Below are 72,089 nucleotides of genomic sequence, written 5' to 3'. Positions count from 1 at the left end.
TTCCATCATTCCACAGATATGAAAAAATACATAATGTAAACATATAAAAATTCACACCGGAAATCAAATCAAAATCATGTATTTATCAATTCATAACACAAGAACAGATATGAACCAATTTCATAAAACCTATGTTCTAATCTAATTAAACATGCATAATTATTTAATTTTATGTGTTTAATAAATCCTGGAATTTCTTAGGCATGCATAGAAACACGAATCAAAGGGAAAGAGATAGAAAAAGAACTTGCCTTAAACTTTCGGATCGAAAGTTAAACTTCTTCTTCCTTAATTTTCTCTCTACAGGGTTTTTTTCCTCCTTCCTTCATTTTCCTCCTTCCCTCTTTAACTCTCTCTCTAGAATATATCATGTGAATATTTCTAACCCCCTTTTACAACCTATAGTTATATATTTATAGGTTAAATAAAATAACCCTAACCCTTTTCCCAATCCAAGTCAATTTTAAAAAAATAAATATTAAAATATTAAAAAGGTAAGTAAAATATGTTACGTATATAATTTATGTATATTTTTATTAAATAAATAAATTATACACATCCCATTATTTATTAATCGATTATCCAATAATACTTAAGTTACCATAATATTATAAAATAACTTAAAACATAACACGTATCAAATCTATGCATATTTTTATTATTTAAATATAAAACATATACATAAGATTAAATATTACTACTCAAGTTACCATAAAAGTAATTAATAAATTACTTTCCCTTTTATATATATTAAAAAAGTAAGTAAAATATGTTACGTATATAATTTATGTATATGTTTATTAAATAAATAAATTATACACATTCCATTATTTATTAATGGATTATCTGATAAGTGCTTAAATGTTGCACATTTTAGCACCTAAGTTAAGGTATTTCAGTCGTTGTAGCTATCTTAATTTCATGTTTTAGTCCTAATTTATGTTTATGTGTATTTCAGGGCAATAAAGTTAAACTGAGCTAAGAACGGTCCATTAAAGCCTTTTTAGAGTCAAGCAAAGATATTCAGAAAAAGCTCAGAAAATGGCAAAAAGGAGGTCGCAGCCCATTGCTCGTATAGTGTGTTTATTCTTTAAAAACAGTCAATCTCAGGCTTTTGATGATGTTCCCAAAGATGAAGAAGCAAACTAATGAGTTCGGGGCTAAAATTGAGCTAAATAGGGCTTAAAGGAAATTTTCAACTCTGGGGGGATCGATCCCCAGGGTGGGGGATCGATCCCCCAGGACTTAGCAACATTACAGTTTTTATTTAATTTTTGGGCTCATTTTGGGAACTGTTGGGCTTTAATGAGATTGTTACTTAAGGCCCAGTGAGCCATTAGATTAGGGTTAGTTTTAGTTTTTATTTAGGTAAAGATTGTTAGAGAAAAAAAAAAAAAAGAAGTTTGAATTTATTATTATTTTTCTGTATTGTAGTATCGTATTTTCTCTCTGGAAAAACACGCGAAGAAAGGGAAAAAGCAAAAACAGACTAGGGTTTGGAAGAAAAGTTCAGAGAAGATGAAGCAGATGATGGGGATTGTCCTGTCTTCGACTCCATCAACCATGAGTGGCTGATTCTTCTACTTAGGGTTGGATAAACCCTAAGCATGTAACCTATTCTCTCTCTCTTTTCATACTTTTTGGGGATTAATTTATGTAATTAGTGTATAGTCTTGAATATTATAAATTAAATTCTTCCAATTGATTATCTGTATTAATCTCGTATTGTCTTATGTGTGGTTGATTGATAAACAAATTTTACACATGAATTCTTTGTTAATTGATTCTTGTGATGGCTATGCATGGTATTGCTTAGTTGTAATTGTGTTTCAAATTGATAAAAAATGCTTCCATTTGATGGATGGTACTACATGTTTAGGTTAATTTGTTGTCTAATTAGTTTTAAATTCATGTTTAATTAGTTTAATTTAAGTTTAATTAATTTAATTGCAATTCAATTATTAGGTAAGTAGACCATCCATACTTATGTTTGAATTCCATACTTTTTGTCACAATTGCATTATCTTCTAGATTAATGTGTGTTAAATTTGTAACTTGGATTGATAAATCATGCTTTGAATGGGTGAATTGCACTACACTTAGTTTAATTGTCATTAGGTAGTTGATTCATGCTTGAAATTGATGGTTTACACTTTTCATTGCACTTGTTAGCCACATATAGATTACATAATATTATTTCCCCAATTAGTTGAAAGTGAGTAAGTTAGGGAATGTGCTTAGTGGTGAATCCTACACCCTAAGTCTCTTTCCAATCTCTTAAACTTTATTTCTTTATTGCAATCATTTAGTTTAAAATTAGTTTTAACCACAAACAAAACCCTTTTGGCAATCACATAAGCATTAAAGTAGAATTCAATTCTGGAAAACCTATAATTGTTTAGATCTCTTGGGACGATCCCTGCTCACTTCATACTCCATAGTATAAGTGTTTAGTGGTTTTATAAATTTTAAAATATGGTGCCCACTTGACATTATTCCTAAACCTAAAGTGTTGTGCATTATTTTATGCACACGCTCGGTCGCACCATTATCCAATAATACTTAAGTTACCATAATATTATAAAGTAACTTAAAACATAACATATATAAAATCTATGTATATTTTTATTATTTAAATATAAAACATATACATCAGATTAAATATTACTACCCAAGTTACCATAAAAGTAATTAATAAATTACTTTCCTTTTTATATATGTATATAATATATATCTATATATATACATACACAACTATCCAATGGTAATAATCCACACACATCCAACCTCCTATCCAAGTAGTCCATGGGACCTAATTGGTTGACCCATTACTACTAACCATAACCATAAAAGAAAAATAAAATAAAATAATAAAAGAAAAGAAAACATTTAATTTACAATTAATCAAAACACCATTTAAGCACATAATCTAATTAAACAATTAACACATAGACAAATACAAATAATACATAGACACATAATTAAATAATCAAGAAATACCTAATTCAATTAAACACATAAGTAATTAGTCAAATAATAAATTAAATAATTAACAATACAATTAAAACAAATAAATAAATACCGAGACTATCCTTTTAAAATTAGGGGTATTACACTCCAGGCACTACGACTATTGCTAGGGCACCATACATGATGGCACCAGTGGAAGATGAATGAACTGAGGGATCAGATTCAGTAATTACTCAGTTAGGGTTTTATTCGTAGGAGTACTTCACCTTGGGGAGCACCAGTTTTGTTTGTGAAGAAGAATGATGGATCACTTCGCATGTGTATAGATTACAGGGAGTTGAAGAAGGTTACTATTCGTTATAAGTATCATTTACCGAGAATTAATGATCTTTTTGATCAGTTAAAAGGAACTACTTACTTCTCTAAGATTGATTTACGTTCTAGATATCATAAACTTCAGTTATGGAGCATGATTTTCTTAGGACAGCGTTTCTCACTAGATATGGTTCTTATAAGTTTCGTGTCATGCCTTTCGAATTAACTAACGCACCAGCAGTTTTCATGGATTTAATGAACAAAGTCTTCAGGGCTTATTTAGATCAGTTTGTCATCGTATTTATTGATGATATTTTGATTTATTCTAAGTCAGAGGACGATCATGTTAGACATCTTCGCATAGTGTTGCAAATGCTTCATGAATATCAGTTATATGCCAAGTTCGATAAATGCAAATTTTGACAGTGAGAAATGAAGTTTCTGGGTCACGTAGTGTCAGAAAAGGGAATAGCGATGGAGCCAGCCAAAGTCTTAACGATGGTAGGGTGTGGACAACCTACTACACCTTCGAAGATTCAAAGTTTTCTGGGATTGACAAGATACTAACGTAAATTCATTTAGGGGTTCTCGAAGATAACATGACTACTCGCTCATCTGACTGAGAAAGGTGTACGGTTCGTATGGGATAAACACTGTCAGAAAACTTTTGATGAGTTGAAGAACAAGTTGACTTCTGTGCCTGTTCTGTCTATTTCACAGAGCGGGATAGAGTATCTTGTCTACACAGATGCTTCTTTGCAAGGTCTTGGGTATGTTTTGATGTAGGAGGAGCGACCAATTTCGTATGAATCTCGTAAGCTTAAGACTCATGAGCTTAATTATCCGACACACGATTTGGAGTTGGCAGCTGTATTCTTTGCCTTACGTATTTAGAGGCATTATCTGTTGGGAGAGTCTTTCAGATTATTCAGTAATCACAAGAGTTTATAATATTTGTTCACTCAGAAAGAGCTGAATATAAGACGGCGCAGATGGTTAGAATTTGTAAAGGACTATCATTTCTCTATACAGTACCTTCCAGGAAAAGCGAATGTGGTGGCAGATGCACTAAGTCGCCGACCTTATACGAGTCTTTCTACATTATTCGCCACTGAATGGAATGCTTTAAAGACAGTTGATGAGTTGTCTGATGCTTTTATGGTATGTGTGGTAGTGACTGTAATACTCCTAAATTTTTTAAGGTTTTATTTATGTATTTATTTTTCATTTTAAGTATCTACGTGGCTATGTGAGCTATTATTATTTTTATTTATTTATTTATTTTAGATTATCTACGTGGTTATATGAATTATTTGTTCTTTAAATGTTATTTATGTAATGTGTAATTAATTGTCATTGGGTTGTAGTTATTTAGTTATTTGTTTATTTAGGGCTTTAAATTAATTACTTTATTTTAGTTTTAAATTTTTTTTTTTAAAAGGTTTTGGGCTTGTAGTATGGGCCAACTAAATAGTGTTTGGTCATAGGGAAGGAGCTTGGATGGGCTGACGTTTTAGCCCATAGTGGTAGTCGTTATTTTAGCCCATAATGGTATGGTTGGCCAAATATATATATGTGTGTGTGTGTGTGTGTGTGTGTGTGTACGACTATATATTGATATATGTATGGTAATACGATTTATATATATGTAAATATAATACAAATATATATATATATATATATATATATATGTGTGTGTGTGTGTGTGTGTATTTACTAACCTGATAGTTAGTATTAGTAGTATTTAATTTTTATTTGTAATTTAATGTTAGGTTTCATTTTGTGGCTTTTCAAAGCCAAACCTGGCAGTTACATTAGTATTAATAGAATGTTACGATGTTTTCTTTTTATGATCGTGGGGTAGAGGGTTTCAAGTCATTAATTTGATAGGTGGGTGTTATGATAGAATTAAGTTTCGTATTCATATGAGTTAAGTTGTGAGGTTGTTTCTGTAAGTAATGAAACAGTGAAGAAAAGAATACAGAGAGGGCGACGAGAAAGAGAGGAGAAAAGAGTTTCGAACAGAAATTCTCAATAAGGCAAGTCCTTGTTCTATTCGTTTTCTTTGACTCTGTGTTCGATTCATCTCTAGAAGGATTTTAGGGTATAAATTACAAAGAAAGAAATTAGTTTGATTGTATGAATTAATCGGTTCATTATGACATATTTTTCTTTTATTTTATTCCATGAATTTAGTTGTTGTTCTTGCATATTTTAAAAAAAAAAAAAAAAAAAAAAAAAAAAAAAAAAAAAAAAAGTTATGGGCCATATAGCATAGTCTTCGCTTGATTTTTGGAGTCAATTAAATGTTGACTATTATAGTGCTTACTTGTATGGTAACTACTCTAATGACATTAAAGAAATGTAATGAAATTTTTAATTGCAGGTTAGTAATTAATTATCTATTAAAAAGTTTACCTTGTCTTGAAAGAAAATTTATTGTAGAGGTTAATGCCATGTTAATTATGTAGGAAATAATAAATGACTTTATTCGCATGTTAAGTTATTAGTATAAGACTTTTAATAGCTTGTAGTGTATTTAATTTTTTTTTTTTTTTATATTAATGGTAATATGATAATTGATGATGCATGTGATAATGTAAATAGCTTTACTTGCATTATATTAATTGCATGATATGTATAGAAGTTGTTACCGCCATATTAAATATTTAGATAAATATTATTATTAATCATGCATACGACGGTAGCTGAGACTTCACTTGTGTTACAAGTCACTCCTATGATACCTATGCTGACTTTGATTGTATATCAATTGTTATAGTCTATAAAGTGATTATAGTCATGCATGTGACTGTATGTGTATATAAACTTATACAAACTTGATTATGAGTGTATAATGGAGGACCATTGTCAGGATATGGTCTTAACAGCACCATTGTTAGGATATGGCTTGCTAATAAATATATGGGTTAACTAATACGTCTAGACTCATACGTTTTGTCATACTATTTTCAGGATATAATTATGACCTTAAATTGTGCCATTGTCAGGATATGGCTATAGTGACTTATATACGTCTATTTTAATTGGGTACCATGATACAAGCTGAGATCTCGGGATTGATGGTTAGGGTTGGCGTATATTGCCAGGTAAGATGAGTAGCTGGATCTAGGGATGTGTGTGCCCTAGTAAAAGCGGTACTCATGACCACTTTGGGTGCGCTTGCATGAGACCTACTATCTGGTTGGGGCTGTCTTATGATCCAGTAAGAGTCCATAGTGTGTATACTTATATATATTGACCAACATAGCTATTGCATGAGTCGGACTAGGATGGATCGTTTATCGGATCTCTATTTAGGATGTAGTCAAAAGGGCTTGTTCATGGGTTTTGACCCACCTTTGTTGTTATCTTTTCAAGTCCTCATCAGTTCCAGACGTAGAGTCAGTTCATGCAGAGCAGAGGCCAGACTTTATCACTCTTTCGGTGACATAAACGTAGGACCTCCACTATGTTTTCGTTATTATTTATTATTTTTGAGTTAGACATTTATATATTCCGTCTTTAGGTTGGGATTTTTATTAGGGGTCTACACAGTATAGATTCCCAAGTTATACTCCAAAGATTTATTATTTTTATGGAATTTTATTGGAGATTATGTTATCAGAGGTTTTGTTATTTAATTATTAATTAGGTTTCCCTTTTAGCGTTATTTATTTATTTTATTATTTTTCCTCTTGTATTCTGTGCTTGCTTATTTTTGATTAGCTGATATCCCCTGACTTTGGGCGCGGACCTGATCAACTCATGTTTCGAAATTAGGGGGTATCACAGTGACACCTTCTATTATTCACAAGGCACTGAAAGCGTAACTCACAGATCAGCAGTGCATTGACAAAATTACAGAGATAACTTCTGGAAAGGTTCCATACTATCTTGTTGGGACTGATGGAGGGTTGAGGTACAAAAGGCATTTAGTAGTACCTTCTGCGGATGAGATAAGGAATGATGTGATGACTGAGACTCATTGTTCCGAGTTTTCTGTTCATCCAGGAGAGACAAAATGTATCAGGATATGAAGTGGCAGTTTTGGTGGGTAGGTATGAAAAAGGACATTGATATCTTTGTCTCTAAATATAGTACTTGCCAGATGGTCAAAATCGATCACCAGAGACTGCCAGGTTCCTTACAGTCACTACCTGTACCGGAATGGAAATGGGAGAAAATTTCTATGGACTTTATGGAGGGATTGCCTAATTCGTTTAAGAATCACAATTTTATTTGGGTCATCATTGATAGGTTAACCAAATCAGCTCATTTCTTGCCTATTCGCACTTATTACACTTCAAAACAGTTGGCGAAACTTTACATTATAGAGATTGTGAAGTTACATGGCAAACCGTTATATATTACATTGGATAGGGATTCGAGCTTTGTGTCAGAATTTTGGAAGAGTTTTCAGCAGGCTTTGGATACAGCGTTGCATCTTTGTACTGCTTATCATCCTTAAACTGATTGACAGACCGAGAGGGTTAATCAGATCATGGAAGATATACTTCGTTTTTGTGTCCTTGACTTTAAAGGTCACTGGGAGGACTATTTGCCACTTGTGGAGTTTGCATGTAACAATAGTTTTCAGAAGACTATTGGTATGACACCATTTGAGACATTATGTGGCCGACCATGTCGATCTCTTGTTTGTTGGATGGAGGTTGGAGAGAGTAGATTCTTGGGTCCTGAATTCATTAAGGATACCTCGAAAAAGATTGCTCTTATTAGGGATCGCATGTGCACTGCCTAGAGTAGGCAGAAGAGTTATGCAGATCGTCGTACTCGTACTTTGGAGTTTCAGGTTGGAGATCAAGTTTTACTCAAAGTGTCTCCTATGAAAGGAGTAATGCGTTTTGGAAAGAAAGGGAAGTTGTCACCACGATTTGTAGGTCCTTTTATGACTACGGATCGATTTGGAATGGTAACTTATTGATTAGCACTTCCGGACAATTTAAATCGTGTCCATAATGTGTTTCATGTTTTCATGTTACGAAAATTTTTGCGAGATGAGGATCGTTATCAACATATTGATGTTGGTGAGATTGAGTTACAGCCGGATGTAACATATGTAGAACCGTTATGTCGTATTATAAACCGTAAGGATCAAATTCTTCACAATAAGGTTATACCTTTGGTTTGTGTTCAGTGGAGCCATCATAATGAGGTTGAATCTACTTGGGAATGGAAGGATGTCATTCACTCCATATTTCCAGAAATAATGGAAGAAGGTAAGGGCGAATTCCGATGACGGAATTGCTTTTGTTAGGGGTAAAGAATGTAATACCCCTGATTTTAAAATGATAGTCTCGGTACTATTTTAAATGCTTTAATTGCACTTTTATTTATTTACTTGATTATTTGGTTATTTGATTACGTGTTTAATTGAATTGGTTAATTCAATATTTTATTTGCTTAAATGTTTTATTTGACATAACTGATTAATTAAAAGTACATGCTTGAATGTTATTCGAATTAGTTGATTTAATTGATGTGTTTTGTTTATTTGTAATTAATTGTAAATTAAATAATTAAATGTTTATTTTGTTTTGTTTTATTTTATTTTATGGATATGGTTAGTAATAATGGACCAACCAATTGGGTCACATGGACTACTTGGATAAGAGGTTTAATGGGTAAGAATAATTACCCATGAATACTTATATATATATATATATATATATATATATATGTATAAAAGGAAAGTAATTTATTAATTAATATTATTGTGACTTAGTATTAATAATCTGATGTATATATTTTTATATTTATATAATAATAGGACATACATAGATTATATACGTAACATATTTTTAGTTACCCATGGATAATTTTATATATATATATATATATATATATAATATAAAAAGAAAGTAATTAATTAATTAATGTTATTCTAACTTAGTATTAACAATCTGATATATATATTTTTATATTTGTATAATAAGAAATTATATATTTTTATGGGTAACTAAAAATTATGTTACGTATATAATCTACGTATATTCTTATTATACAAATATAAAAATATATATATCAGATTGTTAATACTAAGTTAGAATAACATTAATTAATTAATTACTTTCTTTTTATATTATATATATATATATATATAAGGAAAATAATTAATTAATTAATATTATTGTAACTTACTATTAATATCTGATGTATATATTTTATATATTTGTGTAATAAGGATATATATAGATTATGTACATAATATATTTTTAGTTACCTTTTTAATATTTTAATTTTATTAGTTTCTTTTATTAAGTTGACTTAGATTGGGAAAAAATATTAGATTATTTTATTTAGCCTATAAATATATAAATATAGGTTAATAAAAGGGAATTAGAAATTAAATCACGTAGTATATTTTGGAGGAAAAAGGTAGAGTCAAAAGAAGAGAAGAGAAGAGAAAAAAAAAAAAGGCTGAGGTTTTTATCAAAATCCTTAAGGCAAGTTATTTTCTTCTCTTCTCATTTGATTCAGATTATATACATGCTAAATTAGTTCCAGGATTATTTAATTAAATTAATTGAACCTAATTACATGATTAAAACTAAAATTTCAGTGTATGTATATATGTAATGGGTTTGTGTATATGCTTGGTAATTTGGACAAATTGATACATGATGTATGTTTTACAATATTTAAATAATGTTTATGAACTGAGGTGGAATTATTGGGACGTTTTAAGAGGCTAAACTGTTATTAAATTTGTTTTAATGATTTTAAATTGTTAAATTAGATTTATGGAGGATATTAAAAACATGATTTAAGTACACATGTTAAGTATGAAATTTAATTAATTTAAAATATTAAATTAATTAAACATGGTTGAATTAAATTATTTAAATCAATTATTTGGTTTTAAATAAATTTGATCAGATTGTGGATGAGTACAATTATTTGAGATACATGTTAATTTTTATGAGATTAATTCAATGCATGCTTATAAGGAAAAATAACCTACCTTAACCAGCCGCCAAACCTCTTCGACATACTTCGTTATCAGAGATAAAGATTTCCATCAGATAAGAATGATGACATTTCTTATCTAGGATAATGAATGACGACGTGGTTCAACAAGGTGAGAATAACCTTGGCACAATCTGAGAAAGTCGAAGGAGTAAATCATATCCCCGATAAATCTGGCAACAGACGATCTCATCTGATCTTGCACAAGCGTATCTCCCGCGGGACCAATTTGATCCCAATCGACAACCATAAATAGGGCACTAAGCCGTTAAAGAAGGTACGAGAAAAAACCCCTAAAAAGAATATACATAATTATTATGTGATACGGTTACAAGTACTAACTTGATCGTCGGAAGGTCCTTGACTGGCACCCCACCGATGCCATTCAAGGTGACGTCCCTTTGTTTTGCAGGTAAACGCCGTCGTTCGGAGTTGCGAGGATTTTAGCATCAACAGCTAGCGCCGTCTGTGGGAACAATTAGTTCTCTGAAGAAATAATAATCCTGACGCGACTTGGCTCGGACGGCAAGACGAAAGTTTCCGATCATGGAAACCATCCCAAAGTCATCAGTTGACAACAAGATTCCATGTTCTTATATAAGGACAGGACTCTACATCCTAACTACCCGTCCATTATACTGTGGGCAGAACGATGGGTTGCATGCTGCCATCCAGTTTACGATGACAATGATCACTACTGAGGTTTGGTTGTCTAAGACCAAACTCTATCTTATATTGGGCAGCAGCCAATTACCAAGGCCTGGTCCTCCTACACCTACATAAATAGGTAGGACTCCACCCATCAGAAGACCACTACCAATAAGGGGGTCTCTACCTACTAGTAAAGCCTCTACTACTGTGGATGTCTCTAGCAATGGAGTCTCATTACTCTATCCGTTCATGCAATCAGGGTGGCCTTCTACACCCAAGAATGTATCGAGGCCTTTAGGTCCAAGGAGGTCCAATGTCCCTCAAGATCCCATGTCTAATAAGGTCTGTATTCTTAAGGAGGTTCCTAAATTAAGGGCGATCATTGGACCTAACGAGGTACTGGCTACCAGACCGTCATCCGGTACTGGCCACCAAACCGTCATCTGTCAGCCGTTGGGTACCACACCCCTATCCACTAGGCATTAAGCCAGTCGATGGACACTAAGCCTCCACCTACCAGACGATAGTCGTCACCTCTCTTCCCCTGCAGGAATTGCCTATCCACTTCAGATTATGCAGAATTTTGGATTGATAATCCATTGCAGGTTAATTTTCAGTAATTATTTCTAACACAATCTAATGTTTTTAGATAACTATAAATTGTTGCAGCACCAGGCACTCCGTCCGCTGTATAAACGTCTATAGAATGGGTCATCACCCAAAATCCCACCATCGGGGGCAGAATAGTGGATCACACGATATCAATCGTCGATCTACATATGATGACAAGGTTTAGAATATTGACATACCAACCTTGGTACATCAAGCTGGTCGGGTTTCTAGTATCTCTCCTTTAGCGACCCCTCAGGGGCACTAGTTGTCCAAGACCGGTGACCGATCCTTCGAAACCATAACTTGGTAAGTATCTACACACCAGGAAGGATACAACCCTTGGTTATCATAAATCAAGGCTTGGTTATCTGAAACCAAGGCCTAGTCAACCAAGATTAAGAATTGATTGCCCAAATTCTACAAAGGCTCGATCATCCAAGATCAGTGCCCGGTCACCCCAAGTCTGGTCATCAGAGACCAAGACCAGGGCCTAACTGAGAAAAGTATGGTCATCAAAGATCAGGACTTAACCTACAAAAGTCAGGTCAAAAAACGATCCTCCCCCTCACGTGTTATACCTATGTGGTAATTAATTCCCTTCCTAAAAGGACGAGCTGAGTGAAGCTCGTAAAACTTAATTCCCTTACTAAAGGAACGAGTACTCGTAAAACATAATTCCCTTACTAAAGGGACGAGCTGAGTGAAGCTCGTAAAATTTACTCCCTTGCTAAAAGGACGGGCTGACTGAATCCCGTAATCAATATCCCCGTATTATAAGAGATAATACATAAATGTACTGCACTAAAAGGATTCGAGATGAATGAATCCCGTAATCAATATCCCTTTATTATAAGGGATAGTAAATAAATATCATGTACTAAAAAGATCCGGGCTGAATGAATCCCGTAATCAATATTCCCGTACTATAAGGGATAATAAATAAATATCATGTATTAAAAGGACCCGAGTTGAATAAATCTCATAATCAATATCCCCATACTATAAAGGATAGTAAATAAATATCCTGTACTAAAGGGATGATTACCCAAAGGAAGATTACTCACGGTAACATTACCTCAGGGAAGATTACCTAAGGGAAGAATATCCAAGGGAATATTGCCCAAGGGAAGAGTACCCAAGAGTAGTAAAAATAGTACCCAATGGAAGAGTACCCAAGGGTACCAAAATTAGTACCCAGGGGCAGAGTACCCAAGGGTAGAATACTTAAGGGTACTAAAAATAGTACCCAGGGGCAGAGTACCTAAGAGTACTAAAAATAGTATCCAATGGAAGATTAGCCAAGGGCATCAAAAATAGTACCCAGGGGCAGAGTACCCAAGGATACTCAAAATGGTACCCACAGGAAGATTACCCAAGGATACCAAAAATAATACCCAAGGGTATAGTACCAAAGGGTACCAAGAATAGTACCGAGGGGCAGAATACCTAAGGGTACTAAAAATAGTACCTAGGGGCAGAGTACCTAAATGTACTAAAAATAGTACCCAAGGGAAGAGTACCCAGGGGAAAAAAATAAAAATAAAAATAAAAATACTGTCCACATGAACAGTGCCCAGGGTAAAAATAACAATAATAATAATAATGTTCCAGTGAACAGTACCCGCCAGTACTGTTCCCTCGGGAACAGTGCCGAGGGGGGTTACTATTCTAATGAATAGTACCCGCAGGTACTGTTCCCTCGGGAACAATGCGGGGGGCAAAAAAAAAAAAAAAATTACTATTCCAGTGAATAGTACCCGCGGGTACTGTTCCTGAGGGCAAAAAAAAAAAAAAATTTACATTCCCAAAGCTAGATGAGCAAGCTTGGGAATAGGGGGCAACTGATAGGGAAAAATAACCTACCTTGACCAGCCGCCAGACCTCTTCGACATATTTCGTTATCAGAGATAAAGATTTTCATCGGATAAGAAAAATGATATTTCTTATCCAGGATAATGAATGACGACATGGTTCAACAGGGTAAGGATAACCTTGGCACAATTTGAGAAAGTCAAAGGAGTAAATCATATCCTCGATAAATCTGGCAACAAACGATTTCCTCTGATCTCGCACAAGCGGATCTCTTGCGGGACCAATTTGATCCCAATCAATAGCCATAAATAGGGCACCAAGCCGTTAAAGAAGGTACGAGAAAAAACCCCTAAAGAGAATATATATAATTATTATGTGATACGATTATAAGTACTAACTTGATTGTCGGAGGGTCCTCGGCTGGCACCCCACCAGTGCTATTCGAGGTGACGTCCCTTTGTTTTGCAGATAAACGCTATCGTTCTGAGTCGCGAGGATTTTAGCATCGACACATGCTATTTGGAATTGTTATATTAAATGCAAAGGAATATCTGTATGATTTATATCATGCTATGTATAGCTTTATTTGATGTGATATCATAACTGTAGCATCATTTATGGATTGTATGCATTATATGCACCAGTATGGGATAGTGGCGTATTAAGGACGGATTAACTAAAAACGTTAAGTCCTACCTATTCATGTATAACGGAATAGATTAACTAAAATGTTAAATCCTACATATTTTCATGTCAGGTCAACTGAATTTGTTGGATGATATACCGGATATTTATTTTATGTTTGGATATGATGGATTATATATATATATATAGTTGTATGCCATGATATGAGCTTGAGTCTCAGGATCATAGCTAGGGTGCGTATATTGCCCAGGATGTGTAGCTAGATATAGCGTAGTTGTGTGCCCTGGTAGGTCTAGGTACTCATGCCCACTATGTGTGCTTTTTTGCATGTTGCCTACTATTCAAGTTGAGGCAACCCTATAGTCTAGTGAGGTTCCTTTAGTGTGTGTGTGTGTGTATATACATAGGGACTAGTTTAGCTATGTTAATTTTCTCGATAGTTAACGGAAAAGATCTATAATAATGTCTAAAACACGTATAGTTGTGAATGGACTGATAAGAGAGAGCTTTCCGATAACTCTTAGGAGTTTAATGAATAGAATTATAGATACACTAAGATAAGCTAGTATATTGAGATAAGCTAAATTAAGCTAGTTAGCTATAATGTACAATATAGCTAAAAGCTACAATGTTATTGAGCTAGAAACTAATTAGCTTAGTTATTAGCTAACGTGATCATTGAAGTGCACATAACCTAAAAGACGCTAGTTGGTTCTAGCTCTCAACTTGGTAATAAAAAATACGAGGGTGATGACTAGCCATTTTAGCCATAAGCTATTTGAGCTATACATCATATATGCTTATGTAGGAGTGAATAATATTAGTTGTAAAATAATAGTTTTTGAAGAATTTTCTTCAAAACAAATTACTCTATTACCAAGGTAGACTACTTAGATAAGTGTATACTAAAGTTAAGAATTACTAGAATTTATAACTGAGCAAATTTAACTTTAAGCTAGTGGTAATAACAGAGAAGTAGGTGCTCATCATAACCTAGTAGTGAGATATGAAAAGAGTGTGTTTAATCTAAAGTAGTAATAATAGTTAATAAATCACTTTTAACTAGTAATGATAGTTGAAAAGTAAGTGTTCACTATGTGGTGATATATCCAAAGCTTAAATAATAAGTGAGTTATTTGTTTAAATGATTGAGTTATGTGATGTGTGACATACGAAAAGTTATGACATGTTAATATGACTGACTTAACATGAACTTAAACATAGATAACTCAAGTCATAAATATGAGAAATGTAGAAATAAATATTAATTAGGGCCCAATCTAATTGATATCTTTTAGCATTAATTCATGATAATGTCGGTGAATTATTATAAGAATAGGCTAGAGATAAAGTGAGTACATATGCACTAGAGACTGTTACATATACTTGCTGAGAAGCGAATATGGAAAGGTGGATAAGGTGAAATATTTAGTATATGGTATTTCAAAAGTTAGAAAACTATAATAAATGCAATTTCATAATTATCCCAAAGTTGTGAAGGAGATAGCATTCATAGATGAAATTTGCTACGAGACATCTCATCTTAAGAGAAATACTTATAAATGTGAGGGGTTCCGAGTCCTAAGAGCTTTAGAATGGAACCAAAAATTATTTATAGTATTATAACAATAGTGTATGTTGTTTCCTACAAGGAAAATATTATGGAACAACTAGAAAAGTTCTTTTTTTCAACTGAAAAGTTAAGTTATTTGTTCCGGTTGAAGAATCAAGTATGCAAGCTTATAAGTCCTCAAGTGGATTAAAGTTGGTACCGCGATAATGACATAAATGTGATGTATAAGTCATTGTATGCCTTTAAAATTAATGATATACTAATTATAAATTTGATATGAAAGATTTAACATCTGATAACATAGTATATTCTCAATAGAATGAGATTGAGATAATACTAGTTATGATAACAAAAGCCTAGCTAACTTTTGTAGATGTAAATCTAAATTATAAATAATAGTCAAAGTATATCACTGATTAAGATTGCAAGACATTTTAATAACTGTGATTAATTGCACACTTTCAATCTAAGATATGATTATTAAAAAGTAATAAATTGGGTAGTCGAGATCTACCCTAAGTCAAATATTGCATAGATCGAGATATTTAATTAAATTGGAGGAGTAACAGTGATGCAATATCAATATGAGATATTAAAGATTTCAAATCCAAGAGTAAATATGTCTTTAATATTAAACATGTAGTTTTATGTTCTTAATATAACTCAAAGTTAGAAACTTTGAATAAATCAAATAGGAAAGTCAATAGACTTCACCTAGAGGACGTTTCATAGTAAGTCTACACTTGTATCACTAAATAAAAAGATATTGCTAATAAGCAATTTTAGGGCACAAAGTATATATTTGCTTCATTACAAATGGTATCAGAGTCTGACCTAGCTGAAAGTGTGCCGACGGGGACGTTGGGCCTCTAAGGGGGTGGATTGTGATGACCATGTGGGCGAGTGCGAGACACTGACAGGTTACCACACTAGCGAGCTTCAGGTGCACAATTCCACATTGCCGGTAAGGAAAAGGTGAAGTACTTATATGTAGGTGTGTCACTCTAATTAGTATGAGGTATTTTGGGGTAAAACTTAAGAGTAAAACCGTGCGGGTTCAGGCCCAAAGCGTACAATATCATACCATGTGGTAGAGTGGGTCGTTACAAATGGTATTAGAGCTTGACCCAGCCAGAAGTGTGGCCAACGGTGAAGTTAGGCCCCAAGGGGTTAATGGTGGCAACCAAATGTGGGCAGGTGCGAGGCACTGGCAGGCTACCACACTGGGCGAACTACAGGTGCACAATCCCACATCGTCTGAGTGTAGATGTGGCAAGTGCTATATGTAGATTCAACACCTTTCTATTCCAGAACGCGTTTTAAAGTCGTGATGGTCGTGAACCTACCAGAACTCTAGAGTTAAATGTGCTTAACCTGGAGTAGTACCAAGATGGGTGACCCACGGGAAGTCTCTGGTCCAGGTGAGCTAAAAGCGGACAATATTGTGTCTGGCCAAGGTGAGAGTCGTTACAAGGTTCAAAGGGACAATAGAAATTTTGAGTGACTTACTAGAAAATCTTCTACCCATTTCTATGATGAGACAATACTACCTACAATGATTATTATGATTAGCTACACTTTTAATGACTTTTATACCTTGAAAATTCAAATGGGGTATGGTAGGATACTTTTAATAAGAAGTCACCTATATGAGTGTGAAGTAGGGCCACTTTTATAAGAACTATAAAGGGTAAGTTTTCTAGAGCACTCATTGAATACCAGGAGTTGTTCAGGGCCTAAATGAACATAATAATGAGACCAACTCTGTGAGGAATGGAAATGTGTGTTTGTTATTGTCTTAGTTTACATCAACGACTGAACAGTGCAAGACATCACGTTCACTGGTTAGCTAGTAAATCCGATATGAATACACTAGGGAAAGTTCAAGGCCAAAAACTACCTATCCCGATGCAGTAACTTTCCAACTATACTCTATTTACTGTCTGCACGATCATCTTTTGCATTTAAGCAGCCAATTTCCATTCATATGGGGGATTGTTATAATTTTTTAATGAAAATTGTTTCATTAGTAATCAATAGATGCCTTTGACTGAACATGTGTGATTACTAATTGGTTGTGGGATGAAAAAATGTAACTCAAAACTAATAGACATAACATATTCAATATGAACCATTGCAACCTATTGCAATGGGTGTGTTCAGTGATGAAGAGGCACATATAAATGGTTTATGTCCAGTGATGAATAGACACGTATAAATGGTCGTGTCCAGTGTGAAGTGATGAAGAGATACACCCAATCCAAAAAGGCACTTCTATTTCTATAAATACCCTATTGGGCTGCCATTTGCAATTCGTTCAATTCATTTTCTTCTCTCTACCTCTCTAGACTTAAGCCCAACCCAAGTGGGTTCAAACCATAGGTCAAGTGGTCCAAGCCACTTAAACCTTAATCCAATTTTATTGAGCTATATTAAGATTGGTCCGAACCATTTGGTTCGGATTACACCCAATTCAACATTTATATAATATAGATGCATTTTTGAATCAGAGAAAGTATTACACAAAGAAGGTTCGCCGTATCCACGAGTTTGTAGTGCTATTACTAGTGGATGTAGACCGTTGTATATATCATGGGAGACAAGCGTTACAGAGTCCGTCAGTACCATGCGGGGCGTAAATTGTCTTAATGACATAATATCCAAATATTAGCCCCAATTTATGTTCTTTATTTATTTATTATTATTTTATTACTTTAATTTGCATATTTAATTAAATATCGAGTTAAATATTTAATTAATTATTTTTTAGCATATTATTAATTATCTCATGACATATTAGTATAAGGTTAGTTATATTTTAAATGTCATTTGAAGTATATATTTTCCAACACACATATATATATGTGTGTGTGTGTGCGCGCGCGCGCGTGTGTGTGTGCATCCATCTTTTTCGGTGTAATTCTTTGTCAGTTCTTGATTTCATCTCTGCAACTTTTTATGAAAAAAAAAAATAAAAAATACCTGCAACTTAGCTTAACCCAATCTCCACCGTTCTATCTCATAATCAATCATGAAACGAAATATTCTTTGTTTCAATTTCTTTTAGCTTTCTAGAATGTTTTCTCCCTCTATTTGTTTTGGGTATCTTTTGAAGTGGCTATAAGAGTGGCGCAAAAAAAAGGTTGATTTTTGCAGGACTTTAGGTGAATATAGGAACTGAGAGGTCGATTTCAAAGTTTGGTTTTGAGGGATTGTGGTTATAGTGATGGGCACAAGAGGATGACCCACTTCATTAGGTCTCATAACGAGAATGAATTGTGGTGAAATTGGGCACTCATGGAGAGATGAATGAACCGTTATACCCAATTGAACAAGAAATCTAGATGTTTTGGCAATGGCGATTCCATAAATGACTGAAAAAATTGCACAAATTTCTCTAGATTCGATTATGCCTCATTCAATCCAAAACTTGATCAGGACAAATTGCTCCGGCGTATTTTCAGAAACCTTGAATTGACGGCATTACACCTTAAGCAGTTTGAAGTTGCAGTGGACCGAGAATTGTTACTCTGATGGTGAAGTTTAGAGAGAGAAAGATGTGGTATGTGTATATTTATATAGAACCTTATATTTACAGTGTTGTCCCAATTTAATTGGCTTTTGATATTATATTTTACACATCAGCAAGTTAAGTTTCTAAAGCTTTGAAACCACGTTGTTTTTTATAAGGGCAACAGGGACTTCTGGCTTTTCCAATACTAGAAGGTGAGCTGAGTAAAATGCAAAAAAAAAAAAAAAAAAAAAAAAAAAAAAAAAAAAAAATTTTGGGAGGTTTCTTGTAGTTCTGGGGGTTTCTTGCAATACCTCTATAGTTTAGGGTTTTTTTGCACTTTACCCTATTTATTATTATATTATATATTGACAAGTGATGTAAAAAATGCAATCTTATTTTTATTTTAATTTTATATATAGATTGCTTTGAGTTTAATACTTATATTTATTATGTAATATTCTTTTCTTTTTAAATAGACTACACCAAATTTAATACTTATATTTATCAGGGTAAAGTGCAAAAAACCCCCTTGAAATATTGGCCATTTGCAATTAACTCCCCTGAACTACAATTTGCCCTTTGAACTATTGAATTTTTACAATTAATTAACTCCTGATGTGACATCTCTGGCCAATTGATTATAACGAAAATAGTGAAAGACAATTTTACCCTTTACATAAAACGTTGTCGTTTCACTAAAAATTTCAGCAACCACCAATTTTAGCCCCAAAACCGAGTCCAAGTCCAAACCCGGGGAAAATAACCTAAGCCCAGACAGGGCCAATCAAGCCACATGACCTAAATAAGGCCAATTCATTCTGCTGAACAAAGACCATCAAGCTCTCTGTCGATGTCAAAGCTAACCCCAATCTGGTGGCCATCATCCAAAGCTAAGCTCATAGCCGTTCAGTCCCGCCGACCGCCATCAAACCCAATCACTGCCGAGCTTCTTCATAACAGCCCATCACCGGAATCGCGACTTCTTTAGTCGCTGATTCGCTGCTGTCCCAAACTAGCCGTCTCCACCGCCCGAGCACATTGCCGTCCGTGTTCCCAACACCGACGCAAGTCAGCGCCGAGCTTTGCCTCATCAGCCGACCTTTCCGTTCCGAGCTTGCCGTCACCTCCATCACAACCGACACCATCAAATCCGAGCTAGCCGCCCCAAGCTCTCCACGGCTGAGCCAACAGCCAAGTTCTCCACAGCCGGTCGATTCACCATCCATCTCCACCAACAACCAAGGAATTCTAAGGCACAATGATTTAGAAATTTTCAATTTTGTTTATATTTTATGCAATTGATAATGTTTTATGTTTTCATGTGTCCATGGGGTGAATTTATTTGGGATTTTCTCAATTTAGGGTTATAAAGTTGATTCATCTTCAATAATTTCCTTCAAATCGGAAGCTGTTCAGTCAAGGATGCATTGACCCAACTTTTGATTTTTTGATTTTTTATTATTATTATTTTTGGAAGAAATTAAAGATCATGAAGTAACAACAGTAGATTCATCTGGGGTCATGTTTAATTGTCCTTGCTGTTTGGGTTGAAGATTTCGATGGAGGTGGTGGTTAACGATAAGGGTGTGTGCATATATATGTGTTTGTATTCATGATGGATATAATATAGAAAGAGAAAGAATTAGAAACTTTCACGGGCACCGGAGTTGCTGATGTAGGTGGTTGATGATAAGGGCATTGTGGTCTTTTAGCTTCATAAAGGGTTGTATGGTCATTTAAAAAATTTTGGGTTGTCACGTGACCTGCATGTGTTTCTTCACGGTCAAATTCAACTGGCTTACCACCGGACTGGGTTAATTGCAACAAAATGGTTAGTTCAGGGGGTTATATGCCAAATTATTAGATCAAGGGGGTTTTCTACTAAATGGCCAATAGTTCAAGGGGTTTTTTTTTGCAGTTTACCCTATTTATTATTATATAATATATTGACAAGTGATGTAAAAAATATGTAATCTTCTTTTCTTTTTAAATAGGTTATAATGAGTTTAATGCTTATATTCATTGTGTAAGCTTTCTCTCTTTACAGGCATATTACACCAAGTTTGATGTTTTTGTTTATGGGAGGCGATATTCACACTCCACTTTTCAATGTTTGCACTACAATTATTAAATGAAATGACAATTCTAACTCTAACTTTACAAGTAAATAATTATTACTTTTTAAATGACAAAACTGTCCTTTTAGATTTTCTCTCCTTATCTCTTATCTCTAATATTTAATATTATTTTGGGTCTCTTTTGACAAAAAAAATAAATAATTGAATAATTTTTTTATTTACGGGACCAAGAAATAAAAAATTATGTTGAATAAATTGACTCTTTTGACCGAACCAAAAATATAAAAAGTAACCATTAAAAAAAAAAACCCGAAAAAAATATTTATTGAAGAAATTATCTTTTTTGTCAAGATCTCCAAAAGAGAAAAAAGTATGAAAAGAAGAGGATTAATTTTTTTTTTTTTTATCTATATTGAATAAATTATTTCTTTTGATAAGACCTAAAAAAAATGGGGGTTATTTTTATCTAATAAATTATTTCTTTTAACAGGACCCATAAAAAATTATGAAAAAAAGGTAACTCTTTTGACTGAAAAAAAGTTAATTTTGTTGAATAAATATCCATTTCAATTTTTTAAAAAAGAAGTCATTATGGAATAAATTATTTCTTTTGGCCGTCAAAAAATAAATTATTAGTATAGAATAAATTATTTTATTTGAGAGGATCTCAGGAAAAAACAAATAGAAAGGAAAAAAAAATAATAAATAAAGTAAAGAAGGTAAAAAAAAAAAGGTTAAAGTTGTATAAAGGGTAGTTATGATATTATAAATTTAGAGATAGTGCATTAATGAATTCAATAACCTTTTTGTCATTTGTTTAAAAAAAATAAAAAGTAAATATAATACAATTGAAGAAAAGTGTAGTGCGAATATCGTCTCCTTTTGTTTATTATTATATTTTATAATGACAAGTGATGTAAAAAATTATAGACTTCTTGTTTTTTCAAATAGATTACACTGAGATACTTATATTTATTATGTAATCTTTTCAAATAGATTACACCGAATTTAATGCTTATATTTATTATTATATATTAAGAGTATATTGACAAGTGATGTAAAGAATGTAAAATTAGATTACACCTAGTTTGATGCTTATATTTGTTATGTAACCTTCGTCTATTTTTAGGCAAATGACACTGAGTTTAATACTTATGTTTATTATTATATCTTATATTGACAAGTGATGTGAAAAATGTAATCTTGTACCAACTAGAAATAAATGTATTCATGTTACTTTTTCCAATAGATTATACTGATCTTAGTGTGTGTATATATTTATCTTATCTTTTAAAATAGATCTTCTCTTTTAAAATAGATTACACTGATGTTAATACTTATTTTTATTATGTAATTTTCTTCTATTTTCAAATAGATTACACCAAGTTTAATGCTTATATTTATTATATTAACAATCGATGAGAGGAAAAAGAGGAGATTTAAACAAAAACTCAGATAACTAAAATTAACCTTCTTCTATTTTCGAATAGGTTACACTGAGTTTAATACTTCTATTTATTATATTGACAATCGATCAGAGGAAAAAGAGGAGATTTGAACAAAAACTCAGATAACTAAAATTAACCTTCTTCTATTTTCGAATAGGTTACACTGAGTTTAATACTTCTATTTATTATATTGACAATCGATCAGAGGAAAAAGAGGAGATTTGAACAAAAACTCAGATAACTAAAATTAAAAAGTTGTACATAAACTTGTTTAGTTTCAATTTTATGAAAATATAGTTAAAAAGGAAAAAAAAAAAAAGTACAGACCCATTATTTATTGAACTCTAAAATTCGGTCTTAGATTCAAGTTCAAAATCCATCATTTATGACATAAAATCTCCCTCATTAACAGCAAATCTCATTGTAATAATTATATGTATTTATCTCAACTTTCAATTTGTACAGGTCAGTAAATTTCACACCTGATTTAATAAATCCTCATTTATTGTCCTTTTATGCAAAATTAAGTGCTTATTCCCAAAAAAAAAAAAACTCATTCTCACATGTTTTGACGTGGCATTAAGTGATTGGTCACATGCACATGTCTGAACAACCAAGATTGGTTCATCCAAACCCCAAATACCAAACTTACGCCAATAACACGTGACAAAATAATAATGGTTCAAAATTAAAATAGTCAAAGGTCAGTAATAGTGTCATTCGAGCTCACACGAGCTTGACTCCACTGGATCACCAATCGACCGTAAGACAGCGAGTAATCTTAGGATTTGTTTGTTTTTTTAGGTCTGAGGTTAATCTAATCCCTTTCCGCTTCCAAGTTTTGATTTTCCGAATTTTTGAGATATACGCAATGGAGGGAAATTAGCCACACTACTCCTAAAGTCAATACACACGGTCACACACATACAAAAAAACAAAAAAAAAAAAAACGTACAAAAGGTAAAGCCCTCGATAAACCATGCCTATTACTAATCCCCAATCTTTCTCTCTCTAACCCTTCTTTTTCTCTCTCTAAAACATGAATTTGGTCTATTGTGTCTGATTCTTTAACGCCATTGCTTCGATTCTTGGACCTATACATACAGTTCTTGCGTTCGCATCGGCTTGTCTGCTGATTATGGTTTCTCTCTGATTCTGGTAAGATTTATCTGTATTTTGTTGATAGCTTCTGATGTGTGTGTGTGTGTGTGTATATATTTGTTGATTTTTATGATTTTAAATTTCGTTTTTGATTTTGTTTGATGTGATTTAAGAATAGTGTTGATTATGGTTTTGCTTGAATTTGAGTGAGCTCGTGTTGAAGATTTTAAATTAGATTGATTTTATGTGTGTGTTTACTTTGGTTGGGTTTGAGTTGCTCATGTTTCAAGATTTTGAATTAGGTTTTGTGGACGCTACGGTGTTGATGATCTAAGATGAAAGAGGGGTTGAGATCCAGTACTTTGTTGGTAAATTCTGAGGATGATAAAGTCGATTCAGCCACACTCGATGGTAATGAGGAGCAGAAAGGGTCAGTCTTGAATTCAACTGATTCGGATTCTGCTAAAGGCTTGTTGGTTTCTTCCCCAGAAATAAAAATTGAGGGGAAAGACAGTGGGTGTGAACAGGTGGGATGTGCAGAAGATGAGCATGCCAGTGGTGATGAGGATGCTGACAATGCCAATGCTGATTCCAAAGCAGTTGGGCCTAAACCAGGGGGACTGCGTCGGGGGCGGAAAAAAAGAAGGGTGGAGAGTTCTGAATGTGATGGGGATAAGGAAAAAAAAATGCCGGTTGATTTGGATGATGTTAAAGACTTGTCGGTGTGGTCCATAGAAAGAAAAGCTGAGGAGAGGAAAATTGGATCACCAGATGTGGATGCCAATGCCAATGCTGATAATGATACATGTAGGGCTATCTGTGGGGGAGTGCGAATTGGATCACCAGATGTGGATGCCAATGCCAATGCTGATAATGATACATGTAGGGCTATCTGTGGGGGAGTGCGACGGGGCAAGAAAAGAAGAAGGGTGGAGAGTTCTGGATGCCACGGGGATGATGGGGAAAATAAAGAGAAGGTTAATAAGGTGTATTTGAAGGGTAATATTGAGGTGGTTGGTAGGGTTTTGCGTCCTAGGGTAACATCAAGAAATGATGGTGTGAATGCAGTTGATGGTGTACTGTGTGGAGGTGTTGTGGGTGGGAAAAGGAAGAAGGAAAGTGAACAGTCAGACTCAGATAAGAAAATAATTAAGATGGAAAAGGATGAAAGTGTTCAGATGATTGGCAGGCCAGGGAAACAATTAAAACGGCGTGGAAGACCTCCCAAGGTGCAAGAAAAAAATGGGGCGTCTAATGTGAATGGTGATGACAGCAGGCCAAGGAAAAAATTTAAAAAGCGTGGAAGACCTCCCAAGGTGCAAGAAAAGAATGGGGGGTCGAAGGGGAATGGTGATGACTGCAGGCCAAGGAAAAAATTAAAACAGCGTGGAAGACCTCCCAAGGTGCAAGAAAAAAATGGGGCATTGATGGTGAATGGTGATGACAAAGAAAAGGATATTGGGTCCAAGAAGGGCGATCATCAACCGAAGGCCAAAAAGATCATTAAGCGTTCTAAGTTTCCAAATGACGGCAAGGGCAATAAGCTAAACAGCCATTTGCATCATGCAGGAAATAATGCCATTCAGAAAGAGTTGAAAACAAAAAAGAACAATGGCAAGAAAGGAGGAGAAGTACGAGCCGAAAAGCAGTTACTGAGAGAGCAAATTATGGGTATGCTTAAGGGTGCAGGCTGGACAATTGAATTTAGGCCCAGGCAAAACAAGGAGTACAGTGATGCAGTTTATGTTGATCCTAAAGGAGGGAGTTATTGGTCAGTCACCCTGGCTTACCATAAGCTCAAAAAACAAGTTGAAGAAGGTGAGGCTGATAGTAAGGCCATTTCTTCATTTATTCTGATTCCAGAGGAGGTTCTTAGCAAGTTATACAGGATAACAAAGAAACGAAAGAAGGGACTAAAAATTCTGAAGCAACAGGGGATTGGTGGAAGCAAGATTAGCAAAGGAGTCACCAGAAAGAAGTCAGCAAAACATAAGAATGCAACAGAGAACATCAGTGATTCAAGTGACAAAGAGAAACCAAGTTCTGTGATGAAGTTGGAGACTAAGTCACAAAACAGAAGAATGAATGGAAAATTGTTGCACCGAGAACAAGATAACTCATCTGCAAAGCCAAGCAGGCGAAGATCAAATCAGGAAGACAGACAAGATAGGAGGCGATGTGCTCTTTTGGCTCGTAGCTCTAAGAAGGGGTTGGACAGTGAAGGCTTTATTCCATATAATGGGAAACGTAGTCTTCTTACTTGGATGATTGATTTAGGAACTGTCCCTCTGGGTGGGATGGTGCATTATATGAATCGTAGAAAGAAAAGAGTATTGCTTGATGGCAAAATCACCAGAGACGGCATTCACTGTGGCTGCTGTGATAAAATCCTCACTATTTCAAAATTTGAGTCTCATGCCGGAAGTAAACTGTCTCGGCCATTTCCAAATATATATTTGGAATCCGGAAATTCCCTGCTGCAATGCTTACTGGACTCGTGGCATAAGCAAGAGGAGTCTAAGTGCATTGGCTTCCATCGTGTTGATGTCAACGGTGATGACCCAAATGATGATACGTGCAACAAGTGTGGAGATGGTGGGAACTTGATTTGTTGTGATGGTTGTCCATCAACATTCCATCAAAGCTGTTTAGATATCCAGGTATGGATGCATCACCTCATTTTATATAGGTTTATAGGTCATTTTGATTACACAAACAAACAATTTTGCCCGTCTTTATCTTTCTTCATTCATGGAATGCCTAAAGGTTAAGTCTTGTTTTTCCTTGTTACTTATAGCACCTTCAGGGGTTGTTTATTTCAGGTGATGCAATGAAGCAGTTCTGGAGTGGGATATTTAAAGTAGATGCCCTTATTTCTTGCCTAGTTTGTGCTAGCAGTGTCTCCATTCTCGGGGTCTTTCATGATATAATTTTGTAACATGCTTCATGATATTTAGAGGCTAGAATAGTGATGTTTTCATAGCTTGTTTAGGTGTGCAAATAAATGGGCATGGCTTTTGTTCAATAATTGCCAATAGGGAACTATGCTGAGGCTCTAGATGATGTATGGCTTGTTTCTTAGGTTTAAAAGTCCTATTTCAAGCTCCTATAAAACTAGCTTGCTCAGTTTTTTTATCAATCTTTATTTAATATATAACAAGTAGGTGTGTATTAACTCAATATGATCAATTAAGTCTATATGAACCATTTATTTATTTTTGATAAGTCAGTCGATATGATAACCATATAGACCTTAATTAATTTTTCGCAAATTAAGTCAATACTCAATACAATAATTAGGTCAATATGATAAATATCTGTTAGACCAATAGCGGGAAAGCATGGAATCAAAGTCAGGCTAGCAAAAGTCACTCTAGGCCTTGCCTTTGGGTTCCATGGGCCTTATTTAGGCTCTCTCCTCGATTTCTGACCTACCTGGATGAGTGTGCCATGACACATGCATCATAGATGGACCAATACCTGAATGCAGTTGGTGAATTCATAAAGTTTACAACCATATTCCCTGTACAGCTACACAGGTCTATAGATTAAGGCCACGGGCACTCAAAGCAAATTACTGAGCTGAACTTATGTTTAGAAATTTTCATTTTTGATTCTGCAATATAATGTTACCAAAAATTAATCAAATGGGAATAGCATTCGGCTACACATTGAGATATTTCATTGTTATGTACATGTAAACACATCTTTGTTTAGATTCCTACTCGTAAATGGGGAATTTATTTATTTTTCTTTGCATCACAGAAGTTCCCTTCTGGTGACTGGCACTGTGTGTATTGTTCATGCAAATTTTGTGGGACCTTCGGCAAGAACACATGTCAAAGGGATGATAATGATGATATACCTGTCTCTACACTACTCACGTGCCGCTTGTGTGAGGAAAAATGTATTTACTTCCTTTTCATATTGCTTCAATTTGTTTATTGTGCTTGGCTTCCCATTTTCTTCTCTATTTTATTACAAAAGGGGTTGTTTTGGCTTTAAGTACTGAAAACTTTTTGCTGTTGTAGACCATCTACTTTGTGTTCAGGGGAAGGATGCAATACACCTTGAATCCAATTGTCCATCCTTTTGTGGGAAGATATGCCAAGAGGTATAATGTCAGTGACATAAATGTTTTGTGTAGCTTAAATATATATGTATCCTGTCTATAGAGTTTTTTTGATTGTTGTTTTGCAGTTGTCATTGAAGTTATTTGAAATACTCCCTATATATGTTCTATGACACTTCGTACCTATTGTATATAGTATCTGCGATATTGATCAGGTCTTATTGTCTTTCCCTCCATTTGACTGTGGCTGGAACTCTTTGCAGCATGTTACTCCCATGTACTAAGATTTTACTGATAGTCTGACACAACAAAAAACTGTTTAGATGAACTTAGCATACTTAATTATATTATAGCAAATTTATTGACAGTATTATTATTTAAGAATTTAAATGTGTGTGGCTAACTTGTTGAGTTTTGTAGAAAGCTACAACTTGTTAATTAAGTTCAAAGTGTAATTTAGGAAGGGCACAGTTGACAAACTCTGGTTCTGATTTTTGAAGTAGTTCAGCAGCACAGAATAATTTACTCAATTGACAGAACAAATAGGAAATTGTTTCTGATAGTGGGTGATTATTGATGAGGCATACCTATTAATAATTTTCACCAAGTGCTTCGTTTTAGCTTTGTTGTGTTTTGTTTTTGTTGAATGAAGCACTCTATGTTTGGCCGCCTTAATTTCCCAAACTATCTCTTAGTTTAGCCTTTATGTGTCATGCCCGGAACCATAGGGTGAAAACAAATAAAATACCTTCTCTGATACCATTTATATCATACTCATCTTCAAATTCAAAATCTGTAGAGAACACATGTAATCACAAGAATCCTTACATATTCATGAAAAAAGATACAACAATTGATCCCATCCTCACTTACATCAAAATCCTCAAAAGAAAATTGTTCCAAGCAATTTATTGAACACTTAATATACATAAATAAGGTAGTCTCCAAACACAAAATTCAGCAACTCCAGAATCCTCCATTTGATCCTTGGTACCTGAAAAGTGTTGGGTGAGACAATTGCCCAGTGGGAGAAACACTAAGAAGTGGTCCTAAGAGGTTTTATGCACGTTACACGCATGGTATCCAAGTAAAACAGAGCCATTTGCATAGGAAAAATATACAATTTCATGTTAAAACCAATTTAATGACAGGATAAAAAACCTAGGGTATTACATTATGTCTATTTATAGGGGCAGAATTGCCAATCAAAGTGAAACTGTATTTTTGGCCTCACATTCCACATTACCCCCTGACATTTAATTTGTGAAGAAGAGATCTGTTTAACAATTGATAAATAATGCATAGCACGGTCCATTTTGATTTTGTTGTAGTGCCAGTGTGCCTAGTTATGAATAGAGTGATTGTGAGTTTTATATTGTGATATATTTTGTCTCATCTTGTGTTTCCTAGTTTTTTTGGTTTTATTCTTTCCTTATTGGAAATGTATTTTTCCACTTGCCACCAAGCCTTTAGCTCAAGTTGCATCTCCGCCCCTCGGCCCCCTCCAACAAGAGAGGTCAAGGATTAATTTGGGTTACCATTAGAACAATAGTGGGGGTGTGTATACACATTAAAAGTTTCTCCTTCTGGCATTTTGGTAATTTATTATATATATTTTTTCTTCGTATTTCCTATTTTCTTTTTCTTAGATGAATCCTGATAGTTGGTACTCAGTCTTTATGAGTCTTTGTTGTTTATAGAAATGAATTTAATATGTTCTTTTTTGATAGCTCTTTGAGCGGCTACAGATGCTTTTTGGGGTTAAACATAAACTGGAAGAAGGATTTTCATGGACTCTTATTCAGCATTCTGATGTTAGCGGAGATATATCTCTTAGGGGTGTTTCTAAAAAGATAGAGTGCAATTCCAAGTTGGCTGTTGCATTGTCCATCATGGATGAGTGTTTTTGCCCAATTGTTGACCAGAGAAGTGGGACCAATATGCTTCATAATGTTGTCTATAGCTGCGGGTGAGCTCTCTTGAACATAGTTTTTCTTAAAGCACTGTAATATAACTGACAAGTGAAGCTGAAATTTTTGAAATTCATTTTTATTGTTTTTGAAAATAATCTTGAGTTTTGGGCTTTAACGCGTCACTTTTAGGTGATTGTATGTAGCGCAAATTTTCTAAATTATTGTTTGTGAATGTTCAAGTTGGATTTGCGTCAGTGTTTCCAGATATAGAAACTTTGAACTGATGATTGAGTTAGCTTCTTATTCATATTTTGTTAATATTTGATTGATTGAAGGTGGCTGCTGATGAAAACATAAGCAAAGAGGAAAAAAAAAATTTCGCTTCCATGTTAGTCTTTCTTTGAGGCCTAGTTTGGTGTGATGGAATGGGGGTGGAATGGAATGACCATTCCACTTTCTCATTCCTTTCTCTTGTTTGGTGTGCCACTTTAAAAGTGGAATGGCCATTCCTCTTTTGGACTTGTGGAATGGTCAGTCCATTCCCACTAAATTAAAATAATAAAATGCAAAGACCAAATCACCAAAAAAAACCCATACGCATTCTTTTCTACAGATCTAGCTGACTCTCTCTCATCTCTCCTCTCTCATTACGCGATTGTACACCCTCTCTCTCTCTCCTCTTTCTCTCTTCACACTTCACTGTATACCATGGAATATATATATATATATATATATATATATATATATATCTCCCTCTCTGATTCAAACGATGCAATTGTTGAAGATTTTGTTATTAAAACTTTCAAAGAACGTCGCCGAAGAAGATGATCGGAAAATTTGTCGGGCGAGTGAGATCTAAGGATGTTCTCCGGCGGCGACGCCTCCCCTCTGTTCGATCACCTTCCAATTCGTCCTTATCTCGGGAGTCTAGTTGAGAAATTCCGTAATATGGAGCACTTTCCAGACGACGATGATGCTGGCAATGTTGAGATTGATGGTGATGTTGGAGAGAGTTTGGGGCTAGAGATCAATTGAACAAGAGGAAGACAATCCATAACCACTCTTTCCTAGTTTCATGTTTGGTAAGACGCCTCTGACGATTGGGCAAAGAAGCAAGACGAACTGGAGCCCTAATTTGCCAAGTCTTCAACCTCATCCTTCCTTTTCAATTCTTTTTTCTTGTCTATTTTCTCTCTCTATCTCATCTATTTTCTCTTTTAATTTTTACCGATGTTAATTTTTTTAGTTAATTTTTTTTTACTAATAATAAAATATAATTTAAAGAAACAATATAAATTCATTATATTCTAACTTTCTTACCAAATAGTGGAATAAGAATGAGCATTCCATTTTTACACATTCCATGTTTGCAACCAAACGGTAGAATAAGAATCATCATTCCCATTGCATTCTCACTCCATTCCCACCTCCATTCTCATTCCATTCCAATTCATTCCACCACACCAAACTAGCCTTGAGGGAAAAATAGAAGTAGCAAGGAGTCACTTTGATGTTTCATTCTTCTATGAGTTTAATAATGTACTTCTTGTTGAAGATGAAAATATGGTTAAACATTAAATTGACGTACCTTTCAGTTTCTTTTTCCTAAATCCTTTTCTCATAGAAGTTTTAAATTACAAAATTCATATGAATTTTGCTCCAGAGTCCAGACCTTAAGATTGAAAGAATGCTACTCAAGTAGCAGGTATAACAACACAACCATTGCATGGAAACCTGATCTGATGAATATTTTACTCTATTTTTTTACATTAATGCTGCATGAATTTGCAAGTTTCACTAGATGGCATGGAGCATCCTGTTTAAAGTTTGTGAATTTGGTACTGCCATCTTAAAATTATATGCTATTGATGGGATCATGTACATATCTGTGTACATATTGCATAATCTTTTTTCTGTTGGATTCAATTTCTGCCCCTAAAAAAATGCTGATGGGACTCTGTGAGATGATCACCAATAAAATCTTGTATCTTTTTGTGAATTTGTTGCTAGGTCAAACTTCAATCGGCTGAATTACAGTGGCTTCTTAACTGCTATTCTAGAGAGGGGTGATGAATTTATCTCGGCAGCATCTATAAGGTTATCTTCCCCAACTTTTTGCAGTTAAATTATCAATGCATAATTTGTGTTCAAACACTAGAATTCTATAGGTTAAGAATGTGATAACTTTGGATGTCAATTATTTTGTGAGCCTTAATTTTACGTGCTGGCACAGGGTTGAAGTTCATCACTTTGAGCATGGTATTTAAGTTTATAAACCAGAATGTTTTTTAACTTTTACTTGGTTGATTATCTTCCGTTTCTTTTGGTTTTTATGCTTTCATTGTCTTGAACTTTGTTCCTTTGAAGAAAAATATGTATAATATTCAAGCAGACCAAGGGGGGTGCAATCCATTTATAGTCTGAGGGTACAAAAGCTCCTTCTATAAAATTAAATTCTCTTACGAAATCTATAAAAGAGCGTAAATAATCTGTAAATGTCTGGATAATTAAAAATGAAAATTATGTTATGTTATATCCTTTATCCTATGAATAGACAGATCCATTTATGCAGATGTACAACTATTCCTATTCTCTCCACATGCACCAGAAAAGATAAGGTGCCATCTACACGAAGTCAGACAGTCGGGCTTTTTTGGAGACAACCATTAGCACAACATCCCAGGAGCTGCTTCACCGAAGGGCATAACTCAGAAAACACCGGAGAGAACAATGTGCACATGTACTTAGACGGTTAGACCCGGAACAACGAAGAGATGATCGTATTCTGTTTGGCATTCTTTCACATATTTTTTGAGAAGTTTTTCTTGTCTGAGTCTGACCATCACTTTCCTTCTTCCTTTTCCCACCCACAACACCTCCACAAAGTACACCATCAACTGCATTTTCACCACCATTTCTTGCCGCTACCCTAGAATGTAAAACCATACCAACCACCTTAATCTTACCCTCCAAAGAGGCAAAGACACCTCATTAGTCTTCTCTTTATTATGCCCAATCATCCTCGTAGCATACAGAACTCTCCACCCTCCTTTTTCTGTCCCGTTGCGCTCCCCCACAGTTAACTCTACCTGTATCATTATCAGCATTGGCATCCACGTCTGGTGATCCAATTTTCCTCTCCTCAGTTTTTCTTTCTAGGGAACAAATCGACGAGTCTTTAACATAATCCAAATCAACTGTCATTTTTTCTCCTTATCCCCATCGCATTCAGAACTCTCCACCCTTTTTTTTCCTCCCCCGACGCAGTCTCCCTGATTTTGTCTTAACTGTTTTGGAATCAGCATTGGCGTTGACACCAGCATCCTCATTGGCAGCAGCATGCGCATCTTCTTCAAATCCCACATGTTCACACCCACTCTCTTTCCCCTCAAATTTTCTTTCTGGAGAAGAAACCAACAAGCCTTTAGTAGAGTCCTAATCAGTTGAATTCAAGACCGACCCTTTCGGCTCCTCGTTACCATCAACTGTGTCTGAATCAACTTTATCCTTCTCCGACAACTTCTCCAACAAAGTACTGGATCTCATCCATAGTTAATATAGTTCCTGAGGCACTGTTCAAAAAAATTAGAAACCTTCTGAGATACCTCACTTCAATATGTCAATCCAAAAACACCCGAGGCTCTCTCCTCTACCTAGCATCCTACGTAACAATGTCACGATGGACTATCCTGATTCATTAGGACACCATCTTTGAATATCCTGTGGGAACCATTTCACACGTTGAAATGATGCATGCACAGAGGCACACACTCAGTTTTCCCATCTTGAAGAGCCCTGATGAAATCAGGCTCCCAACTCTCATTCGGGCTACTAAAATGAACCAAAAGCTGTTGACTCCAAAGACTAGGGTTTGGTTTTTATTCCCGATGAGCACCGTGTACCCTAGCTAGTGAAGGTGACAAAGCTTAATCGACTCGAAGGATAGGTGATAAGATGACAGATAAGATAGCTTACCTAGTACTACTTTTCTTGAAGGAATGAGAAAAGAGGAAGGTGGAAGCTGTCATTACCTGGGCAGTTTGAATGGACAGAAAGTAGCTCCTTGAAGCTTTACTAGTAGGGGAGCTTGAGCTCCTTATTGTCTTTGTTTGTTCGTTGAGTGGCAGGACACTGCCAGCGTGTTGAATCTGTTACTGTTAGCTGAGATATGATATGCTAGAATCATGAATGTAACTTAAGATATGATAGGCTAGAATAATGTGATTTGACTTTATTTACGCATATGTCTAGGTATAGAACATGCAATGATTTTATTCGATTTCCTTTTTCGTAAATATTAACATGTGCTCTTTAGTATATAAATACCAGAGCTATGAATCAGTGTTTAAGCCTCATTCAAGCCTTTACATATTCTGATTCTCATTCAAGCATTTACATATTTCTTTTGCTTTCTTCTATTTTGTTTTTTTTCTTAGTATCGGAGCCAGGGTGGTCCAACCGCAACGAGGACATTGCGAGTTCGGCATCACCCATTCAGGAATGGTATGAGGAGACGTTGATGGTTTGTGGTCTGAGGAGACATTGGCGGTTCTTCTGTCTACATATTTTAAACATATGTGTGAAAGGGAATGGTCTGAGGAGACATTGTTGATTATTTATTGTTTGAGGAGACATTGTTGATTCTTTCATCTACATATTTTAAACATGTGTACGAAGGAGAGTGATCTGAGGAGACATTGTTTTTTCCTAGTTGGTAGTCACCCCCCACCCCCCCTCCCCTCTTCAAGGAATTGTTTGCGGACCCAAGAGGATTCAAACCTTACACCTGATGCTTCACAAGGTACTCGGGCCAAGTTCTTATCCCCTTGAGCCAACTCCTTGGTTGTCTGAGGAGACATTTGTTGATTCTTCCATCAATAAATTTTAAACATGTGTACGAAGGGAAGTGGTCTGTGGAAACGGTAATGGTTGTTTATGGTCCGAGAAGACTTGGTTGGTTGCTTATGGTCTGAGGAGACATTGTTAATGGTTTATTGTAGATAAGACATCAAAATTTTTTTTTCTTACTTGTCAAAAAAAAAAAAAATTTGTATTGGCTAGTCAATTTAATGCAGCCAAACATAGTTGTTGGCTATATATTTATAAAGACTGTATTTGAGGTTGCATTGTCTAAGTTGGGCGTCTCAGATATCCACACACCAACTTGAGGGGGAGTGATAGCTGAGATATGAAATGCCGGAATCATGAATGTTACTTACCATATTAGCCAAGATATGGTAGTCTAGAATCATGGGATTTGACTTCATTTACGCATATGTAATATTAATATGTACAATGATTTTATTCAGTTTCCTTTCTTGTAATATTAATATGTGCTCTTTTTAGTATATAAATACGAGAGCTGTGAACGAGTGTTTAAGCCTCATTGAAGCCTTTACATATTTCTCCTGTATTTCTTCTATCTCGTATTTCTTCCGTTACCTATTCCAGATAAGCCATACGAACTTCATCATTGGATTACCAAAGGTGAAGGATTTTGGGTTGATTATGGTGATCGCTGACTGCTTTTCCAAGTATGCTTGAAAGTCATTTGTGAAATGAAGGTGATCTGGAAATTTAACTTTCAGGGGCTGTCCCACACCAAGTGTCATTTCATAACCTCACCTGTCAGCCAACCCCCATCATATAACCAAATGTTTTGGAAAACTTCCTCCAACCTTTTATGATCCCTTCTCGAGCCCTTCACCGCAAGAGCATGCAACTTCCTTCAATATCCAACCCCAATTACCATAACACCCTCAAGTTTCACCTCCACTTTCACTTATCAAAAAAACTCCACTTTCCACCACATATTATCTTCTGTCCACCTCGAACCCTTATCTACTGTCCCTCTAATTGTCTTGGTCAAGATTTCTAACAATATAATAAAAAGAAGTGGGGAAAGGGGGTCAATCGTTTCAGTCTCCTCGAGCTTGCAGAAAGACAAACTGTGGTTGCATTCACTAGAGTGGAAAAACAAACTGTCAGGCTTGCTCCTCCACACACACATATCTTTTGGAGGACTAGTTGGAGCAATAGGAGATGATATTAGGGGATTTGACATTTCAAAATGATTCTTCATGGATTATAGGGCAGTAATTGGCTGGTGATGATGTTTTGGATGTACTTAATTTTTTTTCCCTAGTTGGATGTACTTAAAATTAAGAAAGGTTCGAGCCTCTGGGTAAACAATTTCTGTGCCCCCGGCGCGGGGGGGGGGGGGGGGGGGATGTTTGAGTATCAACTAGGAAAAAAATAAATAAGAAAGGTTACATTTTTTCAAGGATTTAGGATTAAGAAAATTGAATATCTCCTTATATATATTTTTGATGAGCAATTGAGCATTGTTCGAATATCACGGGATCTGGAAAATAACATGTGTAATGGGTTGTCTGATAAGTTTGTGCATCCATTACTTTTGAATATATATATATATATATATATTGATTGGTAACTATTGTTATATATGCTGACCTAATATACATGTTCTAACTTCTTTAATCAAAAGGAATTGGGTGGTGTTGTGCTTTTGAGCATCTTCACATTGAAAAATTTGGATTTTGGACTACTGTGTATAATCAAAATCAGTTTTGATGTGTGCTTTTTGGAGAATCTTTTTCAGGAATCATTAGTTTAATACCTTCTACACTCTCAATGCCACAAGGGCATTGCTTGGCCATGAAGGCAGAGATTAATTCTCTTTTTAAACTATTAGCCACAATTTAAAGATATTGTCACTAAGGGTCTTTGGAGATGTTACTTCATGGGTGAGTAAAGGATTGAAAGGTACTTGGGTTTATATGCTGCGTGAAAGCGATATTGGACTTTGTTACTTTTTCTCGATTTCAACATTCAGCCAGTTTAGAGGCTGACAGAGGAACTTCAATTTAATGGCTTTTATGAGTCACTTATGTTGTTCATTGTGTTGGATCTTGTTGTTCCAGTTTCAATTTTCTTGTAATGATAGATTCATCATTTACTTGTTGGTATGCCAATTTTTAATCTAAATTTCTCTTCTTGTAGTATTGATTTTTTAATAATCGTTCTACATTATCAGTTCATAAAAATAGAATTTTCATTTATTTGTGTACATATACTTACCAAGTGATGTAAAACTGTAATCATTTTACATTTATGTGTGCATTTGTGTGTACTTCTGTATTAGAGGATCTACTATTATTTTATTAAAGGTAGGCTTCATGCTATCTTAATTGCTACAAGGTTAGATTAGTGTTACCCACATAAATTGTACAGTTATACCTAAATGAAACTTGTTGTTTTCTTTTAAAATATTATAAAGAAGGATATAAAATCAAAGCTGATGCATTATTCCTTTAATGAGACAACATGGGTGCTTGGTTCAAATTTTTAAGATTAATTTGTTATTTTCCGAAATAGAAAAATAGAAAACAATTTGAAGATTCATTTGGTTGGCAATTTTATTAGGATTGCCATATTAATAAAGACTAAAAAAAGATCCATTTTCAGATAATAGTTCTTCGGAAAATGTTTTCTATTCTTACAGTTCTTGAAAATTGTTATCAAAGAACTACGGCAAACATTGCCCATTTATCTGAATAGTGCATGCTATCTCTAAGATTTTGGATTGTGTCGAAGACAAACCTTTAGCATTTAGAGCTTAAACAGTCAAAACCCATCTTCCTAATCTTGTCCTACTTGTTACCTTCATTTTCTCCACATTCCATTTTAGCTTGAAATCATAATCACCATCCATATCAAAATTGACTCGTGGCTGTCCTAACGTAGCAACCACTCTTCATTGCTAGCTTTATCACTGGATCCATCTTCACAGTTGATATTTGTAGGCAAGGTTGTGACCAACCATTGTCTTTGCTCCCTTTGTCTTCACTACTGCAATCCTTGGATATCACGAGCATCTCTCAACTCTGTCATTGTTAATTTGGGGTTTCGATATATGGACGTCAATATCAGATATCAAGACACAAGGAAATGGCTAAATATATATATATTTTTTCCAAATATTTTCTATTGAAGTGTTAGATAATGATTTTATGTAATGTAGTGTTTAACTTGGATACTATTTTTTTTTTTTTCCGTCAAAACAATAATGTTATTATCATATAGGACTTGAATCACGGGATATGCTTGCCAAGCATGTCTGACACATATCACATACTCATACATGGTGTTGTATGTCTGTCATGGGTGTTTCTGTTTTATACAGTAAAGAGTTCTAACATATATATGAATATATATGAAGCACCTTCAATATTGTTTGAGAGAGCCCCCCTTACTATCCCATGCCCCCCATAGTTGTTAAAGGCACACCTAGGCTACAAAAAGGCCCCAGGCTTATCAAGGCTAAAGCGCCTCAACCTGGTACAGGATCGCATAAAGCCCCAGGGTTAGCACTTTTTAGTAGGTTCTAGGCTCAAAAAACAAAAAGATCTTATTTTATTTTTAAATGATTTGTTCATATCATTTTTCTTTTTTATCCGATGATTACTCAATCAGAATGTTCTATATCATATCATAATCATATTTAATGGATCTCAACGTTATGAAATATTTGACAAAATCCATAGATTTGTGTTTCACTACTTACATTAATTGTATTTAGTGCATAATTATGAACATTTATGATAATGTATGTTTAAAAGTTTTGCATAATTATAATTTTTAATTGTTTTGGATTTATAATCACATTTAATTTGGTTAATGCATTTGCGTATGAAATGATTTATGAGCATTAATTTACCTGATCCTCTCTGTTGATATATCAAAAGTTATATTTTTAAATATATATTTTTATTCTTTGTGTTTCATATATTGAATTGTTCTCTTATTATACATTGATTTTATTGAATTCATTGCAAATAGAAAAGATATATGTATGTTGGTTTAACTAATTTATTTAATTGATATGTTGAAAATATTCCTTAAGTTGATATTGAAAAGTATGTGTTGCATAGTTTAATTAATATTTATATACTTATAAGTAATATGCATTATAATCACACACGCCGTACTTCGATTTGGCTCACACTTTATGTTGCACTTAGACTCCAGAAGACCTTTGGTGCCTTCGTGCGCCTTGAGCCTTCAACAGCTGTGATACTCCATAAGACCCTTGGTGCCTTAGTGCACCTTGAACCTCTCCCCCCCCCCCTAAAGATCTAATATGTTTGACGTCACTGCCACAGATCTCCACTTCACACGATTGTCCCTCTACAATCAATATGGAAAGAGCGTTTTCAAATGACAAAGCCCTTCATCAAAATTTGGAATAAAATTTCAAGTATTGATTGATATGGGTACAACCTAAGTCACAGGATTCTTGTAATAGGGTTGCGACTTGCGCTCTGCGAACATATTTGTGAATTGGGCGCGAATGCCGCCAAATTCGTGGATTTCATTTTTAGAATCCACGTATTGGTTTTATCATTATGCGAATTTGAATGAATTCGCTTGGATTGCAGCCACGTGTACGTTTTCACTCTCTTAGCAAGCAGGATTCCTTGTGCTGTGCTTACGTGTAAGTCTTCACTTTCTCAGCATGCTTGAAATGCGGCCCACGTTTACATCTTCAAGCTAGATTCCTTGTGTGCTCTGCTTCGAAAATCATGATAAAATGTGTTTGCTTCAAGGATGGAAACCTAGACTTTAAATAAGTAAATAGTGCAAACTACCACCTGGCTACACTTAACTTTTTTTTGTTTTAATCGTACTATTTCATCTAGTTAAACAATTTTTTTTTTTGATTAGTATTTCATCTAGTTAAACTTAATTTTCACTACTGGTTTAGACATTTGTGCAGACAATATCAATGGCATTTTAGATTAATTAAATGTAATGTAACAAAAATAAATTTTTTTTTTCATAAGTAAAATGAATTAAAAAGCGTTTAAGAGGGGAACGCGTCCCAAACTATACAAAGACAAAACGGAACCTATGAACTCAAAGAGTCCATGAAGTCAACAATCTCCTCAAGAGAAGAGTAGTCTCTCCCCTGACCCCAACAAAAAAGAGTACAAATAATAGAAAATTTCAGCACCCCAATGGAGGACTCCTTCCCATCAAAAGATCTACTATTCCGTTCTTCCCAAAGGCTCCACCAAATGCAAAACCGGATCACCCTCCAGAAAACTCGCGCCTGGGTCCCCACCCATTGGCTCCTCCAAATATCCAACAATTCCCGGGAGGTCCGAGGCATGACCCAATGAATACCAAAAAAGCCAAAAATCAAACTCCAACAATCATGGGTCATAGGACAATGCAACAAAAGATGATCCACTGACTCCCCATTAATCTTGCAAAGGCAACATCGATTAAAAATTATATGCCTTCGCTTCCTCAAGTTGTCCAAAGTCAAAATCTTACTTCAAGCTGCAGTCCACACAAAAAAGGCCACCCTAAGAGGCGCTTTAGACATCCACACCGTCTTCCATGGGAATGTGGTACCATGAAAACCAGAGAGGCACACAAAAAAGGACCGAACCTGGAACATCCCCTGAGGAAAAGGCACCCAAATCCAGGAATCTGCACCAGAACCCTCCACTTCCTGTCTGTAAAGGAGAGCCAAAAACCCAGTGACATTATCCAACTTCCAATCCTGAAAAGCTTGCTGGAAGCGCACATCCCAAGACAGCCTTCCGCTATCAAGGTGATAGCAGTTAGCAACCATAGCATGTTTGTCAACAGCGATCCTGAAAAGCCTGGGGAATAAAAGAGCCAATGGCCTATCCTCGCACCATGAATCCTCCTAAAACCGGACATTACTTCCATCTTGAACTCTGAATCTAATATGTTTGGAAAAGACATCCCACCCCTTTCCAATGGCCCTCCACACCCCCACTCCACTAGTAAGCCTGACTGGTCTAACTGACCATCCTCCTCTCTCCTCCCCAAAGCGACACGAAATAACCCTTTTCCATAATTTGTGTCTTTCACTGCCAAATCTCCAAAGCCACTTGCCAAGTAGAGCATTATTGGAAGGGGCCAATCTCCTAATACCAAGCCCTCCCAACTGCATAGGCCTGCAAACCTGCTCCCATTTGACAAGATGATACTTAAATTCCTCTCCGCGACCCCCTCAAAGGAAATTCCGTTGGAGCCTCTTAATTCTTCCAACAATAGAGGCTGGAATCCGAAAAAGGGAAAGAAAGTACGTTGGGAGGCTTGACAGAGTACTCTTCACTAATGTAACTTTACCACCCTTTGATAAATATTGCTTTTTCCAACCAGCTAATCTTCTCTCGACCCGCTCAATCACCGGGTTCCAATTTCCCACCCTCCTGGCCGAGTCCCCCAGCGACAAACCCAAATACGAGATAGGAAAGCGTTGCGTCCCACACCCTAAAACATCAGCCAGAGAATCCACCTTCTGAACCTCCCCCACAGGAACAAGCACGCTCTTACCCACGTTAACTTTCAAGCCAGAAACAACCTGAAAACAAACCAAAACACATCTTAGATACCTTAGCTGGGACACCTCTGCCTCACAAAAAACGATAGTGTCATCCGCAAAAAGTAAATGAGAGATCTCCATCTGCTGAGCTGAGTCAGGGCCAATCTTGAAACCCCTAATAAAACCCAGATCCACCGCCCTTCTCATCAACCTACTAAGAGTCTCCATAACAATAATAAAAAGAAATGGGGAAAGAGGGTCCCCCTGCCTCAACCCACGAGAACTGCCAAAGAAACCCGAAGGAGACCCATTCACCAACACCAAAAACCTGACAGTGGAAACACATGAAACAATCCATTTCCTCCATCTCTCACCAAAGCCCATCCTCTCCAACAAATAGAACAGAAAATTCCAGCAGACATGATCATAGGCTTACTCAATATCCAGTTTGCAAAGAACACCTGGAGTCCCACTACAAAGTCTAGAATCCACACATTCACTGGCAATAAGAGCGGAGTCCAGGATCTGTCTACCCCCAGTGAAAGCATTCTGAGACTCAGAAATAACTCCATCAAGAACCTCCCCCAATATATAGTATATAGACGCTCAGGCGCTCCCGCTCTCAAATAATTTTTGGACTTTGCTGCTTCCGTGCTCTTGCTTCGATCTTGCTCTATGTGACTTAGGGTACAACCTATATGTTACCTGGACTCGGGTATGTGTGTTGGACACGAGTGTGTATCCATGCGTCATGTCATATCTCTAAATAGAAGGATGCATAAGTAATGTTTTAATCTAATATAATGTTCAATATAGGCATTTAATTCATTTTAAATCAATAATATAATGTAATTGAATGATTGGATATGGTTTTTAACTAAATGTCCACCCAAAAGTGTCAAATCCATATCCCATATCCATGTCCGAGCAATATATGTGCAACATGGGTATTTCACTACTTTTGAAGAGTCCATGTAACATAGGTACAACGTTAGCCACTGTTGAAGTGGTAGTTAAGCAAGACCCTAAATACAATATTGGGACATATTGACTTGTTGGCCAATAAAAATTTCAATAAGACAACATTAGACGCATACACGAACATGGTGTAATGGATGTGCTGGCCGTATCAGGTTAACATAATAGAATTGGTTGTTGCAGGGTTGCAATTTTATTGACCTTGCATACCATAGGTGTATTGACTCAGCTGAGTCCCAAGGAATTCTGAAGAGGCTCGGGCTAGACTTGGGCAATTCTATAGGGATTCGGAAAAGACTTGACCGATTCTTTTTCAACTTGGGCGACTCTCATGTGCTTCCGATTCTCATCGATATATTGGCAAGTATTGGGCTCGAAGAACTATGGTGTAGACACAATCTATCTTCTTATAAGTTCTTCACTTATCAAAAAAAAAAAAAAACTAAGTTCTTCACTTATCAAAAAAAAAAAAAAAAACTATCTACTTATAAGTGTTTGCAACATATTTTCCAAATGTAGGAAACCAATAGATGCAGTCCAAAAATTATTAGAAACACAAAGCGGGAAAGATTAAGGAATCGAGTGGGGAACCTAACAGGAAATCAATTAAAGCTTTAGTGGAAAGAATACGAAGCATTAAGAAGAATTATTGTAAAATCTATATGAAATAATGATGGAAATTTTTCATGAGATATATGAAATATCTAGGCAGAAAAGCAGATGAGCATTAAAGAAACCGGTTTAAAATGTTTGTGCATCATTATGAACATCTTGAAACTTATTAGGACCCTGTCTGGGGTTGCTTTCTTTTTCTAAAATTCCTTCCACTGAATGGACTTTGGAGAATTCATTTTGATGAAAGGAATTTAAAACAAAAAAGCTGTTTGGTGGGTAAATTTTTTCAAGTTCTTTTTACTATAGATATAATTTAACTTGACAGTTATATCTTTAATAATCCATGAATAATTGCAGATAGTTGAATTGGGATGTACAAAGACAGGGAAGAAAAAAAAACCATAGTTAAAGTGATGGAGTGAAATTGCCGATGATGTAGCAACGATTAATTAGTATAGTGAAGACCAGGGTATACAAATTTACCCAATCTACATGATAGAAGGTTTTTGTTTTTTTCCCCTTTGAGACTACATGATAAAAGTTCAAAGAGATGGGAAAAGAAAAGTAAAGAAAAATAAAACGAAAGAGAGATATGGCAGCAAAAATATCCTATTTTTATTTTTATTTATAGCTATAAATCACTTTAACAACCAACTTGATACCTAAATGGAACGGGTAGCCTTCAAAAAATATATTATATATGTATATATATATATATATATATATATATATATATATATTGTGTGTGTGTATATATATAATTATATTTATTGAGAGAAAGAAAAGCTATTTAGAATTCTACATAGGGTTGAATTTTGGATGAGAGTTCATAAATCTTATAACTCTTCTGCCCTTTAGTCTTTGAAGTCAAATGGGAGTCAATCGTAGTCAATGTGTTTGTTCTTCTTTCGTTGAATCGTTTTTCAACAATAAATATTTTTTAAATAAAGATCCGTGAAATGTTACTCAACATTCTTTTTTATTTATTTATTTATTTTTGGGTAGAGAACGAACAGAGAAGATGGTACACAGAGAGAAAAGTTTGCAATGGAATTCAGAAATAGAAATAGGTTAAATAATGGACAATATAGGAATTTTATAATTATTACCTTAAAAAGTGTGCATCTTGTTGGAAATCAAGCAGGAAGCATGTTTTATTGGCTTTGGTCAATCGGGCTTCTAAACCACAAAGACTTTCTAAAAGTCCATTTTCAGAGATTTCTCCAAACGCTCTTTATTATTGGCGAAGGACTTTATCGGCTTAGAAGCCCATTTTGAGGCTACAGGAAACCAGCCAAACAGGCCCTAGGTTCCTAACCGGAAACTTCAGGAAATTTTTAACATAAAGCTGCTTCGGGAAATTTATTAATAAAGACTTGATTCATTGCTTGTAAATGAAAAATTCCATATTTTAGATATTATAAATTTCCTACTAAACTAGAGATAATATCAAATAAGTTTTTCTATTAGCTTTTGAAGCATTTACCTAGAGATTTCACAACGAATCCTAAGCTTTGTCAAACATTCTTTATGTGGTTTCTAGACATCCCTCCAAAGGCTTTCAACATATTTTGCGCGAATTTTTTTTATGCTTCGTATTGGCTTTCGTAAAGTTTCTAAATGACATTTTATCACTTTTGGCTTGTTTTGGAAACGCTTTTGAATAAGTTTTATTGTTTTAATTGTTTTAATTTTTTTAGTGGAGTTTAGTGGTACTCCCTAGAAGTTCTATACGACTTAATTTCCTTATTTGAGACGCCTTTCTCACTTGGAGTCGAGTTTGTTGGCAACTCTTGGTAATTACTTACAAAGTTGTATGCTTTAATGAAACTCTTTATTTGCTTGGTTGAACGCGTCAAAATAATATATTCTATTAGTCCCTCACATTTTCTATAGGGTTTACTAACTTTATATTATTCCCTTCATCCAAGTTTAATAGCCCATTTTTCCTTTTTTGGATGGTTTTTCTATGCAATTCCTTTTTGAGAGTTAGGAGGTGGTTAATTGTGGTGACCTATGTGGGCGGCTGTGCCGTGGGTGGGTGTAAGAGGCATTGGCAGGCTGCTACACTAGGCGAGTTACAGGTGCATAATCACACATCGTTTGGGTTTGGAAAGGGGAAGTGCTAAATATGTATGATTTGTACACTCCAATTGGTATGAGGCCTTTTGGGGTAAAATTCAAGAACAAAATTGTGCGGGCTCGGCCTAAAGCGGATAATATTATACCATGTGGTGGAGTGGGTCATTACAAATGGTATCAGAGCCTAACCCAGCTAAAAGTGTGTTGAGTGGGATGTTGGGCCTCCTAAGAGGGTGGATTATGGTGACCTATGTGGGCGGGGTACAAGAGGCACTGACAGGCTACCACACTGGGCGAGCTACAGGTGCATAATCGCACATTGCTGGGGTGTGGAAAGGGGAAGTGCTACGTACGTAGGATTTGTCCACTCCAATTGGTATGAGGCCTTTTGGGATAATACTCAAGAACATAATTGTGCAGGCTCGGGCCTAAAAAGGACAATATCATACCATGTGTTGGAGTGGGTCGTTACAGTAAGGGGAAGGTGATGGGCACTTTCCATAATTTTCATTCTCAGGGTCGGTTTGAGTAAAGCTTGAATGCCACTTTCATTGCTCTTATCCCAAGAAAGGGGGGTGGGGGAGTTAGGGATTTTATACCTATTAGTTTGGTGGGATGCATCTACAAGCTAATAGCTAAGGCCCTAGCTTTGAGATTAAGGGAGGTCATAGATGGGATTATTTTGGATTCTCAAAATGCCTTTGTTCAAGGTCGGCACATTTTGGATTCAGTCCTTATCGCAAGCGAGTGCGTTGATTCCACATTGAGCAGTGGGGTTCTTGGGGTTTTGTGCAAGCTTGACATTGAGAAGGCTTACAATCACATGAGTTGGAGTTAGAGAGAATGGGTTTTAGGGAAAGGTAAAGGAGGTGGATTGAGTTTTGCTTTTCTATTATTAAATTCTCAGTCTTGGTGAATGGGGCTCCTACTGATTTTTTTAGCAGTTTGTGGGGCTTGAGGCAAGGGGATTCGCTATCTCCCTTTTGTTTCTCATTATGGTGGAGAGGCTCTTATTAGGAAGTTGAGGAATGCAGTGGATCTGGGTTTTATTAGAGGCTTTAGGGTGGGTAGGGACTTCTCTAGCCAGTTGGAGATCTGGTTTTGGGAGGATATTTGGTTTAGGGATCATCAGTCTTTGGCTTCCACATATCCCATACTTTTCAAGAGTTCCATGGATAGAGATGCCTTGGTGGCTAACTGTTATCTGTCCAACCTGGGATGTTCAAAATTTAAGGCATTTTTAGGATTGGGAGTTGGAGGACATTTTTGCATTCTTGGAGTTGTATTGTCACGACGTTGTGGGACATGGTATTGATTCTTGTGTGTGGGTTTCTTCTACGGAGGGGTTCTTTGCTGTGCGCTCTCTATTCAGGTGCCCGTGCCTCATGGATGCTCCAGGGCCTATCCTGTGGAAGGTTGTTTGGCGTTCGAAGGCCACTCTCAAGGTGGCTTTTTTCGCATGGATGGTTGTTTTGGGGAAGATTCTAACTTTGGTCCACCTGAGAAGGAGGAGACAGATTGTTGTTAATTGGTGTTGTAAGTGAAGAGATATGAGGAGATGATTGATCATCTTCTACTGCACTGCTCTGTGAAACAAGATAGTTGGAGCTTATTGATGGGTTTGTTTGGGTCCAGTGGGTTATGCCTAGGTCCTCCGGGGGTTTGATTAAGGCTTGGAGGGGTTGTACAATGGATTCTCTAGCTTGTGACTTTTGGAGGGTAAAGCCTTTGTGTGTCTGGTGGAGTTTATGGACAGAAAGGAATAAGAGATCCTTTGGGCGAGGAGACTCGTATTGGGGCGCTAAAGTTCTCTATTATTTGTTCTATTTTTTGTTGGTTTTATTTTTGAGAAATCGTAAATCCTTAGGGGAGATAATTGATTGTTTGGACTCTTTGAGAGTTTATAGGCCCTTTTTTGGCCTTGTGTAGTTTTTATGGGATGCATTCCCCGCTTGAAAGCTTTCTAATACAATATTACTTATTCAAAAAAAAAAAAAAAAATTTGTTCAAGTGAGTCCAAATGAATTTTTCCATAAATACCCTTTAAGTTTTAAAAAAATTCGCAACTTGATAATCAATATTTATACTTTAAAGGGTATTTTTGGAATTTTAAAAGGGACAATGTATTAAATGCATGTCCCCTTGAAAATTCGGAATATCGAAAATGGATCATTGATTGGGATGGAGGGAGTATGTTGTTTTGTTAGGTTTTCTACTAAACTAAAAAATTTTTTGTGATGCCAGCAATGATGATGTTTTTATTTTGTATATATAGAATTTTAAAACTCTAAAGCTTCCCCACACTTCTAATCTTTAGTATCCAATTTAATTTCTCTTTTCAGTTTTCTCTGATCACTGGACACTCCATATCTCTATCTTTGATCCTTTCTTTTCATATGCTACATGACTATCTTTCAACATTTTTTCTTTAATGAAATATCACAATCTCCAAGAAGGTACGAAAAACCCTAAATAAGGGATCCTTGTCTACTTCTCTTTCATTGTAAAGAACACAATTTCCTAATTTATTTGGTTTAATCTAGTTATCAATTTGCTTTTGATTTGGTGAACCTATCTGAAAATAGTTGAATTTTTTTGTTTGTGAGGGAATGTCCTCGCTGTGATGTATCTTTTAGTATATTAATACATTGCCTGGTTGTTGAAAAAAAAAAAAAAAGGTTCAAGTTCCCAATACAAAGATTAATTTCATTCTTTAATTTTGAATTATTGCAAGTGAGGACTTTCTAGTTTGTTGAGTTCTAGAAATTAGTTAAATTAGTTAGACTCGAGGTGAATTTGGATCCTTGGTGCGCCCGAGTCTTTAATAATTATGCGTGGAGGGAAAGCCTTGATACCTGCCTAATAATTGACATTATTTTGCACAAAATCACTACTCTCATACTCAAACTGACACCCCACGCATTTCAGCATGAGCCTTCATCATTGCACTAAGCAATAACTCCTAAATTCTTACAGCTCTTTTTGCGAATATCAACCTCATAATTTAAAGCCATTACTTTATTTGGTTGGGGTGATATCAGTGTTTATACTTTCACTTGAAAGATGACTTCGTGTAATATGATTTCTTAAATTCCAAATTTACATCATCATATAACACAAATTACCCTTGGTCATTTGTTCTTAGATTTCTGAAATTTTAATTATGGACTAGGTTATATTCGTTTTCTTTTTCCATTGTCAAAAGAAGAGAACAATTTCAGATTCATCCCAATGCACCTTAAACTTTTGCCTTGAATAATTTTAATATTGTCACTAAACTACAATTGATATGGTCTTCCTTCCCTTAGCAGACATGTTTGTTGATGGTATATTTATGCTAAGAGGCAAATGACCCCAATATGATTGTGTTATGTGCATGTATGCATTTTAAGATTTTTAATATTCTTGCTTACAATGTTTTCTATCCTGTTGAATAGAATACATGGGAGTCAGTTAGCAGAGATGCCTTTCATTGGGACTCGCCATATTTATAGGCGCCAAGGGATGGCCCGTCGGCTTTTAACTGCCATTGAATCGGTATGTTATGAATCATTCTCCATAGTGGTTGTTATCTTTTTATATCTGTCTTTGGCAATGCAAATTAATGAATCTTCTATATGACATTTGTTAGACCTGCCACATGTTAGTTATGTCATGAAATATTAACGGCCAAGAAATATGGCTCAAATGTTGATGTTAAGGATGATTGAGTGGGCCGTGCTAAATTGCTTTTCGCTAGAGAAGTTCATAGGATTTTTAGTAATAGATTAAAATTGTCTAATTAGGAACATCTCTCTCTCTCTCTCTCTGTTTGTCTGTCTGTCTGGTTAATTGCCCCTCATTTTGGGTTATTAATGTGTGTTTTTCTATGTTGGCTTGTAATTAATGCGTAAGAAAGCTTTTGCTGCAATTTGTTTCAGTATTTAATGACTTTGTATACCGTATTCTTAGAAGTTATTAATTTTTGTCTGGTTGGAGTTTGCAACATTTTGATAAAGTTTACACCTAAGTTCAATAGCTACAATGGGAAAGAAAACAATAAAAGAGAGATCTCATTGTAGATTTCTATGTTGATGTTTGATGGAAAAGTAAAATCAGTGTAAGAACAAAACATATAATTATCAAAAGCTTAATGGAATTGGGAGTTCTCGTAAACAGGAAAAGCTTATAGCTCAAGGGGCTAATCACCAATGTATCTAAAAAAAACCTTAGCTTCGCTCTTATACCTTATTAATGACTAAGGTATTGAAAATCATAGTTGATCTTTATATTTTTTGTCCTCTCGTAGTTAGAGAATTACTCGCTATTTGGGTGTCCTGTTTGACAGACTTGACCAGAAAATCTGCTCACAAGTCTTATTATCCTTTTGCATGTAATACACACACACACACACACACACACACAGGGAGAGAGGTATTGCATCTTTCTGATATTGTTTGCTTTTGCCATTTGGCCTGCTCAATCTGAAATTTGCATTATCTTACATGTATTACCTCCATCATCCAATCAACTACAATAATCCATTGCTAATATCTTAAAGTGATAATACTAATAATATTCTATCTGGTTTTATGGCGTTAGTGTCAGATGGTGTTCTGGGATCCTAAGGAATTGCAGATAGAAAATTTAATGACATCAAATTAAAATCTTGTTATTGTTGCGAAATTTTGACTTCGATAGAGGATCGTCAGTTAATGCACCAAATGTGGTGTTTATCCATCCAATTATTGAATGGTAATCTTCCTGGAGATGTTTAGTGGAAAAGATCATGGTGTATGTAATTCATTAACAGCTTGGATGTGAGTTGATTAAATCCTGTTTGGAGCTAACTTGTTTCCTAATGCGAAATAAGTTCGTTTGATTGTCGTGTCATTGGATTTCGAGAAAGTGCAATTGGTGAATACAGTGATCTGCAGTTTTTTTTTAGCTATTTTTTTTTCCTGAATTTTCCTGGGAAGTTTATTAGTGATGTTCTACGATATTGTTGTAATTTGGCCTTAATGCAAGAGGATTGGAAGTTTTCAGGGTGAAATTTCAGTGTAAAGGCTGCTTTATTTTTGTCTGTATGTCTGTTCGTCTCTCTCTCTCTATCTATCCATCTCTCTATCTCTCTTATTTTCATTTTCTATTTGCTCTGGTCTTTTGATTCACAGTTTTGCTTGACATGATCACATGGGGCTTTTCTAGAGGGTTCATATTGTCGGGGTTCCAAACAACCTCGGTGATAGAACTGTTCAATTATAGATATACTCATGGTTAAAGGTAGGGGGGGGGGGCAATTCGTGTTCATGGGTCGTGTTCATGTCGTGTCGATGTAAGGATATTATACTAAATAGGTAAACCCAAACCCAACCCATTTAATAATCGTGTCAAGAATCTCAACACTAACCCAACCCATTTATTAAACAGGTAATCGTGTTAACCCGTTTAATGACCTGTTTATTAAAACGAGACATTAAATATTTAATCAAATACTAAATAATAGAAAAAATTGTCATAATTAACCAAAATATTCAAAATAAAAGGAAAAATCATAAGGCATAGATAAGGTTCATGTTGAAATGACTTAACTATCCATAGTAATTGGGTTTAAACAGGTAACTATTACATAAGTTATATTCACGATTAGAAGCAACTGGGCAAGGACCCCACACATCTGAATGAACAAGATCAAAAGGTGTTAAAGTAGATTTATTACTACTAGCAGGATAATTGGAACGAACATGTTTAGCCATATGATATGTTTCACAGGATAAATCTGACACTGCCACGTTACAAAATAAGGAAGGAAATAAATGTTTCAAATAACCAAAAGAAATATGTCCTAAACGCATGTGCCAACGCATAAGCTGGGCTTTATTAGATGAAACAATATTAGAAAATGAAGCTGAATTTGCTTGAGGTGACAAAGGAACATCCAACAGGTATAAACTGTCCACTTCACGCCCACTGCCAATCGTCCGTTTCGACACCAGATCCTGAAAAATACAATGAGAGGGAAAGAACGTTACACTACAATTTAATTGTTTGGTAACGCTACTAACAGAAATAAGATTTGTAGTCAACTTTGGAACATGAAGTGTATTTGACAAAGTTAATGAAGGAGTAACTGATATGTGACCCTTCCCAGCAATGGAAGATGGAGAGCCATTCGCAAGGCGGACCTTGCGTTGGCCAGAGCAGATACTATAAGATTGGAAGAGTGAGGATATACCAGTCATATTGTCTGAAGCACCAGAATCAATGATCCATGGTGTTAAAGATGTAGATACGCTATGTGTAGACGTAATAGTACCTGAGTGGGCATAAGTGGAGGTTGGCTGAGATGATGCCTCCATTTGGTTGAAGAATTGCTTAAACTTGTCCAAATCAGCTTGAGTCAAGGTAACTGTGGCAGAAGATGTAGAGGCAGGGTTGTCAGGAGTTGACAACGAGACTGGTTGTGTAACAAAATGTGTAGAGGATTGAAGCTGTTGTTTCTGTTGCGGTGGACGTCCATGTAGAGCATAACAACGAGATTTGATGTGACCTATTTTTCCGCAATGGTCACACCGTCCACGTTGTCGTCCCAGAGGAGGATCGGTGGTAGTGCTCTGAACTGACTGGGATGGTGAAGTTCTTGAAAGGTTGGGAATCCGAACTGCCATAGCAGAACGATCAACAGAAGCAGCACCTAATGGATGAGTCCGGCGGCTCTCACCTGACAACACATAGGAATATGCATCCTCAAGAGTAGGGAATGAAGATAAGCCCAATAAATGAACACGAGCATACTCAAACTCGTCGTTCAATTCGGCAAGAAACTGAAACACTCGATTTTTCTCCACAATTCCTGCATATAAAACTGCATCATCTGGATCCTTCCAAGAGTGGAAGGAATCATAATATAACATCTCCTCCCAAATAGCACGAAGCTTGGCGATGTAACCTGAAACTGTCAAGTCACCTTGAGAAATCCTGGTGATATCTCGCCCCAGCTGGAAAATTCGTGCATTATTCTGCCTCTGAGAATAAGTGCGTTGAACTGAATCCCAAATCTGCTTAGCAGTCTTCATAAACATATAGCCAACAGCTATGTTTGGTTGCATCGAATTGACTAGCCAAGACATAACCATAGCGTTATCTGCAAACCACTCTGGATATGCCTTCTCTGACTCAGCTGGCTCTTTCTCAGAACCAGTAATATAGCCAATCTTGCCTTTGCCACCAATGAACATCTTGGCAGACTGTGCCCAAATCAAATAGTTGGAACCATCCAACTTTACTGTGGTGATTTGAAGTCCTGGATATTCTGATGAGTTGGTGGGAAAAATGGCACCACCACCCACAGAACGTGAGCCAAGAGAATTAACAGTCGAGGACCCTGAATATGCCATAATCTGTCACACGACAATAATAAAAAAAAGAACTCCAAAAACACCACAAATTCTGTTAATAAATCAAAGGGTCTCCTCAGACCATAAACAATGTCTCCTCAGACCAATCCCGAAAAATCCAAATACATACCTTTTTTAAGGAGCGCTGCTCGCTTACATATAGCCAGACAGCCTCCTTCTTAATATTTGGAACCTCTTTGTAAACTAAATTTTTTTTTTACCCAAGCTCTTTTAGGTGTTGGAAACCAACTATCTCAATTTACCCAACCCTAGAAGAGTGAAAAAGAAATTGTAAAACTTAAAAATACCTGTTTTCGATCACAAAACAGCAACACAGAAAAACATGTGTAGGCAACGTCACACGATGTCAGAAACAGCCTAAGGTAGCTGTCGCACAAGTAGCAAGGCTGCTGAAAGGTGTGGAAAGGTGTTGGCTCTGATACCAAGTAGATATATATAAAAGGAAGAGAAAAGAGAGAATTGCGTAAAGGCTTGAATGAGATAAATTACTCATTCACAGCTCTAGTATTTATAGATAAAATGAGCACATGCTTATATTACAAGAAAGGAAACTAAATCAAATCAAAATCAAATCACAACTTATTCTAAAGCATATTCTATAGCATAGTCAAATCTCTGCTATTATGGTAAGTCATACCATAAATCGTGGTATCATATATATGCTATTATATGCATAGTCAAATCTCTGCTATTATGATAAGTTATACCATAAATCGTGGTATCATAAATGCTAACAGTTAGGCCATCCCAGTTTCTCTTACTTAAAACATTTGTTTCCATCCCTGTTCAAAAATTTAAATCCTTTGTTATTTCAATGTGAATCTTGTCAATTATCAAAGCATCATCGTGTTTCTTATCCTTCTCATTTATATCAAGCATCCAGACCATTTTATTTGATTCATAGTGATGTGTGGGGGCCTTCTCGGGTTACTAATGTGACTGGAACTAGGTGGTTCATCACTTTTATTGATGGCCATACTAGAGTGTGTTGGGTATATCTTTTGAGAGAAAAATCTGAGGCTGCGAGAGTGTTTAAAGAGTTCTATGCCATGATTGAAAACCGGTTTCAAACCCGGATTCAAGTATTTAGAACCGACAACGGAAAAGAATTCCTTAACTCTATTCTTGGTGATTTTTTGAAAGAAAAGGGTTTTTCCATCAGTCCACTTGCTTTGATACCCCACAGCAAAACGGGATAGCTGAGAGAAAAAACCGCCATTTACTTCATATTGCTGGGGCAATAATGTTCACTATGGGGGTTCCTAAATATCTATGGGGTGAGGCTGTTCTTACAGCTTCATACTTGATCAACAGAATGCCAATTAGGGTGTTGATATTGGAGACGCCCCTAAACAGCTTGCTGTCGGCTTTTCCCCATATTTGGATCTTCACCTCATTACCTCTTAAAGTGTTTGGATGCACTGCTTTTGTAAATACTAAATGTTCATACTGTTCAAAACTTGATCCTAGGGTTGAAAAGTGCGTGTTTGTTGGGTACTCTCCTAAACAGAAAGGGTATAAATGTTATAACCTCACCTCTAAAAAATTCTGTGAGTATGGATGTGACCTTTTTTGAGACTGAACCCCCCTATTTCACCAAAAATACTCTTCAGGGGGAGCGTAATGAGAGGGAAGACCATTTTTGGGAAGTAAGTGTTTCACCAAGCTCTACCTTACCTACTGAACCCACTATTTCAACCTCTCCGAAGCCTATTGAGTCAAACATTATAGACTACACTTCAGGGGGAGAATCACTTCAAATCCAACCTCAATCTGAGCTCCGTGTTTACTCTCGAAGAAGGAAGGATCAAAATAAAGAGCACCAACCTACCACTTGCCATGAAAACTCTCAGGATAAAGGCAACTTGAATGAAACAGGTATTTCTGTCTTTTCTTGCAAAGGAATTTGAGATAAAAGATCTTGGAGCTTTGAAATACTTCCTAGGAATGGAATTTGCCAGATCCAAGAGAGGGATATTTGTCTCTCAAAGGAAGTATGTGTTGGATTTACTTATGGAAACAGGTTTACTTGGCTGCAAACCGGTGGAAACACCTATGGAGCCCAATTTAAAGTTGCAGGCAGCAAGTGCAAAAAAAAGTGATGAATCGAGAGCAATTCCAAAGGTTGGTTGGAAGACTCATTTATCTTTCACACACTCGGCCAGATATTACCTTTGCAGTGAGTGTAGTGAGTCAATTTATGCACTCACCAGGAGAAGAACACTTTGAGGCAGTCTACCGGATTCTCAAATACCTAAAGGGATCACCTGGAAGAGGTTTGTTGTTTGAAAATCATGGCCATCTAAGGATTGAAGCCTATACCGATGCTGATTGGGTAGGTGGTGTGACGGATAGAAGGTCTACTTCAGGTTACTGTACTTATGTTGCTGGAAACTTGGTAACTTGGAGGAGCAAGAAGCAAACCGTTGTAGCAAGGAGTAGTGCAGAAGCTGAGTTTAGAGCAGTTGTTCATGGAATTTGTGAACTTTTGTGGCTGAAAAGATTACTTGAAGATCTTAAAATCTCTAGTCCGATGCCTATGAAGCTTTAGTGTGATAATAAAGCTGCAATCAACATAGTTCACAATCCTGTCCAACATGATAGGACTAAGCATGTGGAAGTTGATCGACATTTTATTAAGGAGAAATTGGAAGAAGGAGTGATATGTATGCCCTATATTCCTACAGGAGAACAGGTAGCAGATATCCTCACTAAAGGATTACTGAAGGGGAAATTTGACAATCTTACATGCAAGCTGGGGATGCAAGATATTTTTTCGAGCCAGCTTGAGGGGGAGTGTGGAAAGATCTAGGCTGAATTGTTAGGAAATAAGTTAGGGAGGATTTTTAGGAATTATCCATAGTTAGATGGTTGACTTTTTTTAAATTACGATTTGTATATATCTTTTCATTAGATAGAGTTTGTAATACACTTCTATATATATAGGCTTGTAAACTAACATATGATATATGAAAAGAGAATATCAGAATTTATTCTTTTTCACCGTTGTGTTCAATGTAGTTTTATGAGGGAGTTGATGGGTAGAGGTAATACGTGGGTTGGTAGAGTAGGGAAAACACCGATGGCACTAGTAGCGAGGAGATAGGCTTGTGGAGTGGTACGTGGTGCAAAGACATGTACGTGGTGTTGATACTCTATTGTTGTAATATCCTTACGAATCGTAGTGAAATCTCTTCTCATCCATGGACGTAGTCCCGAGTTTGGTGAACCATGTATATCTTGTGTTTGTGTGTGATTGCTTTGTTAGCTTTCTTTGGATCTCGTTATATGCGCGCTTCCGCTGCCCCAACAATACACAAGATCAATATATTAGTCGAATGGCTAAAGTGATACTTTTTCCAAAGTATAGAATATGTACAAGTCAAAGTAACTAAATATGTTACCTCATCTCTTCTTTTCATCATGTTGGACCCACACGGTTCATGTCATGGAATTGAACTTTGCATATTAACCATACGCATTCTTGTACATGTATACTTTATATTTGTTTATTTTTTGGCACATGTTTAGAGTGATATTGTGTTTTTTGGTATGTTTGTGTTTGTGCATATATTGTTCGATTAAAATCAATATTTTTGTATTCTTTGAATCTACTGATTTTAACATTGATGTGCTTATTTCCGAACCTATTGATAGGCACTATGCTCCCTTAATGTCGAGAAACTGGTCATACCTGCTATATCTGAATTACGAGAAACATGGACCTCGGTGTTTGGTTTCAAGCCCCTTGAAGAATCAAACAAAAAACAAATGAAGTATATGAATCTGATAGTGTTTCCTGGTACAGATATGTTACAAAAGCCTCTATTGAAACACCAGTTTGCTGAAGGAAACTCAATTTCTGTGGCAGGTATTTCGAAGATGCTTATATGTTTATTCCTTTTGTCAGCTTTATATTAATGTTTCTGACTCCTTATGCCTCCTTTTCTTGTAGTGTCAGAGCCTACTGAACTTAGTCCCAAGCTTCAAACTACGCATGAGGCAATTAGTTCTGGTATGAGATGTTCTGCTGGGCCTGAATCTAATATTTCCTGTGAGGTTATTGTCCGTCAGGCACGTGGAAAAAATGATGCTGCTGCTGCTGTTGAATCTGGTTCGAAGCTTCCACATGGCTCTGTGCAAGTTGCATCTGATATAACAAGTGAGGCGATCACTTATAGAGATTCTGTTACTAATCAGGAAAATCTTGCCAGTTTGGGTGTGAGCAATGATGATCAAGAGTTGGAAAATGAAGCTATCATAGATACTGAGGCCATTAGTTCTGGTATGAGATGTTCTGCTGGGCCTGTGGATTTGGGTGTGAGCAATGATGATCAAGAGTTGGAAAATGTAGCTATCATAGATACTGAGTCAATTAGTTCTGATATGAGATGTTCTGCTGGGCCTGTCGATTTGGGTGTGAGCAATGATGATCAAGAGTTGGAAAATGAAGCTATCATAGATACTGAGGCAATTAGTTCTGGTATGAGACGTACTGATGGGCCTGAATCTAATATTTCCTGTGATGTTATTATCCATCAGGCATGTGTAAAAAATGATGTTGCTGCTTCTGTTGAATTCAGTTCGAAGTTTCCACATGGCTCTTTGCAAGTTGCATCTGATATAAAAAACGAGGCAAACAATTTTTGCAATTCTGCTACTAATGAGGAAAATCTTGTCGATTTGGGTGTGACCAATGACGATCAAGAGTTGGAGAATGAAGCTATCATAGATACTTGGGCAATTAGTTCTGGTACGAGATGTTCTGCTGGGCCTGAATCTAACATTTTCAGTGAGGTTATTGTCCATCATGCACGTAAAAAAAATGATGTTGCTGGCTCCTTGCATGTTGAATCTGATATAACAAGTGAGGCAACAAATTTTAGAGATTCTTCTACTAATGAGGAAAATCATGTCGATTTGGGTGTGACAAATGATGATCAAGGGTTGGAAAATGAAGCTATCATAGATACTGAGGCTTTAGTCATTGATGCTCTTGAACTTGATGGACAACATACTAGTGAGGAGATTAATGAATGCCAAAATGCTAATTCTGGTTCTGGGCATGCTAACAAGGAGATCAATAAATTTCAAAATGCTCATTCTGATTCTATTGTCATGCCTTCGTCGCCCGGTGAGGGGACTGTGGAACGTAGCAACAACTTAAATCAATACAGTATGTGTAGGTTGGAAAGCAAATCATTTACTGTTTCCCATGTTGGGTCAGTTGCAAATTGTGAGAGTAAAACTCTTCATTCAATAGAGGGAAAAGGTAAAGAAACTGTTGGTTGTGAGCTAACTGGAGAAGTTCGTGCTTTTGATCAAAATCAAGGTTCTCTTGATGAGGGATCTGTACACCACTGTACAGATCTTGTGCACAAATCTAGAGTCTGTGGTAGGGGCTGTGTTAATCAAGGTTCAGAGGCTGCAAATCTGACATCTGATGGTGCAAATGATATTCCTCAAATAAAAGCATCTGTATTCACTTGTCCTGTTGAGGTGAACCGTCAAATTGCTGCTCAAACTGATTCCACATCACTTGATGGGAATTATTTTCTCAGCAGGCCTCAGATGGGTGCCAAATCTTCTGAGCTATCTGAGTCTGGTTCTCATGTTGATCACAAAACTGTCACACAGTGTGATTCCAAACACTTGTGCAACTCAAGTTCCAGTCCTGGTGTTACTTGTCTCTGTACCTCTGGCAATTGTAGTGCATGTGGCATCTCCGAGGTGATTGTAATGTAGAACAGGCTTTTTGATTTCTCCTCTCTCTTTCTCTCCCCCACAACCAAACTTTAGATGATCATGTTGTAAAGCTGAAAGTCGGATTGAGTATGATAGGTCCATCAAAACTCAATTATCAATGATGACTCCTTGACATAGTTCACTTGTTGCGCAACGCCATAGTTTTCATTTTTGAATTTGTTGTTGCATCTTGTCTATTTTTCTTGTTGGTGTTACTATTTCTTCATTCTCATTGTATTTCTTGGTGTGATTGGCTAATAGAATAAGGCCAAGTCTTGCTCTGTTTAAATGGTGAATCTAACATTTGGGTGTTTTATTTTGCAGGTAGCGTCGTGTAGATTGTTGAATAGTAAGCTGTGCTAAAATCTCACTTATGTGACACGTGGAGTCCTAGAGTTTAAAAGCATGTTTGCTTCTTGTAAAGATTTACTAGTTGCTGTTTAAAGCTATTATCACCCATGGACTGTGCCTTTTGGAGACCAAAACTTTGTAAATAAAGATTTTGTTGGTGTATGGGTTTTAGTTCTAGAGGGTAGCATGGAAGGAGCTTACATTAGGTTTTGCTTACAATCTTACCAACAGCTTGTGGAACCCTTCTTGTGACAGATGTGAATATTTATACTTGAAGTCAAAAAATGTGGAACTTCTTTTTGAGGTATGTTTTGTATTCTTATTTCATTGCCTTGTTGGTCTTCACTACAAGTCCTGTTTTACAGTCTTCAACTCTCTCTCTCTTGTATTAATTTTCAGTGTCTTGTATATATTTCAAACAGCTTTTATCTTGTACCAAATGAAACCATTTGCAGCTTACAAAAATCAATCAATCAAGTTTGCAGAATTTAATCCCAACTACGTCCGGTTAGCTGTGGGAATTTTTTTTATCATTCATTTAATATCTAGGCTCATAGGGAATCTCTTTTGACTGCCTTGTCAGTTGTCCCACATAAATTGAGCTGTCCCTGTGCGATTGATTGTGCTTGAATTTTTTACTTCTTGCTGGTGCACTAATTTCATACCAGATAACTAATCCATCTTCTCTACGATTTTCTCATACTTCCCTTGATTGGCATTAACCTAACATTATCATGAATGCATATATTTCTTATCTCATATTTTCATGTATTGCCATAAGCCATGTATTTTAGATACAAATAACCACATCTCTTCTTAGTATTGGGTGATTTAAATAAATTAATAATTTAATTACACACAAAAAGTATAACTTCACTCAACACATCCCTTATCTGAACTATTGGAGGTTGGCTACATAAAGCTTGTTTCTCGATTCTGTTCTTTCTATGGCCATTAATATATTTAAGCCACACTTTGTTATATATATCTTTATTATCTTATGCTTACTTTGGCATACGTTACTCTTCTTTTTTCTCATAGTCTTTATTTTTGTCGTCCATCACATATCTATTATAAACATCCGCATTTCAGCCAGAAGTTAAGAACATGTTTCTTGACCGATCTTGTTTTTCCCAAAAGCATAATTGGTCTAATGTCCATTAGAGGTATACGTTGATCAAACAGGATGCTAGAACCAGAAGCACTCATTAATTTATCCTATCATTCTTAAATTTAATATCATTTTCAATCTCCTATGAATAATTAAATCTAATAATGAAATTTGTTCACCTTTTGGTATCCTTGACCCTTGATATTCTCTACATCTCCACTTGTATTCCTAGTTTCTCTATGGTACATGCCATATATTCAAATTTCTTGTCCTTATTATTAGCCCTTTTGATCATAGAGCTTTGCAAGATCTCTATTTTAACACTCATCTCTTATCTATTTTTAGAACAATATCATCTGCAATTGACATATTATTGAACCTCTCTTGTATGTGTTTTGTCAATTCATGCATAATTTAGGTAAAAATATAGGGGCTTAGTGTTGTTCTTGTTATAAGTTTACGGTGACCAGAAATTCAATTGTTTATCCTACACTTATGTGCATTTATATGAAAATCCTTTTTCATGTCAATATATCTATTTATTATTCTTTTCTATTCTAAAACCCACCATATAATAAGTCTAGGGACAACATTGCAACCTTTTCCCAGCTACACAGAAAGTAATATGATGATCTTTCTTCCTCTTCTTTGTACTCCCTTCCAGTAGTCTTCTCAGTAAGCAAATGTTTATAATTGTGGACCAATTTGATTTTTCTAACGCTTGTGTCTTTGTTGTTATTCAATAACTCTCTCATAAAGTTCTTAATTTATGACTATTATTTTAATATCCTGGTAATTTGTACTACTTTAGATAATCCCTTCCTTTTTATATATAGGTATTAGAATATTTTTTTCACTATCACTTGATAGTCTTTTTAGTTACATAGAATAATTTGTACAATTATCTTTGTAATGGTCAAAGCACTAGTTTATATATCCTTAATCATGTCAATACATCTGTTTATGGTTCTTTTATATTCTAAAACCTACTATATGATATGTCTAGGGACAAAACATTAACTTTTTTCCAGATTTATAGAAAACCATACAAGGATCTTTATTCTTCTTCATGCGTTCCATTTTCAATCCCTTAAGTCAATCTTCTTTTATTTTACGTATGCTACTTTTAAGACTAATTTCTTCCACTGTATTCTTTAAACCACTAAGCTCGTCTAGAATAGCATTGCAACCTTTCCTTGTTTTGTTGGATACGGGAGATGATGAAATGTGTTGCTTTAAGGAAACACCATAGTATTTCCTCATTTGTGAAAATCTTGAAGGGAATTTATTGCTGTATTAGTGTTGATTTTTTATTTTTTATTTTTTCCCGAATTAAGATAGTGAGGAAATATATTATGTGATTTGATTGAGGTAACAATTTTAGATTGATCAAAAATGGTGAAAAAGTATTCATGTAGCTGCACTAAGGAGTTGAGATAAGGGTTTGTTGACTTGAGAGTAAGTATTCTATGTGCTTTGGTAATCAAAAGATTGTCATTCAATGATTGTTCCGTGATTTATATGTAGTAATTTCCTTCATGTAGTTGTTTCTCTTGCACCGGCTCTCTCTCTCTCTCTCTCTCTCATCTTCCTAATTTATCTGCTAACTTTTGTTTTTCTTTTGTCCATTTGCAGTAGGAATCTTAGTTTCCGGTTGAAGCCAAGAAAAATGCAAAGGAGCTTCTTGGCGGGGTGAACAGAACATCCCACCCTTTTGCTACGATCCTGGTAGAGTTTAGTAGTGTGTTACTTTAAGGGGGGTTAAAGCTAGATGCATGTGATAATTGTATGCAGATGCTCACTCTTGACTCGGCCACATGCTTATGCTCATTGTAAATGCAACCAATGGTAGTTTAATCGATGGAAGATGGTTTCCTTTTAGTAAATCTGGTAAATATTTTGTGTTGGTGCTTTTTTTGGTTGCTAGTTGCACTTCTTTTTTCAATCCTCTTCCCAATGCATGCCAAAATTAGATTGAAACTGCTTATTTGAGAAGAAAAAAGATAGGTAAGCTTGTGCAATTAGTTAATACTTTCTTATGCAATCTGATGTTTGGCACAAATTTTCTTTTATGTTTCTCCTTTCCCAGGTATTCTTGCCAAAATCTATCATGTTTTCAGCGGTGTGTATGTTTTTTTGGGCACTTTTATATGTAGGATTGTTTTTAGTCTCTACATGAAGGAAGATTCTGTTTTTGATGACGTATATACTCAAATCTGGAAAACCTCTTCCCAACTTGAATTGTCTTTTGTTATATTCATAGGATATATGTTTATATTGTTTTTACAACATTCATGAAGAGACATTTTATTAGAAGCTACAACCACACCTAACATAATATATAACATATATATATATATATTTTATATACACACACACATACACATACATTTATCATGCAAACTCCAAAGTACCCCTTTTTTTATACCCCAGGCATACATATTTATTTTACTGGAGTCTCGATCCCTCAACCTTGGTGTTTGGATGCAGATAGGGAATTTGGGCTAAGCAAACATTGATGACTGAACCTGTGGCTGCCAAATTCTGTCATGTTTGGGAAGAGTAAATGACGTAAAAGTTAGGGATGAATTTTTATAACAAGTAAAATTTTATTTTTTCTTCACTATCATTTCAAATACAATGCAATTCTCTCTCTCCCCTTTTTCTCTCCCCATACTTTATAAACACACTATTAAAAATATGGATTTCATTTGTGCTTATCCATTGGAATGTTTTTTTGGCCTCTCTGTCACTATTCAACTTTTAGATATCAAGTTGTTTTTCTTTTGGAATACTGAGAGTTGTAACGTTAGAGCTAATTCTTAGAGTCTTTGTTTTAATGTAAAAAAAATTTCAAAATAGATTAGTTAAAAAAAAAAAAAAAAAAAAATCATGTTGCTACTTGGTTGATATTACACAATCTTTAAAAAATAAAAATAAAAAACTTGTGTTTATGCAACTGATAACTAATATTAAAAGCTTGTATTTGGTTGCTTATTTTTATAATTTGTATTATATCTTATTTTTTAATTGAAAGTTCAAACAAACAGAGTCGCTACATTGTAGTGTTCTATTAAAAAAATATATTGAGCATCCCATTCGATTATATGGTATCTTGATTAATGAATAATCATTATTTGTTTGGTTTAGTTTTTAAAGCACATTTTAAAAAAATTTTGGAAACAATTTTTAACTTTTTATTACAATATTCATTTATTTAAAAAGATAAGGGAAAGGTGTTATTTTAGAATAGGAAAAGTTGGAAAATGACCAAAAAATAATAATAATAATAATAATAATAATAATTTCGTTGTAAAAACAGAAATAATTATAAAATGATTTCAACGTACTTAAATAAGGTTTTTAAAATTTCTCCCAAAATGGGTTGCCTTTGAACGAAATCATAATTTAATTGAAGAACTCTTTTATTTTTATTATTTCCTTCATATTCTCGTCACAACAACAAGGGTCCATTATTTCTATGAAAAATGTTTTACATTTGAGCTCCCTTTGTTTGAGCTAAAATATTTTTGGAAAAATATTTTTTGTATTTTTATGATTGTCTTAAAATATTTACTATTTTACGTGTCTCACCCGATTAATTTTTAGTCCATTAATTTTTGACAAACTATTTTACGTATCTCACTCGATGAACTTGACCTAAATCTTTGTCAAATATAAAAAAAATATATATATATTTTTTGAGCAAGATATTTTACGTTTTGCCACACCAATATATATATATATATATAATAATAATACATTTTATATAAAAAAGTAAAAATTCTTTTATTATCCTATATTTAGTTGAAGTCTGAAAATACATAGTGGAGTGCAAACATTTATATAAGCGGCTACCATGCTGGAATATCTAAATTTACCATTTTGCCCATAAGCTACTATATATAATAAGCTAACGTTTCTCACAGCGAAGATTGAAGTCTAGGGTTTGTAGCTTCTTCTGTTACGCCGCAGTCACAACCATCGCACTGAACGAGAGAGCATCTCCGGAGTTAGGTCTAAGATCGTAGCGATGGTGAGCCAATCCAACCTTTCTCTATTCTTTCCACCTTTGTAATCGTCTTCTCTCTCCTCTGTCTATATACCTACATATGTATATGTATATGCACACATACACAACTATTTTTTGTATTGATCTAACTTTTCCTTGTTTGATATTTGCAGTCGCTTGTTGCAAATGAGGATTTTCAACACATTCTTCGTGTTCAGAACACGAATGTTGATGGGAAACAGAAAATCATGTTCGCAATGACCTCCATCAAGGGTATCGGTCGACGTTTCGCCAACATCGTCTGTAAGAAAGCCGACATCGATATGAACAAGAGGTATTCCTTTTTATTTTTTTACCCTATTATTATTCTCCTTTTCAATTTTCCAAGTTCGATTCTGTTCTAGGGTTTCTATACTCTTTGTTGCAGATCCGATAACTCTATGTTGTGATGCGATAACTGCGATAACAGTATATTGTGATGCAATCAGCTATGATTTTTTTGTAGATGTTGTTTTAGTAGCTTTTCTGTCTTTGATCTTTAGCCCAAAAAATAAATAATTAACAATTCTATTTGGTTGGTAGTTTCTAGGTTTTCTCACTCCTTGGTCCTTCTAAATTGATCTGATGCTGTTATGTTTGTTTATTAAAATTTGTTGCTTCTGACTATTGTTTTTTGTGTTAATTTATGGTTTTTGTATGTATAATTTTTCATTTTTTAATTAGCGAAGTAGTAATTGGTTGCAAAATAGGATATGGGACAGAAATGAAGTTAAATTTGGTGAAGGTATGAACACTAGTTCTTGATCTTTGTAACCACACCCAAACATGGTTTTGGGCCTTCCTTAATGTATGAATAAACTAATAATTCTGTTTGGGTGGTAGTTCTAGGTTCTCTCATTGTTGGGTCCTTATTTGAACTTGTGCTCTTATGGTTGTTTATTTTGGATTCATTGGTGTGGATTATATTGTTGCTGTGTTCTATTATGTTTTTTTTTTTTTTTTTGTATGGATAGTTTGGTTTAAGTTCAGCAGTTTAGCCTCTGCGTTGTTGAAATGTTTATTAATTAATGAAGAAGTAATTGCTAGCAAAATAGATTATGGGACAGAAATGAAGTTAAATTTGGTGAAGTTGAACACTAGTCCTTTTTTTTCTTAACTACATGAAAACCTGAATACCTGGTTTTGGGCGCTCGTTCAATTTGGTTTAAAGGAAAGAAAATGCCTTATAATGGAATGGACGGTTATCTTTTTTGGTCCTGTTCTTTACATCAACAGAAAATGCCTATTATAATGTGATGAAAGTAGCCCTAGAGATGATACTTAAATTGTTCGCTGAATTTTATTAGAGGCTCAACTTTTTTGGCAATTTCTCACATATCATGGTATGCTTTCACCTTCTAATGCTATGTACAGTGCAATGGAGCTCCATTCCTTTTGGGCCATCTAGATTCATACTTCCTAGTGGTTATTTAGTTCTGAATTTTCCGAGTTTGTATGTTTTCTGAAATGGTGTTATTTTGATATAATGCACTTTTAAGTTTTCTAATTTTATCCTCAACAAATCTTGATATCTACTACATTTGATACTCTGAAGAATCAAGCTATTCGTTGTATCAGTCTGGATTCTTTATCTGTTCGTCATACTTTAGTTTATTGGATTTCTAATTTGTTTGGATTCATTCTTGTAGGGCTGGTGAACTATCAGCTGCAGAGATTGATAGCTTAATGACAATTGTTGCAAATCCTCGCCAATTCAAAATCCCTGATTGGTTCCTGAACAGGAAGAAGGATTACAAGGATGGGAAGTATTCTCAGGTCACATCCAATGCTCTGGACATGAAGCTAAGGGATGACCTTGAGCGGTTGAAGAAGATCAGGTTCTCTTCATTTTTTTTGTATTTACTTGGAACACAGTTTCTAATATATAATTAGATGGAATGCTGGGTCATTTGTGTGATCTCCAAACCCATCGTGGGTATCATTATATTGGAGTCTTGCTGTTGAATCTGTAGTGTTACATGTGATTGTTTGCTTGCTGAAACTTTTTTCTTTTTCTTTCTCTCTCTTTGTTCCTTATTATTTGACTTTGTTGCAGGAATCACCGTGGTCTACGTCACTACTGGGGTCTTCGTGTTCGTGGGCAGCACACAAAAACCACTGGCCGCAGGGGAAAGACTGTTGGTGTTTCCAAGAAGAGATAGTCTGGTTCTCCATGTTTTCTGTTCTTGCAACAAGTTTTGTTGAGCTTTAGACTTGTCAAATTAGTATGTCTTGAATGTGTTGCTTTCCTGCTAATGTGGTACCATTTTGGATTTTATCAGCAAATTATTTTGACGGTATTAAGATTACTTAATTTTATTTCTACAACTAAAGAAGAGATTTGGTTTCTTAATATGTTGTGATGAGTTGTGATTAATTTCGTATCTTAATGTTAATGTTGTTTTAGACTTTTTTTTATTTATGAGAATGTCCACCATGTTTAGCCTTCGTCTTTGATATTTGAAATGCTATTCTCATAGCATTATATTATCTTACACATCAAATAATCCTCTGCCGGATTGGTTTGGTTTTCCCATAGAGCAAGAACCAATGCGATTCATCCAATTCGATCAAGTTGTGATGGACACCTTTTCTTAATGAAAAGACTCTTTTAGATTTGCTAGTGCGATTGGCTGCAAATTAGTTATCTTTGCTGTTCATTATTGTATTTGATCTTGATATATTATAATAGTTGTAGAAAACATATTTTTTTCTTACCACCTACCTTTAGAGACGAAAATTAGACAAAGTCCATCGAATGGGTTTTTGTTAGACACCCTGTGGATGACTCGTCCACCGACCTTATTTGTTCCACCCTCCTCGTCTTAGTCTAAACACACTTCATATTCATTTTACCTTCTCGCAACATGATAAAGTTTGAGCTCTAAAATTCTCAATCGAGAACTTCCAAATTTTAAATTATTGAAATAACTTTCTTTATTAAACTTTTTTCTTGAAAGGATTGGTTTTTAAATTCGTAAAAATAATCACTCACCAAAATTGTCTCGGCATCTGAATCAGCCTAGGAGAGACTAAAGAAGGAATGATTCTAAATGGTGATAACTAATCAAAAATTGATCACTATTTGCAAGACGATTGCAATCCAGATTCCCGTGGCTAAACTTGAAAACGAATTTAGACTTATCTTAATCAGCCCTTCGGTCTGATTAGTATAGTTTCATTGTCATTACCTCAAACAAACAAGAAAATGAAATGGTTCTTTGATCCTATGTATAATTTTTGTTTGATATCCGTGCTATACACCAATTTCTTTTGAAGAACATGATCTGAATTAACGATATATAAGTTACAAAAAAGAAAGAAAATGAATTCACCATTTTTTTTAACCGTCCACTGGTTGGTCAATTATCCAATATATGGAAATTGCAAGAGGCAGATTTGAAGCGATTTGTGTGTGTGTGTGTGTGTATAGAGAGAGAAAATCAAATTTGACCTTCCAACCTTTCTTCAAAATTTGATCAAGTAAACTACTCTCTATTTATCAGAGTTGTCTATTCCTCGTAGAGGTTCTCTGTTCATCAGAGTTTTGAATTCTTTCCAAAAGTGTGTTTTAGGGGATGGCTGTCATCCACAATTCCGAAAGAACCTCATATTATTTGTCTGGATGGATAGGTTCTTGTGTGATTTTGCTCGTCTCATGGGCAATTTGGAACGGTGGCACACTTAATGTCATTTGTTTGACGATATTTTCGTTCGATCCAGGTATTTCTACCATTTCTCTTGGTTCTTTTTTGAATCTAATATTCTATGTCTGCTGTTGTGCTATTTGTGTTCTCTGTTTGTTTTCCTCTTTTGCTATCCATACGAAAGTCTACTATCTCTTGGTCTCCTTGTATCTCGGACAAGTGGACTCAGCATGGTCACCGGGCCGATTTGCTATCTTTTTTATCACGCTCGCCGGATTCGGTTCACCATGAACACAAATGCTTCGGGATACTGTACAGGCAGGTTGCAACGACGTCATCACTGGTGCTGCTTACGTTGCATGACTGGTGTATCATATACGCTTACTTTTTGGACCACATACTACTAGAAGGTTCTAGTATGGGTTTGCTGGCCCCTGGACATTGGCTTTTTGGTTCTCCCTATTGGCATATTCTTGAGTTTTATCTCCATTCCAATAGTGGGATTGGGCCAAGGTGCAAATATTAAACCATTGACTGATTGGGTTGACTCTATTGAGCCCACTTCTTTAGTGGGTTATGTTCCTTATTCAACCCTTGTTTGTGAGGATAAGTGTCCGTACATAGCCCAATGGATAGTTAGCCGAAAGCTAAACAACCAAAGGCCCAAACTCGGCCCAAAGGCCTACAAGACTTAAAGATCCAAAATCAGTTACATAGCTGTTACAGAAGTCCTCAAAATTATTGTAACTCTTTCTTTCTTTCTTTTTTTAATATTAAAGCAGTTCTTCGGACCATCCTCTCCCGTCTTTAGATGGTCTAAGACATGATGGATTAGTATTGACACGAGGGTGAGCCTCTATGGAATAGTAAGATTACTGCTTTGTGACCACAAGGTCACCAAAATTAAACATGGAGGCAATGCTGGTAAGGCTGCATCCCCTCCCAATGGCTCTCTATTGTTGCATAAATTTTTGACTATGTAAAACATCAAATTTAAGCAATACAGCATATATAATGAAGTATATGTAATTGCAAACATTAAAGCAATGAAATGGCAAATCACAAATTTCGTTATATACAGCACAAAACACATTGTTTTTTATTTTCTCAATCACCGTATCAACACTAGTTACTTCTTTATAAAAAGCACATTAATAAGAGAAGGTATATCAACACTTGTTAACCACTCAATAACAAAATGATTTCCAAACGAGACAGTTAGGCACTAATGCTAGACAAGACAAGTAAAAATAAATAAATTAATTAATTTAAAGAACCAACTGATCATATCAAACTCTCTCAAATCATTTTTTGGACAGCAACACTGCAATTTCTCACCCTGCCTAGCAATGTGCCATTTAAATCTGTGATAGCCATCGCAAACTCAATCTTCACAAACTCAATCTTCACATCCTTACAAGTCGCTGTCATCCAATAGAAAGCAGACCAGTCCTCTTTGGGGTCATATAACTGGATCCTGCTCCGTACCTTAACATCAAAATTCATGGCTCCATGAAGCAATGCATTATTGATCATGTCGTTGGCGACGGCGTTTCCAGCCCGGCTATCGACGGCACCGACAGTGACAGGTGGCGAAGCAAAAGTTGCCATCATCAACCGCTGGTCCTTCGTTCCTTGATAGAAAGGCGGTAGGGTAGTGGCAGAGAGAAGCAATTGCTTATAATGAACCGAGAGGTCGATGTTATTGTCCACGTACAGCCAGTTGGTGTCAGTGTTAGGGTTTGTAAGAGAGAGAGTGATGTTCCATTGGGAAGAAAATAGTTGATCAGATGCGGAGAGGTTTAAGATGGAGACGGAGACTGATTCTAGGCTGAATCCGAGGTCAGGCTGCTCCGGTGGAACCATGAGATGCTTCTGGTGATTCTCGCACGCGATGGTGTATGTGGCCGTAAAGATCATCGCTCCAATAAACAATGCAGAAAGAAATCCCCAATAACAACCTGGGTCAGGTTTCCGATCGGGATCCATGTGGGCGGCGGTAGAGTCGGTGGTGGTGGCCGAGGGGAGTATGGGTTGCTTCTCATCCCAATCCATGTCAATGGTGGTAGAAGAGTTGGTGGTGGCGGTGGCGGTGGCGGTGGCGGTGGACGGTTTTTTTTTTTTCGAACGGTAAAAGGTGGAGGGTTTACCATCGGAATCCATTTCAATCAAAGGCAGGTGGTAGTGTAGTGTTGGTGGTGGTAGATATAATTGCATCCCTTATGAGAGGACTCGTTACAACTATATAGAAGTCTCTGGAGTCTCAGGCGATCGCCTAAAAATATTTATTTCCTTATGTATTTCTACTTTCTTAAAATTTTTATTTTCTTCTTAACCAACGGGCGGAGAGCCTTCAAAATTTTATTTACTTTTTTATATTATTACCTTTTTAAAATTTTATTTTTATTTAAATTATTATACCCAAATTTTTTATTTCCTTATCTATTTTATTTTTATTTAAAGTATTATACCCAAAATTTTTATTTCCTTATCTTTATTTCCTTTTAAAACCTCAACCAATAGCACAGGCCACAAAAATTTTAATTTCTTATTAAACCTAAACCAATAGAACTGATTTAATAGTAGGCCAAAAGAATTAACTTTTAATTTTTATTTATTTATTTTTTTTCCTCCTCTATCTTGAGGTTCTCACCTACTCTATTAATTATTAATTATTAAGTATATATTTATTAGACTGGTTATATATATGCACGTAGTATTTAACAAATATATACAAAACTTGCATACAATAGTTATTGTGCAAGGAGAAAAAAATTCAATTACTAACTTTACATCTCATAAAGGAAGAAAAGTGATTATTAAACAAACATACTTAATTCATTAGAGGCCGAATATTTTAGGTTACCTGTTTTAATTAATCAATTATGTTATTTTTATTTTTAATAAAGACAATTACAGTACTCATTCATTAATAAAGATGCTATTATCAAATATAATAACATTCTATTAAATGATATTATTGTAAAATTAGCAATAGAAATGTTTCAAAACAAAATAATTTAATTATAAAAAGTAGGGCGAAATGCTAAAAAAAAAAAAAAAAAAAAAAAAAAAAAAAAAAACACCTAAAAACCCCCTTATAAATATTTTTAACAAAAAATCCCCCTTAACTATCCCAAGGGAATGTTTTTAACTGATGTCTGTTTAAGTGGTTGTATGATTAAATTTTTTTGACGAAATTACTCCTTAACAGATTATTCTTCAAACAAATTTTTTTTTTTTTTTTTCTCTTCTCTCTCCATGTCAAGCAAGCCTTCTCATTTCTTCAAACGCAAAGCTAACAGCAGATCGAGAAACTCAATTGTTTAAAATTTATCTTTCAACACTGCTTGGACAACATGATATAGCACATGTAAACAATAGTTGAGGCCCCAAGAATACTCAGTTATATTTGCTTAATCCATGACTCTTTTTTTTTTATTTACTTTTAATATTGGTTTTTTTTTTTTTTTTGGTCATGATTTCATTCATGTAATTGAACAAATCATTTGCATGTAAAAAGTGTTATGTTTCCTTTGGTTTCTTATCATCTTAATAATAAGAATTTAAAAATAATAATAATAATAAATAATAAAAAATAAAAAATCTTAATAATAAGAGTGAGTAAACTTCCCAGAAAGGTCGTGGAATCAAAACAATATATGATGAGATGATAAATGCATTTTCCTGAAATTAAATGACTTAGATTGTTGTAAATTGAATAGAGGATAACAATGTCCTTCCACATTAAAAGCGTTCATATTTTTAGATCTTAAACTTGAGTACATCAACTGCAACAATTTCGTCTCAAAAAGGTACTTTGGAGTATTTCGTGTTCTCAAAGTAAGTAAAATTTTTTTTAAAAAAAATCAAATTTGAAAAATAAATTATGTTGCTTTTTAATTGCCAATTTTAGTCCACTTAGATTCTAGTGGCATAATTCAGTTAAGGAAAAGAAAGAAATTGGACTAAGGAAGCATGGCAAATTATGAATTATTTTCCTTAAAATAATTAACTGTTATAATGGCTGCTAATTAAAGATCAAGTGCACTGAAGGAGTCTTTGAGTTGCTTAATTTTTCCATATTCTATTCCAACGCCATGGTGGATTTTCTCTCTTCCGCCGTTGTACTAAATTTTATTTTATTAATTATACACCGCTTAAATATGATTTTATTGGCTTTCCTTTTTTTTTTTTTTTTTTTTTTTTTGGGAATTTTTCTTTGCTACTTCACATACCTTGCTTGACGGAAAGTAAGAAAAGAGAGAAAAAAAAATTAAATAAATTGCCTGAATAATAATCTGGTAAGGAGTAATTTCGTCCGAAAAATTCTCTCAAACAATCACTTAAACTGATATCATTTAAAAAGAGGACGGATCCTCTCCAAGGAAATTTCTCTCTTAGCATCTCCAAGTATTTAATCCTACTACTGTTATAACGCCACATCACTAACATACCATTCCATCATTAATTTACCAAACTTAATTAATTAACTAATAAATATGGTATCAAACTTTTGCTTTACTTTTTGGCAAATTCAATTTTAAGAGGAATATATATATATATATATATATATATATATATATATATATATATATATATATATATATGTCAACAGTGAAATCTATATTCTTATTCACAAATTCTAAAAAAAAATTGTACCCAAATTTTCAGATTTTCACTCACACCCTTAATTAAATTATTTTCAACTGTAAATTTCGGAACTAATCTAATTGTAGCAAGGTAACTATTAGATGAGAAAGAACCACGGCAATTTTAGTCCAAAAGAAAACTCTAGAAGGTAGAGGAGATCCAGATGAGATTTGAGTTATCTAATGTACCAAGATCTTAAAATACTTTCTTAACCTAGAAAAAACTGTGAAATTTTCTAAACCTTAAATTGTAGCGAATAAAGATTGATGCTAGTAGAGGGAAATCTTAAAATACTTTCTCAACCCAGAAAAACTGTTAAATTTTCCAAACTTTAAATTGTAGCGAATAAAGATTAGTGATAGTAGAGAGAAATCGA

General features: G+C 35.2%; 2 protein-coding genes across 3 annotated transcripts; both read left to right on the top strand.

The window, feature by feature from the left end:
- The first annotated feature begins 23,427 nt into the window (after positions 1–23,427).
- Positions 23,428–61,248, top strand: LOC132306912 (uncharacterized). 2 transcript variants are annotated; one of them, XM_059804512.1, is made up of 11 exons: positions 23,428–23,766; positions 24,012–26,369; positions 27,478–27,616; positions 27,741–27,823; positions 29,512–29,750; positions 31,705–31,791; positions 48,196–48,295; positions 55,813–56,026; positions 56,111–57,885; positions 58,225–58,555; positions 60,998–61,248. In XM_059804512.1, exons 2-10 carry the CDS (start codon positions 24,045–24,047, stop codon positions 58,261–58,263), a joined length of 5,001 nt encoding a protein of 1,666 aa, XP_059660495.1. In that variant the 5' UTR covers positions 23,428–23,766; positions 24,012–24,044; the 3' UTR covers positions 58,264–58,555; positions 60,998–61,248. The 2 variants fall into 2 exon arrangements, with proteins under 2 accessions (XP_059660495.1, XP_059660493.1); XM_059804510.1 differs by having other exon boundaries at positions 23,429–23,766; positions 27,475–27,616.
- Positions 61,249–63,249: 2,001 nt separating this feature from the next.
- Positions 63,250–65,766, top strand: LOC132306911 (small ribosomal subunit protein uS13z/uS13y/uS13x). Its single transcript, XM_059804509.1, has 4 exons — positions 63,250–63,398; positions 63,548–63,708; positions 65,063–65,251; positions 65,470–65,766. The coding sequence occupies exons 1-4, from the start codon at positions 63,396–63,398 to the stop codon at positions 65,573–65,575; spliced, it is 459 nt and encodes a 152-aa protein (XP_059660492.1). The 5' UTR covers positions 63,250–63,395; the 3' UTR covers positions 65,576–65,766.
- The last annotated feature ends 6,323 nt before the right edge of the window (positions 65,767–72,089 follow it).

The sequence above is a fragment of the Cornus florida genome, unplaced genomic scaffold, assembly GCF_030987335.1.
Source record: "Cornus florida cultivar Cherokee Brave unplaced genomic scaffold, ASM3098733v1 CherokeeBrave_3.0.0_Hap2_Chr05, whole genome shotgun sequence".
Taxonomy (NCBI): Eukaryota; Viridiplantae; Streptophyta; class Magnoliopsida; order Cornales; family Cornaceae; genus Cornus; species Cornus florida.
This window is presented reverse-complemented; position numbering and strand designations above follow the sequence as displayed.

Excerpts from the sequence above, each read along its gene's own strand:
- LOC132306912 (XM_059804510.1), top strand. The coding sequence starts at position 24,045 with ATGAAAGAGGGGTTGAGATCCAGTACTTTGTTGGTAAATTCTGAGGAT. Across the intron at positions 48,296-55,812 it reads TTTTAACTGCCATTGAATCG|GCACTATGCTCCCTTAATGT; the intron begins GTATGTTATGAA and ends ACCTATTGATAG. Across the intron at positions 56,027-56,110 it reads AAACTCAATTTCTGTGGCAG|TGTCAGAGCCTACTGAACTT; the intron begins GTATTTCGAAGA and ends CTTTTCTTGTAG.
- LOC132306911 (XM_059804509.1), top strand. Across the intron at positions 63,709-65,062 it reads GACATCGATATGAACAAGAG|GGCTGGTGAACTATCAGCTG; the intron begins GTATTCCTTTTT and ends TCATTCTTGTAG. Across the intron at positions 65,252-65,469 it reads GAGCGGTTGAAGAAGATCAG|GAATCACCGTGGTCTACGTC; the intron begins GTTCTCTTCATT and ends ACTTTGTTGCAG.